General features: G+C 45.9%; 1 protein-coding gene across 1 annotated transcript; it reads left to right on the top strand.

Moving 5' to 3' along the window:
• The first annotated feature begins 33,763 nt into the window (after positions 1-33,763).
• MARCO (macrophage receptor with collagenous structure) lies at positions 33,764-59,955 on the top strand. The gene is made up of 13 exons (XM_015241315.3): positions 33,764-33,872; positions 42,245-42,343; positions 43,163-43,384; positions 44,736-44,804; positions 47,661-47,759; positions 47,863-47,898; positions 48,385-48,456; positions 48,550-48,612; positions 56,422-56,466; positions 57,334-57,432; positions 57,941-57,985; positions 58,464-58,640; positions 59,825-59,955. The coding sequence occupies exons 1-13, from the start codon at positions 33,764-33,766 to the stop codon at positions 59,953-59,955; spliced, it is 1,266 nt and encodes a 421-aa protein (XP_015096801.1).
• Positions 59,956-71,798: the final 11,843 nt, after the last annotated feature.

The following is a 71,798-nucleotide window of genomic DNA, read 5'->3' as shown; positions in this document are numbered from 1 at the left end:
GTCCAGGCTGTCAGCCCGGGTACAGAGCAGAATTCACCCAGATTTCAGTATATTAGCTACAACTCACGTCTTGCTGAGTTCCCTGAATTAGGATTCTGTTTAAAATGAACTTAATGCAGAGACTCTGGTTAGGATGATAAATAAACATTCGTAAGCATTTAAAGCTGCACAATTAATTATGAATATCTTATACAACTCTATCTGTAAGTAAACTCCACAGTGCTGGGTTTCATTTAGACCACCAATCCCTCTGCACACAGCAAGTTGGCAACATTCACTGGCTAGAAGTGGCTCAAGCAGGCTCTCCTTGCTTCTCATGTCTGTTGTCATCCAGACTTGGCCTTGATGCCCAGGTGGGTAGATGCCCTCACACCAAACCCTCTGCAGACAGCTCTACACCTGCATCCCTCCCATCCCAGGGATGTTTCAGCCCTTGCTTGGAAGGTTTTCAAGCTCCCTCTGTTCCTCTTCTTTTTCCTCCTCTTCCTCCTTCTGTCCTTTCTCCTCCTGACTCCATTATTTTCTCCTTTTCCTCTTGCTTGTAGTGGAAATTACTACGTATTTCTCCTGTGGTTTTTCCTTCTCTTTGGGGGAGAAAGAATGGCCTCTACTGTGGGCTGAATTGTGTCCCCTCAAAATTCATAGGAGAAGCCCTAAGCCCCCAGTATTTCAGAATGTGACTGTATTTGAAGAGAGGGCCTTTAAAGAGTAATTAAGTAATTAAAATGACATCATTGGGGTAAGCCCTAAATCCAATGTACCCCTATAGGAAGAGGAAATTAAGACAACAGAGATACATACAGAGGGAAGACCAAATGAAGACACAGGGGAAGACAGCCATCTGCAAGCCAAGCAGAGAGGACTCAGGAGAAACCAACCCCTACTGACACCTTGATCCAGAACTGTGAGCAAATACATTTCCATTATTTAAGCCAGCCAGTCTCTGGCATTTTGTTATGGCTGCCTGAGCTAAGACAGCATCCTATAAGTGCCATGAGGAAAATTATCCCCAATTGCATCTCCTTTCTCCCATCATCCCCCACCTCTGCCTCTAAAACATTCTTTCTCTATTTTACCCTGAAAACAGAAAACAGCCACTACCAGGTGGTCTGGCTGCAGACACGTGGTGGAGATGAGAAAGTTGTATGTGCCAAGTGGAGTCATGGGAACTCGCCAGTGATCTTTTGCTGAGAAGGCATGAATAACCCTCATCTATCCACATAAGTAGGCTTCATTATGCTTTTAAAAATACCTCCATCTTTATTACCCATTGTATCCTCACAACAGTAGGAAAAAGAGAAAACATTGAAAAAAATTAAATGTACAAATGAGGAAACCAAGGTTCAAAGAAGTGGCATTGTTGATCCAGGACCACACAACTTACCATTCCTAGAGTTGATATCAGTTTATGTGGTGGACATTAGTGTCATCATCACATAGTTCCACATTTCCACCTTTTGGGCAGAGGGCAGGACTGTACTTCCTGGTAGCTTTGGAAGAAAAGTGTATCCAAATAACCTGCCTTTAAAGTGAGGGCAAGTGATAGATGCCACCTCAGGGCAGAAGCTTTCAGGACCAGTGTGTCATTCACAAAATTCTCTTCCCAGCCTCCAATAGCTACGTCTTTGAAAGATTGAGATGAAGAGATTTTCCTGCCAACCCCAAGGAGCAGATGGCCTGAGTGAGAGATGAACTTGTATCAAGCCACTGTGATGTCAGTGCTGTTTGTTATCATGAATAATCTAACTTATCCTGATTCATTTTTAACATGCTTTCAGCTGGAGGAAAAAGAAAATCCATCAGAAAATATCTTATAATAAGGACACTTATTATCTCCTATAACACAAAGTATATAAATAGAGAAGTTCAAGTTTGGGCAATTCTGAAGCTTAATAATGTCCTCAAGGACCCAGGTGTTTATTCACCTGCCGTCCTCAGCAGTTTAACTCCTCCTCTCAGTGGGGCAAAATACACCAGCAGCTCCAGACATCACATCCTTATCCAAAATACCCAGAAGTCAGAGAAAGAATTTCCCTTTTGAAGAATGAACATATTTTTTCCAGAACTTCCTTTCCTTCCCCAGCAGAGCTTTTTTCAAGCTGCTGTGGCCAGAACTGTGTTACCCACTGAACTGTCAAGGAGAAAGAAATCAATGCTGATTTGCTAGACTAACCCAGCTCCCTCCCCAGGGGCAGATAACAGGCCCATTCTCCCCTGAAGCACAAGGCCATTTAATTCTGTTTACAAGAAAAGAGAGGGACATGGTTGTGAAGTCACCCAACTGTGTTTGCTATGAAGGGAATTCAAGAACCCAGTCTCATGTACCAATTTTTCCAAGAGTCAGACAGTAGCACTAACCATGCTCAACCCTGAGACTTTGAAATAAGCACAGGAAGATTCAGAACTTTCTCTGACACATCAGCGAATTCCCCGAGGGTAGGAGCTGTGCCTTTTTCATGTTCCTGGGATCGGACACAATGCACAGACAATTCATCCTTGGAGGAAGCCTTGGGTCCATCTTCAGGCAGGGAAGCCCAAACTTGAACTTCTCTATTTACATACTTTGTGTTATAGTAGATAATAAATGTCCTTCTTTCTTGCACATGCAGATGTGGACTGAGACCTTGAAAGGTGGTAACTTCCTGGGTTCTCAGCCAATTACTGATGCAAGAGGCCCCAGAGCCATGACTTTTGTTTCCTGCTGCCATACCCATCCCTCCACCAGCTCCTGTTTGCACACCAGCAGTTGCTGATGGATTCATTAAAGTCCTGTTTACTACTCTCACTTTGGGAAATAAACTGACAACTGAAATTATAACTAGATTTAAGACAAAGATGACAGACCCAGATTAGAAAGTATTAAGGGAGACTGGATGTTTGGGGACCTCAGGAACACTCAGAATTTGATATCTGAAAAAACCTGCCCATCATTCCATTAACCATTTCTCCAGGATCTCCTGCAAAGACAGAACTGTGACCTGTGTAAGCCAAGAGGTCGACCCTGTGTAACAACTCTGACCTCCTTAGTGGCCAGGGTATAGGCCAGGGAGTTTCTGATCTCAGAATAACTTTTGCTGAAACATTAGATACTTTTGAAGAGAGGGAAACAAACCATTCTGCAGAAGTGATTGTGTATTTGTGTATGTGAGGGAGTGTGTGTGTGTGTGTGTGAAAGCCCATTTCTTTGCTGGGGTGGGGTGTGAGGACCAAGGGTACACGTGACCTTCCTAGTTATCTTTCGAACACTGCATGTTCCACCTCTTATACAAGGTTAGGGTTTCCATTCCCTTGGAATTTCCAATCCTTGAAATTCCCCAAGCACACTTGATCTGTGGGATGCTCCTCTGACTATGTTCCCACAGATCAGATCAGCACAGGAAAGACCCAGGGAGGCTCCCACTGCTCCCTGCTGCCCTGACATCCCACTGGTTACTGCTCAGTTATCACTGGACTGCCCAGTTGGCTGCAGGCAGGCCAAGCCTTACTTCCTCCAAACAGTGACAAGGGCAACTTGGGAAGACAGCCTTTCTATGGTCAAAAGGTTGGGGGTTGCTCAGAGCAGAAGCCAGGGTGATGACTAGAAGCAGTTGCACACCCCAGGGGGCTGGCTGGCTTGGGCAGTCCCCTTCGGACTGAATTCAAGCATTACTATCTCATGGTGGTTGCAACACTTCTGGTTTGTCCAGGGCCTTCAAGGGTTTTTAGGCCAGTGTCCTACTGGGGCCTGGCCATTGGCAGTGTGGTGGAGGTGAGCAGAATCATTCATTCATCCTTTCATTTATTCACTCAACATAGTTATTAAGCACTGTCACGGGCTGAGCCTTGAGAGAGGCCCTGTAGATGCAGCTAAGAAGAGAGGACAGTCCTGCCCTCTGGACAGTCCAGCTGGGAAGACATTCAGTAAATACGTTAAATAAGTAACCAAGACAGTTACAGATGGTGATAAATGCAGTGAATGAAATAAACAGAGTGATGCTGCAGAGGAACTGGGATGCTGTCACTTCAGGTAGGGAGAGAGGTCAGAGACTTTTTCTCTAAAGAGGACAATACACAGATCTCAAGGTTGAGAGTAAGTCAGTCATGCAAAGAGCTGAGAGTGCACCCCTGGGAGAGAGAACAATGATTGCAAAGGCCCAGGGGCAGGAACAGGGAAAGGCTTGTGCCTGGAGCTTGGTGGGGGTTGGGGATGGGGGGATTGGGGGCCAGATCCAGCAAGCATTTGTAGGATCTGCTAAGGAGTTTGGATTTCAATTTCAGAGCAACAAAAGTCCACGGAAGGTTCTGGAGTAGGAGAGAGACATGACGGGACTGTCATTGTAAAAGAGCCCTCTGAATACTGGTGGCTGAGCCTTATCTTCACCACTTCATTGGTGGTTGTCCCAGAGTCCCAGCCAGTGACTGGTTTACCTGTCTAGGCAAGTTCAGATGGCCAGATAATGGTCAACACTCCACATCCCCCTGTCGTGAGAGGAAGGCAGTGTGAGAATTCTCAGCCTCCCAGGAATGATGGTGGATTCTGGAACTTGTGTAAACAGGGAGAAAGAAGATCAATAGAGAAGGCCAGAATCATTGGCCTTTGTCCCAGTCTTGCTTCGAGAGCTGTGTGGCTAATGGGGACCCACCCCAGTGCCACCAACCTCTGTTACACCATTTACAAAATGGACGTGCTGACAGGTTATTTCTTAAACACCAAATTCTGAAACTCCTTTGAAGTTTCTGGATCTGGGATCTATAGTGAAAGTAAGTATTAGGATGCTCATTGCATTGGTGGAAACACTGAGACTCTAAGGGCACCAGGGCAGGGTGGAGGTCGCGCTGCAGACATCCTCAACCAGTGGCCCTCCAGACACTCCTGAGCCTGATTCCCCATCCTTCTCCTGGAGAGCCTTTGCCTAAGTCTTCCTGGGACAGGATGATGAAGATTTCCTTGGTTCTCCTCCCAGTGACTTTGAAGGGTGTATCATTGAGGATGATTTCAGTCACAAGTAAAATATCCTGCAACTGACAGTGGCTTAAACTATTAGGACATTATTCCTCAATAACAGTAATTCATGGGCAGAGTTCTTAAGTGAGCAGCTTCATGATGATGGGGTTGTGGCTCTGTGATTTTTTTCACTTCCCCTCATGGTCACAAATGGCTGCTGAAGTCTGAAGTATAGCATCAGTTCATTCATTCAGCAAATAACTAATAGTGCTACTATATGTTAGGCACTTTTCTCAGTATTGTGGACACAACCAGTGAATAAAACTGACAGAAATCCCTGCGCTCAAGGAGATTCCATTCTAGTGGGGAAAAGGGAGACAATGAACAACATAAATTGTAAAATTACATAGTGTGTTAGTGGTATGTTCTGTGGAGAACATAAAAAGGAGAGAGTAAAGATAAGGAGGAAAAGAAGGATAGGGATTTTTTTTGATGGCAGCAAGGAGAGGTCTAACTGAAAGAATGACATTTGAGCAAAGACCTGAAGGAAGTGAAAGAAGGAGCCAGTGATGATCTAGAGGAAGAGCATTCTAAGCAGTTAGAAGAGCAAGTGGAAAGGCCCTGAGGTAGGAGTGTGGTTAGCAGGTTCTAGGAAAACAAGGAGGCCAGGTTGGTTGGAGGAGTGTGATGGAGGAGGAACCTCATACAAAATGAGGTCAGAGATAACAAGGAGGCCTCAGATCCTTGAGAGAGCTTGACAGCTTGTGTAAACACCAAGGAAAGAAGGGCTTCTTCTAATGCAACTTTATTGTTTATCAGAGTGGAAAATATTCCCCAGCAGTCTAGTCCCACCTCAGAGATTTTTCCCCTGCATTTCACTGGCCAGAACGGGGTCATGTGTCCACTCCTAAACCAATCACTGGCATGATTCATTCCCAGGGTCTGGACCCACTTCCTGCAAACATGTTGAACGCAATGGAGTCCTGCCAGCAAGGACAAAGGTGGAGTACCTCTTGGGTGTGCAGCCAAGAATGTCAACCATACAGAGACTTCCCTCCCATTCAAGCAGTTGGCCCTTGGTATCAGCAGCAGAGCCTGCTCCAGACATCTGGTTATTAACAAGTTATTAATCCACAGGGTGAGACTGGGGAGCAGTGGATTCTGTCTGGGCTTTGGGGGCTTTTCTAAGAATGAACTTTCAAGGTTCCTCTTCAACTGTTTCTCTCTATGGTCTCTGGTCCACAAAAAGTCTGTTTCATTAAAAACAAAAAAACTTTTAACTATGGAAATTTCAAGCATATTCAAAGTAGAGTGAATAGAATAATAACTCCTGGGGGACACATCTCCCAGTGCTTTAACATTATCAGTACTTCTGTCCAAACAGTCCTATTTCATCTATAGCACTAGCCACTCCCTCTCCCCTGTATTCTTTCCATTAAAAAGCATGATTCAGTTTTCACAGAGCTGGGACAAAAAAATGTTAAAATTTGTATGGAAACACAAAAGACCCCAAATAGCCAAAACAATGTTGAAAAAGAACAGAGTTGGGGCAATCATACTTTTCAGACTATAATACAAAGCTACAGTAATCAAAATAGTATGGTACTGGCACAAAACACACACACATAGATCAATGGAACAGGATAGAAATTCCAAAAATAAACCCATCCACTTATGGTCAATTAATCTACAACAAAGGAGGCAAGACTATACAATGAAGAAACGACAGTCTCTTCAATAAGTGGTGCTGGGAAAACTAGACAGCTACCTGTAAAAGACTGAAATTAGAACATTCTCTAACACCCTATACAAAAGTAAACTCAAAATGGATTAAAGACCAGATACTATAAATTCCTAGAGGAAAACATAGGCAGAACACTCTTTGACATAAATCACAGCAATCTATTTTTTGAACCAGCTTCTGGAGTAATGGAAATAAAAGCAAAAATAAACAAATCATACCTAATTAAATTTAAAAGCTTTTGCACAGCTAGGATGTGCAAAATGAAAAGACAACCTACAGAATGGGAGAAAATATTTGCAAATTATGAACCAACAAGAGACTAATTTCCAGAATATACAAACTGTTCATACACATTAATATCAAAAAACCAAAAACAAAAACATAAAACCAAGCAACCCAATCAAAAAATGCACAGAATACCTAAATAGACATTTCTCCAAAGAAGATATTCAGATGGCCAACAAGCACATGAAAAGATGTTCAACATCACTGTTAGAGAAATGCAAATTGAAACTACAGTGAGGTATCACCTTACACCAGTCACAATGGCCATTATTAAAAAGTCCACAAATGATAAATGCTGGAGAGGATATGGAGAAAAAGGAATCCTCCTACACTGTTGGTGGGAGTGTAAACTGGTGCAGCCACTATGGACAACAGTATGGAGGTTCCTTTAAAAACGAAAAATAGACTTACCTTATGATCTAGCAATCCCATTCCTGGGCATATATCTGGAGAAAAATATAATTCAGAAAGACACACGAACATCAATGTTTATAGTGGCACTATTTATAATAGCCAAGACATGGAAACAACCCAAATGTCCATCAACAGATGACTGGATAAAGAAGTTGTGGTATACTTATACAATGGAATACTACTCAGCCATAAAAATACTAAAATAATGCCATTTGCAGCAACATGAATGGACCTGGAGACTGTCATTCTAAGTGAAGTAAACCAGAAAGAGAAAGAAAAATGCCATATGATATTGCTCATATGGGGAATCTTACAAAAGGACACAAATGAACTACTTATTATTTGTAACTTAAATGATTGATTTCTTGAATATGTATAAATACATTTGACTGTCCTTTATTATTAGATTACTGCATTCTGTTGATTTATATTTTGTGGTTGGTTTGATTCCTTTGATAACCATGTAAGTTTAAAAAGCTAAAGCTCTAAACTGTTCTTAGAAACAATGAACAGTATATATATGTAAATTTTAATTAATTAATTAATTAATTAAATGGCTATGAAATTAAGAATCTGAAAAAAAAAAAAACATGATTCAGCACGCAAGTTCCTGAGGAGGCCTGCTGTGTTCTGAGACCTGGTTGTGGGAGAGGCATGGGGAACTGAGATGGTCCCTTCACCCAGCCAAAGCTCTTCTGGGCCCCTGTCACTTGCCCACAACCAGCTGAAGGACACCAAAGTTTCTCCTGAATCATCCTGGCATCAGCTCTCAGGAGCTACAGATGTTCACAGAATCATCTATAATTGGGGCATTTGGCCCATTAGGAATTTGGATAGACCAAAGCCTAAGTCCTCAGCACTGCTCAGAAAAAGCAAACACGAGCAATGCGAGATTTGACTTCTGCGCAGTTAATTTAAATTCCGTTCTGAATATAAATCAGCTGCTTTAGTTCCGATCCACTCAGTCCCATCCAAGCCTTGTGCTGAATGATAAACACTGTCGGTAAGGATAAATCATGACCAGCAAAATGAACTGTTTCCTTCAGCTTAAGTGAAGTCCCTGGACAAGGGAAGGACGATGCTCTTTTTGAAGAAACTTTGCTTGGCCATGTTCAGAAGTTCCTCTGGGTAGCAGGGTCAGCTCATTGGAGGGTGAAAGGCTCACTTGTCATGTTTTTGAGGACCTGGCAATGTCTGTAGGTGGAAGAGAAAATTAACAAGAAGTCCCTTTAGAAGTTTCTGGGGAATGACACCATTATTAGCCATGTCCCTCTGAAGGACGGGGTTCTTGGTGTGAAGGCTATGATGAGAGCAAGTTGGAGAGGGATAGGGTAAGTTTTCCTGGCTCCTGACTGCTCAGTGGGGTTTCACTGAATATCATAGATGACCAGCTAAGCTGATGGAATACAGAGGGGAAGGCTGAGAGAGTGAAGTTACAGACTGCCTCTCCCTCTTAACTTCAGGGGAATGTGTAGGTCACAATAAGGTGTGTCTGAGGGTATCTTAGAGGATTGTGCCTATCCCAGCTTCTCCCACTGAGCTAGAAAGTGTGTCCCAGAGGCACCAGGACAGAAGAACCTCATTTCTGTGTGATGATGGAGTTAGTGCCTATAAGGAAGTTCAGGCAAGGCTCATAAAAACCCAAACATTTCTCCTACCAGATTCTCCTGGTCCCTGAAGTTCCTTCCTACATCAGAGCTTCTCCTTTGAGTTAAGACCTTAAAGATCCTGATAATATGCAGATCTATGATCTTGATGGATAGACTTTAATTTAGTCATTCACTCAGTGGACATTTTTGACTTCCAGTTCTAGACCAGACATTATAGTAGGCGCTGCAAAACGTGATATTTCTCTCAAGTGTCAGAACATAATTTTAAAAAGTTTAAAACATGGCTTTCATTACAAATATAAAATGCACATGTGTCACAGATTTTATTCAATATATTAATTAATGAATGAGAGGACCAAAAAGATGGTAAAACTAGTTCTAAGAGCACTTAAGGAACCTAGATTAATATAATCCATCAAAAAAAAGGTACTAAGAAAGAAAGAAAGAAGCAGGGAGAGGGAGGGAGGGAAAAAGGAAGGAAGGAAGGAAGGAAGGAAGGAAGGAAGGAAGGAAGGAAGGAAGGAAGGAAGGAGGGAGAAAAGATTGTCAGGCTAGATAAAAACTTGTTAATGTCCTATAGGGCATTAAAAGCATAACCATCATTGGGTTATATTCTTTGCCAGACAGAAATCTACAGCTAAACATGTAATTTCTCAGTATCTAGGCTCTAATCAAATAGTATGAAGCAGAAGTCCATTCTCCCAGACAATTAATAACCCGTGAGGGGGGCTTGTGAAACAAGGCCCTGGTACACTGAAGGACATGCTGTCCTTTCTTTTAATTTCCAAGATTCTGATTAATTTTTCTTAGCACAGGAGGTGTAGAATAACATGCCTATCAACCCTCAGTTGAGACTAGGACCTAGTGCAATAGAAGGAGATGGAGGAGAAAGGAAGAAGTTTGGGTCTACCAGCCAGGAGACCTGGGTATCAGTCCTATCACCCAGGTGTTGTGTGACCTTGGGCAAACCAAATTACCACCTAAGCCATAAATTTTCTCTCTGTTCATGAGATGTTGAACTGGGCAGGCTCCCGGGCCCCCTTTGGCCCTGATATTTTCTGAATCACGACAGATTATAAGGTAAGGCTGTCAGGCAAGTCCACAGTGACAGACCAGTGGGGAAGCACCATGGTAGATCTTTGGATAACTGGAGGGAGGTGGTGGCTGGAGGGAGGTGGGGAGATGGTGCACTAGAGCACTGAATGCAAAGACAGAGCACTGAAAGACAGACTAGAGGATGTCCCATCTAGGCTCTCACCTTCTTCCAGCCTCTGTTCTCCCTCAGTGCTCTGGGGTGTGTCAGAGTCAGGAGAAGCCAGGACATGCCACAGTAACAAATTGGTAATGAAACCCCAGTGGCTTAACACAACCAAAATTGATTGCTTGCTCAAAGAATTCTGGTGGGCAGCTGTCCTCTATGTGATGACTGAGCAAGTCACACTTTTTTATCTGATAGCTCTGCTGTCTTTACGTGTGGCACCTTGCATCACCACAGGGGAGCAGGAGAAAGCATGGAACACTCACTACAGCTTTTAACTTCATATAACTTGTGCTTATGGGCCATTAGTCAGAACTAATCTCCTAGCTCCAATTAAATCAAGGAGACTGAGTTGCAAACCCTCCATGGGCCTAGAAAGAAGACTAAATAGTCGTTGAGTCCTGACCTGGGAAAGATCCAGTTCTTGTAAAGACTGAGGGCCTTTTGAGTAGTCCAGGGTACCCCTCTCCTCTGTCTCTGACCCTAGAACTTCAGCTGGAATGAGAAAGAGTTCAGCCAGATACCTAGATGCTCTGTCCAGGCAGTATTGAACATCTGAGGGTTTCTAAAAGCCTCCAAGCCTGGGGCCGTATCTACATAGCTCAAGGAGAGAAGGTTGGATTCCCTTGAGCCATTAGATTAACGTGGACAGGTGCTCTGGGTCTCCAGGAGGCCACTGCAGCATTCTTGATCTCCCAGTGATCCGTGGTCTGAGGTTTCTGCCTGGATCACCACCAAAGCCCACTTCCCTGTATTCTAGAGAAAATAAAGTTCTCAAAGGAGAAATGGCTTTTATTCACTCCCTTGTGTCATTCCTTATTGTTCCTTATACATCACCTGGATTGTTTCAGAACCTGAATTCTTGTCTTTCTGACAAGGTTACAAGTTCCTTAGGGAGGGGAACGATGTCAGTTTTTCTGTGCCTAACTCCCCAGACGGAGTGAATACTTGAGGATGGTGCTGTGTGCTGACTCGTGCATCCCTGACCAGAGCGCTGTAGGGATATTGACCAGGACAACTGCATCATGGGTGCCAGTCAAGGATTCTGGTCGAACACCTGAAAAGGGAGTTTGTGTAAACAGGTAGATCCATAAGAGTCTCAGACCCTTCCCCAACCACTGGCTTTACTGTAATTTCTCTTTCTGTCTTCAGTTGCTTTCTCTCTTAACTTGTTTCAAATTATATTTAAGGCTTCATAGAGGTACACAGGTGATTTAATAAGATTTAAAAATCAACAAGGTGAGGAAATCAGACCATCATTTTAAAAGGAACCCAGATCAGTTGATTGAAATTCTTAGCGTTTGCCGGTGGCAGGGCAGCTGAGATGAAGCTTAGTTCCTTGTGCTGCTGGCAGCCTCGTCTTTGCTCAGGGCACCCAATGGAAGGTGTGGGAGGTGGTACCTGGTGCCTCTGAGGAAAGAGTAGCCCACGTGTACAGGACATGTGATGGGTGTGCAGTTGCAACATACCTGGGCATGGAACTGCAGCAGATCTCAGAGCACGAAAGAAACTTTATCTTTCTGTATGGTAACAGATTTCAAAGGTCCAGTTGTCCCTCTGAGCTCTGTCACCTAATTCCATTGTCCATCGCATCATGATAGGATTTGGAGCATGAATGCCAGCTTATGCTACTAAATTCCTGTGTGACCTTGGTAAGTTATATCACCTCTCTGAACCTCAGCTTTATCATCTGTAAAATGGGGATAAGGACACTTACCTTGCAGGGTTTTTTAAGGAATTTCTAGCCATTTCTTGGTGACCTGCCTGGCTAGTTTCTTTCATCAGTGTGGGAACTACAAAAGATTGTTGCTATGTGTTTTCCATAAGACTGGGCTCTCCCAGGGACAGAGTGGTTAGTTTCCCACGTTGGTCTGGGGGCTGCCCAGGGAAGGGACATCCTCCGCTTCCTGCCTAACAGGTAGTTATTGTTATTCTTATCATTATTGCAATTACCATATTCCTACCTGAGGGGAGGGCCAGGAAGAGGCAGAACGGGAACTCTAGAGTTCTTGTGACCTCTGTTAAGCCTCAGCAAGCCCCAGTTGGTGGTGTTTGTTACTCCTCTGCCTGGCTCCAGGCCTCCCTCAGTGGACTAGAAACTCCCTAAGGCCAGGGACCATGGCTGGAGCATCCAGAAGTTTCTCACAGGAGATGATGAATTAGTGTGCATTGAAGGCAAGCTGAGACAAGGGGGGAACCAAAGGTAGAGGAGTCTTGACTCTCCTTTCTAGGAGCTTCAGGAGACACTCTGTTTGTTGACTATTTAGAAGTAGTAACTCCAGGGGAGGAGGGTGTAGCTCAGGGGCCGAGCTCATGCTTAGCAGGCACAAGGTCCTGGATTCAATCCCCAGTACCTCCATTAAAATAAAAATAAATAAATAAATAAATAGGTGAACCTAATTACCTCTCCCCTAAAAAAGTCTTAAAAAAAAGAAAGAGTAACTGGGGCACTTTTAAGAACAAAGGGGGACATTATTAAAAATCAGCTAATATATAATCATCATCTTCAGCACGGGTTTCCTAAAGTCTGGCAGGGAGTAGTTAGTGACCAGAGCGGCAGGACTCTGCAAGGTCATCACTGAGGTCTTGACAGAGACGATTAGGAAGCCCCAGACTCAGTGCCTGCTGGGGAAGTCACAGTCCTTGCCTTTGCAGAGCTGCCGTCTGATAGGGGAGACAATGACCTTCAGCCTGGTCTGGTTCTTGCCTTGGGGAGCTCACAGCTGCTCTGAGCCTGCCTGGACCCTGCCAGATCATCAATCCTGCAAGCCCCTCCCCCGGGTATAACCACTGGAATCAGGTGCCTTCTCCTGTAAACAGGCATTGCAAATACAAGCTTAGCCAATTTTATACTTTTTTGAGAGGGGGCCCATATCCTGCAGTGCGATCAGCTGCTGGTACCCCCCACTGGAATCCACTGAGACTGGCTGGCCCGCAGGGTGCTGGCACCCCAATCACTGTGTTTAGAGATGGCCAGTGCCTTCAGAATCACAAGTCTGTCCTCTGTGGCCTTTCGTCGTAAGCCCAAGTATTTCCAAGTGCCCAGGTCTGGTCTCCCTGTGCTTTCATGTCTTCGTGGGGTCTCCTAGGTGCTTCCTCCCCATCACACTGGGATCTGTGGGTTTTGAGGAGTGCCATCAGATGTGTGCCCCTGTCTCTCCCAAGGCTGTCGAACCCAAGTTTGTGTGCCTGACACACAGCAACACCGCACAAATGGAAACGGAACTCGGTACAGAGAAAGGTTTCTCTGTACCTTGGCAAAGGCCAAGCAAGGAGAATGCGCAGCTTGTACTCAAGAAACTCAAACTCCCCAGTGGCTTTCAGGCAAGGGTTTTTAGGAGACAGTATCAAGGGAGAAGATCATAGGATGCATGGTCATCTCGTGGACCTTCTGATTGGCAGGTGGTGAGGTTAATAGGATGACGGTTTCAACTTCTCAACCTCCTGGTTCCAACCAGTCTAGGGTCTCTGTGTTTGTGGTCAGCATGCAGCACCAACCTCCACCTGGGTGGGGGTCTGAGGTTCCGCAGAACAACTCGAAGACGTGCACCAGATTGTTATCTGCATCCCTTCAGGAAGGACTAGGTAGGAGTCCTGTGACTCTATGTTTCTAATCATTAACTGCTTGAGCCTGCTCTGCGGAACTGAGGGGAGTCCTTGGAGACTAAAGACTTTTCTACTGTGAAACAAAATTCATATTCTATGGTAAGGCAAGAAAAATTTAAACACAAAAAGTTTCCTCTGCCGTGTGGCCCCCTCTCTCCCTCCATGTGCATCGTGTGTCTGCATTATGCATCGACCAAGCCTCCCCCATCGGCAGAAATACCTGCTCAACCATAAAGAGAACATCAACAAGACAGCTCCTTAAAAGATAACATGCCATCTAGATCTTGTAGGGAGCCATAATGATGGTTAGATCTGGACTGTGTAAACTGTCAATAATCTGTCATTTAATGTACAGCCTTCTGTCTCAAAACACTTATATAATTTGCCTTGGGCAGAACAGTTCTCAGAGCTTTCTGAGATACTGTTCCTGAGTTATAATCCTCAATGTGGCTCGAATACAATTTTCCATTTCTTTCTCCGATCAACTGATCAAGGACAAGGAGGGGCTTTTGTACCCGAGAGGGCCCGACAGAATTCTGCCCAGCTTCACCAAACATGACGTTATGCTGAAGGCTTGTCGTCTCCATGGGAGTGTTCGGGAAAGGAGCTCAGAGTCCCAGAGGTGGTCTGGATGCACCTTGAAAGGGGAACCAGACGTGACTCTCCAAATCCCCACCTTCCTCAGCTGCTTTCTCCCCACCCACACCGAACCTCCTCACCAGCCAGCTGCTCCTCTGACAGAGAAGGGTGTCACCCCACTCGTTCCTTTTATGTCACTTTATTGTCTCTTCCTCTGTGGCCTACCTTTCAAACTTTGGTTCTTGAAGTACAAAAAAAATCCAGCTTTGGGAGTTCTGAGAAGTCCCTCTTCTATTTCAGGAAAAGGCGAACTTTGAAGATTACCACTTCACTCTGAGCCTTACAAGGTCCAGAAATCAAGGCTGACAAATGCCCTTTCTGCCTGGGGCTGTTTCAGCCTCCCCTGTCCAGAGGCAGCGCAAGCACCTCTTCCAAGCCTGGGCTTCTTAATGTCCCAGAGGGAGAGAAGGAAAAAGCAAAAGGACAAAACAATTAGCAAGAAGGGAACTACACTGGTGACATTTCAGACACTATTGTACGTGAATGGATCATAACTGATTAAACTGGCTCCCCATTGAGGGACCTTGGGGCTGTTTTCAGTCTTTCCTTACAAATACCGCTTCTACAAATATCCCTGTACAGATCAAGAATGCCCGTAAAATAAATGCTTAGTAGTGGAATTACTGCATCCCAAAAATGGTTGTTTTAATAGATGTTGCCAAATTGTTTCTCAAACAGGGTAGAGCAATTGTACTGCCATCAGTTTTGCACAGGACAGCCTCTTCTCCTTATATTTTTGACAATAATGTTTTGTCAAACTTCCTGATATTTTCCAATCCAACACTGAAAAAATGGAAATCTGACTTGCATTATCATTTGTTTATGACTCCTTTTCCACCCTGAAAACTGCTTGTTCATGTGTTTTCTTTGTCCTTCTATTAGTGTTTTTAATTTCCTTGTAGGTTATTTATATTTTCAGGAAATTAGCCCTTCGTAAAAATGTGTTCTAAATATTTTTTGCCTTATCCTTTTGCAAGGAGAAAGTGTTGACGGTGCCTTCTCCCCTGTTGCTAACTGTAACTTTTATGTGGTCCAACTTAGAGTCCTGTGTTTTGGTTTTGCTTGGAAAGATCTTCCCTACTCAAAGAATGTTAAAAATAGACTAAAATAGATGACTTTTCCTTCTAACACTGATAGTTTTTTAATTTTTTACACTTATATCTCTGACTTAACAGCATTTAATTTTTTGGTGAGGGATTGCTAACCAGTTGTCTCAATGTAATTTATCAAATATTTTCTTTTCGGATATGAAATATGCCCTTTTTGTGTCCTGAATTTCGGTGTATGTTTTCAATATTTGTGGACTGTTTCTTCTCTCCCATTGCTACTGCTTCATCATAGGTGGACAAGGACAAATTCAATCACTACATTTTCATGATATTTTGTGATATTTGGTAAGATTAGTCTTTCCTCATAACTCTTAATTTTCAACTTCTGGCTATTCTTGCATATTTATTTTCTGCATAAATAGTAGGGGAAAAAGTATCTAATTTCCTGCTTTTAAAAAAACCTTGTTAGTATTTTTATTGAGCCCTTGCATTAGATTTATACATTCATTTAGGGACAATTGGCATTGTGATAACATTGAATCTTCCTATCCAAGACATTTATTCAAGTCGTTTAAAAATGTACTTCAGTGGAATTTTAAAGTGCTCTTCACATAGAGCCTTAAAATTCTCATGAATGAGATATTTTCCTGCATTATTATATTTTCTAATTGATGGTTATTTATATAAAGAAACCTATGAGTGCATGTTAATTTTGCTACCATCTCACCTCACTGGATTTTCTTAATGTTTTCACTATTTCATTTGATCCTTTTCAGTTTTCCAGGTATATAATCAGTTTTCCTGGTATATGATCAAGGGAATGCAAAATGGTACAGCTATTTTGGAAAACAGTTTGGTAGTTTTTTTAAAAAGTTAAACATGCACCTAATGATCTAGACATCCCATCCATAGGTATTTACCCCAGAAAAAGGAGATGCACGTTCATGCAAAGGCTTGTATGCAAATGTTCATAAACACCTTATTTGTAATAGTCCAAAACTGAAAACAACCCAAATGTCCATCAACAGGTGAATAAACAAATTGTGGTATATCCCTACAATTGAAAACTACTAAGCAATAAATAGAATGAACAATTGATATATGCAATAACATGGATGAGTTTCAAAATACTTATGCTAAATTTAAAAAGTCGAACAGACTGCATGCTGTATGAGTCATCCCATTTATATAAACTCCAGAAAATACAAACTAATTTAATGTAATAGAAAGTAAATCCTCATTCAATTGAGGATGAGGGTTGTGGAGAGAGGCAAGATGGTGGCATTACCAGGGGCACAAGGAGACTTTTGGGGTGTGATGGATATCTTCAGTGTGGTGATTTTACAGGTGTTAATATGCCAAACATATCAAAGTGTACACTTTGTATATTTGCAGTTTATTGTATGTTGATTAGACCTCAATAAAATTGCCTTAAGCCTTTATTTAGTATTTTTATGTAATATAAGCACATGATTAAAAACATTCAAGCAGTATAGAAAATTACTTAATTAAGACATTCAGGAAAGAGTTTCCAGATAAATGGAATTCATAAAGTATCTAACATTTGATCATTTGAAAATTAATATTGATTGTTCTTTTTAACAGATTTGATAGAATATTTGGAAAAAATTCAAGGATGGATTCATAGGCAACTAAGCCAGTGGGGGGAAAATGCCTACTATAAACTCAAGAAAAACAAATGAAAGAAAGGCAGTCATTGTTGATGGTTTGGCTCACCCATGAACATATGGACATGGTCATGCATATTTAAGCGTTGACTACAGATTTAGTTAAACTTCAGGATTGGGAAAAGGAAAGGATGGCAGTGGAAGAGAGCTAAATCTTGATCTTCCATAACAAGAAGTCAAGAGATTATGTTCTATAGCTGGTAAATCAAATATAGCAACCTAAACATCTCATCATAAAAATATGAAACTAATAACCAGAAGGAACAACTAGACAAGTTTGGAAGATCTTGCCCCTAGGGAGGAAATGTAGGGCAGCAGACCGCTCCTTTTTAGACGTCAACCTTTTATCAGTTTTTCCTTTTTAATTTATGAGCATATACCATGCTGTTCTAGGAGGCGGTGTGGTGCGGTGATTATGAGCCTAAACTCTGGAGCCTAAGTGCCTGAGCTCAAAGCCCTAACCTGCCAGGTAATAGCTATGAGGCTTTGAGCAAGTTACAGAAATTCTCTAAAGCAGATCTCATCTGCACAATGGAACTAACAGTGGTACCTGTTTCCTTGGGTTATCATGTGGGTTAAATACTTTCAAATACACAAAAAGCTTGCAAGTAAGGAACGGTGACATAAACATGACATGGAGCTTAACAATTCTTATTACAAAATAGTGATTAAAAATGATTTTAAAATGATACACCTCCTACCCCCAGTCTCATGTCAAAGACTGCCACTGTTGAAGTATCTTTGCACATGATTCTAAGAAATTACATAAATAACATCATAGAGAGGACATATGCATAGGTTTTTTAATTTGCTTCACTGGCATCATCCTATTCATTTCTTCTACCCCTCTTTTTTCTCCTTGAGAATAATTCTTGCAATTCTCTTCTAATTAACATGATCAGATCTATCTTGCTTTTGTTAATGGCTGTGTAATATTCCACCATTTCTTGATGGAGCCCTCTACTGAAGGGCATTTGGACTACTTCCAGTTTTTGCTGTGAAAAACAAGTCTGCAGTGTCTGAATCACAATGTATCCTGTGAGTATCTCCTTAGGATAAATTCTGGCTGTGGAAATATAGAGCACAGCCTCTTTCAGAAGGAGAGCAAGGATGTCAGACAAAGCAAATGACATCAAAGACATAGGTTACACATTTCATGATTTTCCTATGGGCGCACCAGTTTCTAGTTTTTTGTGTTTTTTACAGTGGCTAGCATCAGCTCCATTGCTTGAGACAAAAATTCTCTATCAATGCACCATTTAATAAATAATTCTGGCCCCTTTCCAGGCCAGTGGCATTCAGTGGACATGTAGCAGAACTGTCTGGGCTCTGCAAATCAGATGGGCCTGGTCATGTGACCTTTGGCCCTTGTCTTTTAATGGCCCTAGGCCTCAGTTTCTTCATCTATAGAAAAGGAACAGTGACATTTACATAGAAAGAGGATTGCTGTGAAGAAAGAACCTATGGAAATACCTAACTATGCCAGGCTCCTAGTAGGTCCTAAAATGTAGACATTCCCCAGGAAAGGGAAGTGATTCTATAAAATAGAGCATTTTGAAAGTGAGACTAGGGAAATGCTGTTACTCTACCACGCCTTTAAAAAGTCTGCATCAGCACTCCCCTTCTTTTCTTATTTGTACCCAGTTTGCACAATCATTGTTAGTTAACTCCTTTCTGTCATCAGAAATGACACAAGTGAGACAATAATAGCCTAGAAATTTTGTAGACTAATCATACAACTAACTTCTTGCCTGTATGCTTTACATGGTTTCACCATACTCAAGACAGAACTTGGAATCGTGAGCCCCCAGATTTCAGCCTCATCTAGTGGAAAGCACAGCGTCAGACCAAACGATGGAGGCAAAGTTGTTATTGTTTATTGCACATTTTCCCACTCAAAAATGGTTGAAATGGAGGGAGGGGCAGAGCTCTGCTTCAGATGGCTAGAAACGCCCTCATATGTACACCCAGTGCCCCAGTGAGGGCAGGGAAGTGAGGAGGTACAGGCTCAGCAAAAGTCTTCAGCCCCCAATCTGTCCCCTCTGCAGAAATGAAGCCAGTTCACAGTCTAGGTTCCCTGTTAAGGTGTCTCATTCTTGGAACGATGACTATCTGGGGTCAGTAGTAGCTGATAACATCTAGGGGCTGAGGTTAGGGATACTGAAGAATGAATCTCAGATGGACTGGCTGTAAGATTCCTTGGAGTCTTCATGGGACAACTTCTTGTGCTAATAAAACAAACCACAAAAAAATAAAATTAAAATTAAAAAATTAAAAATAAAAATAAGTTAAAAAAACAAGCCACAGATTCCCACAAAACCTTTCTGGGTCACCGTGGATGGGATCCCACCTAACAAGTCAATAAAGAACACAAGGTCCTCTGGCCTGTCATTTCCTCCTGTCTCCTTCCACGTATTTTGGGACACACACAATTCTGGGTGTTGCTGCTATGCTGTGTGGGAAATGCTTCTCATTTCAGTGTTTCCCAATCGTTTCTTCATTTCTTCTCTCTGAGTTGAACTGGGGTCAGAGCTATGGGAATATGTGGTTCCTGCTCTTGCAGAGCTCACAGCTTAGGGAGGAGGCCAATAAACACAACCACTGCAGAGTTATTTATACCAGCGACACATCTATGGGCAGAATATACCTGAAAAGGTGGGTAGGAAGTGTGGAGGGTCAGTTCTACTTAGCAGTGGGCTTCTTAGCTGAGGTGCCCTTAGTTGAGTGACGGTCATTTGCCAGATGAGATTTAGGAGTGGGAGAGCCTCTTCAAGCTGAAGGAACTGCCTTGGTAAATAATAGCTGGTAATAACTCAGGACAACCAAAGAAACTTGGGCAGGTGGAGGAAGGGCAGCAAGAGCTTGGGAGGCAGACATTGGCACAACACAGAGGACCTTATTATTCTCCCAAAATCTAAACGCTTGGGCCTCCTGAGGATCTGGATTGCTGATGGCATTTCTTTCTGTCTGTAGCAGTCTGATATTCATCGCAAGCAACAGAAATAGAAATCTGACTGATTCAGACTGAGAAGGAAATTACTGGAAGACCATTGGGAGCTCCCAGAATTGCTGATAAGACTGCAGAACCAGGCCTGGGAGAAGGTCAAGGTCAGGGATACCAGACCACAAGCCAAAATCATGCTGCAGAACCCAACCAGTGAAACCCCTTTGCTGCTGCCTATACTGTGGAGGAGGGCCAAGGTGAAACACTTGGCGTTGCTGCAGCTACTGCCCCTTCCCTGGTGTGCAGTAATCCCATCTTCTCCTTTAAAGGAACGTGGAGGCTGTGTTTGGTCGGCCACACATTCATTCCTAGCTAGCTGCCAGTGAGGCTGGGAATTCAAGCAACTAGGCTCTTTAAGTAGAGCATGGTTTTCTGCCTCCCATTGAATCTTTGAAGGTGGAAAATATCCCAAATATTAAAATAGGTTCAAATGCAGGTCAGTCATAACTAAACAAACAGATCCAAGGTCTTTGGAGCATTGTTGACTTGATACCAATTCATGAACTACAGGAAGGAAGGCGCCCACCTCTGAGTTGTTTTGTAGGGGTAATTCACTCTACTCACTGCCAGCTAATTTTTTTCCTGGGTTATTGTTTTTGTTTAAAAAAGCTTTTTGTTGTTATTTTACTATTGAAAAAAATTGCTTTTTTTCAGAAATCGGTAAAATTGAGAAGTGCCAAGAAAGAATCAGTAATTATTGGATTTGAATTGAGGAGTGACTTGAGTTACTGGGGAGTGAATCAACCATATTAGTTCAGAAAACTATGAGCTTCCCTGTACCCCCACTCCCGGCTTGAGTTAGGGCTGGTTGAGTCTTATGAGGCTAAGGCTGATGAAGGGGATATCTGACCCCAAGCACTGGGAATCCAGAATCACAGGGCACACAGATCCACAAGGTGAGCAGGACGAGGCTCAGAATAAAGCTTTGTGAAAATTTGGGAAATCTGGGTTCTTCAGCTATATGCAACAGAAACCAAATCTAGCCAACTTAGCAAGAAGAAGTTTACTCCGGGACTTCCAGATTTGACAGAAAGAGCTGGGCTTACAAAGACAGACACTGAGGCAGTGTGAGAGGGTAGCAAGCAGGACAGGGCTAAGGTCAAGTAGCAGGAATGGCCAACTCAGGACAACACGGCTAGGAAGGAGAAAAACTCCAGCTGTTTTTAGGCTATTATCCCTCTGCCTACAACTTGAACACCAGAAAGGGATCATGCTATTGGCCTTGCTTTTTGCTTGACTACCCCTTGGCTGAGTTACTGCAGGTCCCCAATCATAACTGCAGTGGACTGAATGACAATAGAGAAAAGGTAATACTAATAATGGAAGGTGGGGTGCTCTAGGAAGGGAGGATGGATGCTGGACAGCTCCCACACCCATAAGTGTCCACTCTCACAACCCTGAGCAGGTACCTGGTACACCTGTGGCAGTTCTGAATGGCTGCAAGGACTTGACAAGCCTCCTTCTCTCCACTTGCATCTGAACTTAGCTCAGGTGGAGCAGCCAAATAGGCACTGATTTCACCCCTCCTGACTTCAGCGTGACTACATTATCTGGTCTCTCGGGGGCCACCGGGTGGCCCCTGCTTCAACCAGTGTGGAGAGAACATGACACAGAATCCACTGGATGTGTGAAGCTAGCCGTCCACTGTGAGGCAGCAATTACGTATCATCTATCTATCTACCAAACTACAAATCACTGCTCCCCTTCTTCTTAAAACTCTCTGGATGCTCTCTGGAACTCTGTGAGATTGTAAAGGAGCACTTCTTCACCCTGTGTTTACCATCCTCATGACCATTCAGCCCTCTCAGTGCCAGAGGCTCACTGCTAGTGGTGTCCAAAAATATGAGTCAGGAGACGAGAAACCCAAGCAACTATTCCAGCCCTAGGTCTTCTTTCACAAGCTCCTACTTCCGGTTTTTAGGTTCAGGTCACTCCATTCATTCTTTGGGTCTCCCAGGAAGTCATGTGACACTGAATAGCTAGTAAGTGAAACCTTATTCTCCCCCAAAGCAGTGTTCCTCTGAATCTTGACTTCCTGGTGACAGTGTGGCAGGGACAGGGCTTGAGGGGTGAGAAAAGGGGAAGACAGGTTCCCATCCTCCAGATTTAGGGCCTGTTTCCCAGCAAGAGGGGATATTAGGCCATTCTGGCCAATCTGAGTTACTTTTTTTATTGTGGTAAATGATACGTAACAAAATATTTATTTTAACCATTTATAAGTGTACGTAAGTTTTTGTATGTTATGCTTTTGTTTTCATTCACCTCTAAGTATTTTCTAATGTCCCTTGTGATTCCTTCTTTGATCCATTGGCTGGTTAAGAATATGTTGCTTAATTTCCACCTATTTGTGAATTTTCCAGTATTCCTTCTGTTACTGATTTCTAACTTGAACTCACTGCGGTTGGAGGAGATACTTTGGATGACAACTATCTTTTAAAATCTACTGAGATTTGTTCTGTGGCTGAGCATACCATGCACCCTAGAGCATGTCCATGTGTACTTGGGAAGAATATATATTCTACTGCTCTTGGGCAGAGTTTCTAAGTGTGTCTTTTGATTTAATTGATTTACTGTGTTGTCCAAGTCCTCCACTTCCTTATCTTCCTTCTAGCTGGTCCTTCTATCCCTTGTTGAAAGTAGGGTACTGAAGTCTTCAACTATTATTGTAGAATTGTCTACCTCTCCCTTCAATTCTGCCAATTTTTGCTTCATGTATTTTGAGGGTCTGTTATTAAGCCTGAAAATGTTTATAATTATTATATATCTTCTTGCTATATTGAAACTTTTATTAATATATTACTATCCTCCTTTGTCTCTTATAGTCTTTTTTGAATTTAAAATCTTTTTTAAACATTTTTATTGATTTATAATCATTTTACTATGTTGTGTCAAATTCCAGTGTTCAGCACAATTTTTCAGTTATACATGAACATATATATAGTCATTGTCACATTTTTTTTTCTCTGTGAGATACCATAAGATCTTGTATATATTTCCCTGTGCTATTAAAATCTATTTTTTCTGATGTTAGTATACCCACTTCACTTCTCTTTTGATTACTATTTGTAGGGAATAGCTTTTCTTCCATCCTTCCACTTTCAATCTTTTTCTTGTCTTTGGATCTAAAATGATAGAGGTGAGTTATGCTTTTTAATTCTATTCTGCCAAATTCTGCCTTTTGATTGGAGACCTTAAACTATTTACGTTCAAAGTAATTATTGAAAAGGAGGAACTTATTTCTGCCATTTTCTGTTTGTTTTCCACATGAACTATTGTTCTTTTGTCCCTCACTTCCTCCATTATTGTCTTCTTTGTGTTTAGTTGATTTTTTTATAGCAAAACATTTTTATTTCTGTTGTCATTTTGTTATGTTTAGAGTCTATACATATTTTCTTTCAGGTTGCCATTGCATTCAACATCCTAAACATATAACAGTCTAATTAGAATTTATACAAATTTAGCTTCAGTAGCTTCCAAAAACTCTGCTTCTGTAGTGCCTTGTGCTATCTCACAGAGATCCTTGCTGAGGGCTCCTTGATGTGACAAGTCACTTCTCTCGTGTTGTTCTCAGGATTCTCCCTTTGTCTGTTGACAGCGTGATTATCATGGAGAGCACTTTGGGTCTCTTTGAGTTTATCCTAGTTGTTTGTTGAGATTTTGAGATTTGTGGACTCATATATTTCATCACATGCGGAAAGCTTTTCAGCCATTATTTCTTCAGTTATTCTTTCTGCTATTCTCCTTTCCTTCTTCTTACAGAGTGTATGGTGGCCAGCTTGGTGGTGCCCCACAGGTGCCTTAAACTCTGTTCACTTTTATTCATTCTTTTTATTTTCTGTTTGGATTCAGTAATCCCAACGATTGTATCTTCATATTTTCTGATTATTTCTTTAGCTTGCTCAAATATGTTTTTGAACCCCTCTAGTGTATTTTTCATTTCATTTATTGTGACCATTGGCTCCAAAATTTCTTTTTAGACCATTTTTATATTTTCCATCTCTTGATTGGTGTTCTTTTATTTTGTCCACATATTGTTTTCTGTCTTTGTCCATGTCTTCCTTCAGCTCTTTGAGCATTTTTTAAAACTTATTTTATTTTTTTAATTTATTTTTTGAAGGGGGAAATAATTAGGTTTATTTAGTTGCTTACATTTTTAGTAGGGATTGAACTCAGGACCTCGTTCATGCTAAGCATGCACTCTACCACTGAGCTATACCCTCCCCCTTCTTTGAGCATTTTTTAAGACAATTGTTTTAAAGTCTTTGTATAGTAAATTCAACACTGAGTTTTGTCAGGTATGCTTTCCGTCCATTTATTTTGTTCTTTAAATTGGCCAGTCTTTTCCTATTTCTTTATATGCCTTGTGATTTTTTGTTGTTGTTGAAAGCTGGACATTTGAATCTTATAGTGTGGTAAATATGCAAATCAGAGTCTCCCTCTTCCACAAAGTTTGCTGGTTTCTTTTTTAAATTAAAAAATATATATAGGGTGTCTCCATGCTGGGGATCAGCCTAAAGTGAAAGCATGAGGTTTTCTCAGTTTTTTGTTTGTTTGTTTGTTTTTTGAATCTGCCTCTGGGCATGTTTTTTAAATTCCACCATATATAGGATTGTTTTTGAATACCCCAATTAGCAGGTACTGCTCCTTTAAATCTCTTGGAGGCTTATTCAGCTGTTGGGGGTTGAAACAATGGCATATAGCCTCCATGCATTTCCCTTAGTAATCTGAAGGAGCACATAGTCAGAACACAGAATCCCAATATTTGGAGGGCAAGGTCCTTATTGACCACTCTGGCTCTAGCAAGTCATGCCAGAAATATGGGTTCCTGTCCCTACAAATGCCTGCCATGGGGTGAGGGGCAGGTGGGAGATAGGTAGCTGCCACCATGCTGATGGCTGAAATCAATAGAAATTAAGTGCAATTTGTCAGCCAAGCTGGTTCCTAGAAACTGCAGATGTTCAAATAAACTCCAGAGTTACAATATAGTCACCTCAGACTGTTTCTGCCAGTATCATTTTTGTTCGGCCAGAGAGAGAGATTCCTGCTGCTTCCTATTCCATCATTTTTCCTGACATCAAGCCTGACTTACGTTTTAAAGGGGTAACTCTGGCTGCTATATTAAATGTGGACCGTATGGTAGGAAGGACAGAAGTATGGACACAAGTTAGAAAGTTATTGAAGTAGGGATGTAATGTAAACCATAATAAATATAATTAACATACTGCAGTATGTTATATATAAAAGTTGTTTAAAAAGTAATCCTAAGGGTTCCCATCACAAAGGAAAAATATCTTTTTCTATTTCTTTTATTTTGTATCTCTATGAAATGATGGATGTTCACTAAACTTATTGTGATAATCATTTCATGATGGATATAAGTCAAATCATTGTGTCGTACACTTTAAATTTATACTGTGCTATACGTCAATTATATCTCAATGAAACTGGAAGTAAAAAATAGTAAATGCTAGGTTTGAATATTATATTAAAAATCTTGTTTCTTTAAAAAAAAATAAAGCTTTTGAAGTAATTCAGATGAAAGATTGTGGTGACTTGCACCAGCGTGGTAGCGGGGAGATAATTAGAAATTTCAAGTTCTGGGTATATTTTGAAGGTAAAGCCAAAGGATTTCCTAATGGATTGAATGTAGGGAGAGAAAGAGCATGAGAGAGAGAAAGGAGTCAAGGTTGGTTTCAAGATTTTTTATCGCAACAACTGGAGTGATAGAGTTGCCATCAACCAAGATGGAGGAAATATTAGGGGCTGAGTTTTAGCTCACTGAACTTGAGATGTCTGTGTGACATGTATGTAATAAGTACCCAGATTCAAGAGTGAAGTCTGATCTAGAAACATAAATTTGTGAATAAAGACACATATGTAGAATTTACACCAAAGAAGTGAGTACAGATGGAAAAGACAACAAAGATCAAATTCTGGGGCACCTTAACATAAAGAGGTGAAGAAAGCAAGAACGAACCAGCAAAATAAGCCAAGAGTGACCAGTGAGGTAGGAGAACTGTCAAGAGAGTGCTATGTCCTAAAAGGCAACCAAAGAAATTATTTCAAGGAGGAGAGAGTGAGCAGCTCTATAGTGTGCTTCTGATAAGTAAAATGAGGTCTGAAACTTGATGGATCCATGTGGAATTCACTAATGATGTTAATGAGCGTAGTTTTGGTTGAGTGGTGGGGATGAAACTTCCATTGGAGTGGTTTTAAAGAGCATGGGAGGAGAGGAATTACCAACAGTGAGTATCAACAATAATTTTGAGGACTTTTTCACAAAGGAAAGCAAAACATTGGGTGGTAGGTCGTAAGAAGTGGGTCAAGGGTAAGTGTTTTAGGATGGAGAAATGACAGTGTGTATATTTGGCAGTTGAGAATAATCCAGAAGAGACTGTAACATTGATGCTGTAGAGGAGAGGGAAGGAAGGACTGCTGTCCCAAAGAGGGTGAGAGGTGATGAGATTTAGTGCACAGATTGAGAGTGTCATTATTGATAGGAGCTTGGACAGTTCATCTAAGTCATCCTCGATAGAGATGCCAGTTGTGGTGGGAGTATGGAGTTTCGCTTCTGGTTGCTTGAATTTTCTTAGTAAGGTGGAAGGCAAGATCATCAGCTGAAAATAAAGACAGGAGATGAAATGAAGATGGAAAGTAAGTTGAATAAAGAACTATAGTACAATTGCCAGATGGGATTATGGTTCATTTTCAGTTTATGTCACAGGATTAAACTAAGACCACCAGCATGATTATGTCATTTTCTCCATTTACATTAAGTTGCGTGGAGGATTGGATCTAATCTGTGCTGCGGTTTTTGTCAAGTGAGTACAATGAAGCAAAACAGGAGCAAGGGAGTTGAGGATGTGTGCCAGGGGGTGACTATAATGACTGACCATTAATGTAAGTAGGAGAGAGAGGGTATGAAGTAGGTAATGGACAGTGGAAGAGTGGCAGAACAACAGATCAAAAGTCCTAGAGGCAAAGGACTGCTCAACGTAGCATACTAAAGGAAGAGCTGGAAAGATTCAGAGGTGTAGGCAGGGAGTGGAATGGATGAGCAACTATGAAGGATTTACAGTGGGTAAGAATGGCAACGTAGGGTATGACCTTGGGATCACGTGACTGATGGAGGGTGCTTTCCAGCTCATTGGAAAGGATAAGAGCCTGTCTTCTTATCAGAGCAGAGCCTGGGACAGAGTAAGCTCTCAATGAACATCTGTTGAATGAATGGGGGGTGACTGACAACCACCTCCAGGCAATTCTGATTGATTTCCTATCTTCTCTGTTCTATCCCACTTGCTCTCAGTCCAGAATTGCTCAGGCAAAATTGTTTTAGATCAATGAGAATTAGCACAGGTGACCCTTGGCACAACTGCAAACCTGCAAAATTTCTAATAGTGGATCTTTTCCTTTCAGTGCGTATTTAACACTTTCTTGTGCAGAGACTTCCAGACTGGAAGTCCTGGAAGTCAGGAGCAGGGAAGCTCCTGCTCCCTCTATCCTGCTCCTGCATCTCCTCTGACCCCCAACATCTGCTCCAGGAAAGGAATAATATTGCTCGTTTACACTTCAGTATGAGTAAGTCACTTTTTCCTCTTCTAGGAGGGGATACATTTAAATTGGGGGAATAAAAGGATTGGCCCTTGGGAAAACAGTGTAGATGTTAGCAAGGCAGAGGGTGGTATCTGTGGTCAGGAGAACTTATGTTTTTGAAATCAGACCAGAGAGGCACAGCTGCCTCGCTGGCCTTTGCCCTGGGTGTGCCCTGGTGGGAGTGCTGGGTCAGTGGGAAAGTCCCACCACAGACCCCTCTGCTTCCCCTTTCTTCTGTCTGTTTTGAGAACACACACTGCAGTCCTGACACAGCAATCCCAACATGTGTATGAGCATCCTTGCACCGGGGAGAGAAGGTGTGGGTGGCTCCGTGAGGCCTCACATACCCTTCACATCATCTACACCTGTTGCTTGGAGGCAAGCACCATCCCCCTCAGATGACTCTCAGAGGATCAACTTCTGTGAGTTGGGCCAAGGTCCAACAATAATAATTTTGTCATCTTTTTCCTTTAATTTCTGTTTTAATTAACTTCACCGAGGTACAATTTATATATTATGTCCAATTAACTTTTTTGAGGTATAATTTGCACACTACACACACACACACACACATATATATATATATATATATATATATATATATATGAAGTATAAAATCCAATGAGTTTTGTAACTAACACCCCAATCAAGACACAGAACATTGCCATCAACCCAGAAATTTCCCTCCTGCTTTTCTGCAGTCAATTCTCCCCTGCCTCCACCTCAGGAAACCCTGGCTCTGTTTTCTGACACCGTGGATGAATGTGGCTTGTACCAGAACCTATACAAATGAAATCATACAATACCTCCTGTTGGGGTCTAGCTTCGTTCACTCAACATAATGCTTTTGTGATTCACCCATGTTGCTGTTTCTTTCTCTTTATTGCTGATTAGCAGCCCATTAAATGGATATACCACAATTTATTTACCTGCTTACCTATTGGTGGTCATTTGCGTTGCTGTTCTTTTTTTCTTGTACATATATACCTTTTATTGAAGTATAGCCAGTGTACAATGTTGTGTCAATTTCTGGTTGTACAGCACAATACTTCAGTCATACATGAATATATATATATATATGTATTCATTTTCATATTCATTTACACCGTAAGATACAAGATACTGAGTATAGTTCCTTGTGCTATACAGTAGGACCTTGTTGTTTATATATTTTGTATATATTAGTTAGTATCTGCAAATCTCGAACTCCCAATTGATCCTTTCTCACCCCCTCCCCCCTCTGGTAATCATAAGTTTGTTTTCTATGTCTGTGAGTCTGTTCCTGTTTTTTAAATAAGTTCGTTTGACTTTTATTTTTAGATTCCACATATAAGTGATATCGTATGGTGTTTTTCTTTCTCTTTCTGGCTTACTTCACTTAGAATGACAATCTCCAGGTCCATCCATTGCTGCTGCAAATGGCATTATTTTATTCTTTTTTATGGCCGAGTAGTATTCCATTGTATAAATATACCACATCTTGTTTATCTAGTCATCTACCAAAGGGCATTTAGGTTGTTTCCATGTCTTGGCTATTGTAAATAGTGTTGCTATGAACATTGGGGTGCATGTATTTTTTTAAATTAAGTTTCCCTCTGTATATATGCCCAGGAATGGGATTGCTGGATCATATGGTAAGTCTGTTTTTTGTCTTTTGAGAAATCTCCATATTGTTTTCCATAATAGCTGCACCAAACTACATTCTCACCAGCAGTACAGAAGGGTTCCCTTTTCTCCACAACCTCTCCAGCATTTACCATTCATGGACTTTTAAATGATGGCCATTCTGACTGGTGTGAGGGGATATTTCATAGTTTTGATTTACATTTCTCTGATAATTAGCGATACTGAGCATTTTTTCATGTGCCTATTGGCCATTTGTATGTCTTCATTGGAGAACTGCTTATTTAGGTCTTCTGTCCATTTTAGGATTGGGTTCTTTGTTTTTTTCTTAGTAAGTTGTATGCTGTTTTTTTTTTTTAATTATTGAAGTATAGTCAGTTTACAATGTTGTGTCAATTTCTGGTGTACAACATAATGTTTCAGTCATACATATACATACATACATTCCTTTTCATGTTCTTTTTCATTATAGGTTACAACAAGATATTGAATATAGTTCCCTGTGCTATACAGAAGAAATTTGTTGTATGTGTTGCTGTTCTTTTCATTTTTAAAATTAATCCACAAGCTTCATTAAGTACCATTAATGAAATTACTTTATTAAGGAAGCACTGAGCTAGGCTTAGGGGACACTGACCACTATCCTGCACGATTGGCAAGAAGAATAAAGCCAATGGATAGAAATGTTTAACATTTGTCTCCTTTACATTTTCCTTAGCCAAGGTCCCGCTTCCCATTATCCCTGCTGGTGAGCTTAAACAGACGGCAGAACAAATGACCAAACACCCAGTGAGGTGCGGTGGGGACTCAAGGACCACTCCCCTGGCCCCCACCAAGACTTGGCTTGCCTCCTTGCTGTCAGGTTTTGTTTTGAGTCCTTGGGTTTGTGTGGGTGATCTTTACATCATGCACTGACATGGTTGACCCAGTTTTAAGCTGGAATGGGGTTACTCAGGAGTTCTTGGTGATCTGCCAGGGAGCCCATCAGCAAAACTGGTCTGGGACTTACTAGTCCATAGAGAGTCCAGCTCTGCAGAGGCCACCATGAGTCAGGTGGTGTTTGCCTGGGACTCCAGCCCCATTAGCCCTGTCTGATAAAGCACCGTGAGCCAGGTGACTATCACTTTGGAGAACATCAGAACTTGATAGAACTATGTTGGGACCAACACATTTAAATTCTCCAATCCAATTATGTGCACTCTGCTAGAAAGATAAAGCCAAACCTTTCATTTCTTGAACAACTTGGTCCCCAAATGCAAGTCAACCACTTTGTCTGGTGCTCAAGGGAAGTAACAGCCAATCTGAGTTCCAGAGATAAAAGTGTCTGAGTGGGACTTAAGAAGAGACTGTACAATATTTCCCAAATGGTGTGTTTTGCATTTTATGGGCGATTTAAGGGATTTTTAAGGGTAGCACTGGCAATGCAGGCATTTCACATTACGTGCTAGCTTGATAGAAGATGCTCTTCTACTAAAAGCCCTTTCATTTACAAATACGCTGATACTTCTATTATTTTGTTTGAGCCTCACACCCATCCTATAGGCAAACAGGGAAACTCTGGGTATCACATTTTGCAAATGAAGATGCTGAAACACAGAGTAATGAGCAGGGCTGGGACCAGGGTAAGCAGGTGACCAGAGTCATTGCAAAATGCAGAGTGGGATCCTGTGGTTTATTTAAAATGTCACTTCTGTTTTCAGAATGGGCTTTCTGGGTTAACTTTGATTTTTTTTAAAACATTGTGTTAAAATATTACTTACCTTGATTACTGAGTCTTTTGTACCCCAGGCTAGTGTATCATTGGCCTCACTCTAGTCCTGGCCCTACAGGCTGTATGGATTAGGTTGAATCCTATAAAATATCCATTTATCAAGTGTCAAGTGGGATGAATATTGGTGATTCCCTATGATTCATGGATCCTCTCAGGATGGAGTCCTGAGGGCTCGTCCATGTCTCCATGCTGCATGTGACCACTTCGTTATTCTGCACAGTGGTCCTCAGCCTGGCTGTGTGTCATGAGACTTCTTATTAAAGTCATGAACCTGTCATGAGGCTTCTTATTAAAACCAGAATCTCAGGCTGGGGTGGGGGAAGGTCACATATGTTTTCAAGAAGCTCATCTGGTATGAACTTCTGGATTATAGCTAGAGGCTGGATTAAAGTAGATTTAAATCAAGCTGTAGAGACAGGGGGTCCTGGAGTTGAATTCTGGTGTCCTCACTTTCTAACCACAAGACCTAAGGCAAATTACAAGTTGTTGTGAGTGTTGAGTAATTTATAGAAGTCTCTAGCATGGTGCCTGACACCTATTACATTCTGGATAACAGTTAAAGCTTCTCTGAGTTTTTACATTGTGCAGAGAAGTTGTCAGTCACCTAAGATCACACAGCAAATTAATGAAAGAGTTGGGTTTGGTTCCCCAGAGCCAGAGATAAATGACTTGACATCCACTAAATGCTCCATCTAACGAAGGAGGCACTTGGTAATTAGCCCACAGCACTTTCCAGTGCACCTTCTGCAACCCCCAGAGTTGAGATGACCAGGCAGAGGAGAACCTGCAGCCTAAGAAGTGGGTTCCTTCACTGGGGGTCCCCTGCCTGCGGGGAAGGCCCCTTGAAGTCCCAGCTCTCTTGGGTGGTTCACCCCCAAACTTGTGACTGGAGCTGCCAGCTGCCTTCATTTCCTTACTTCCAATTCTCTTCCTTTAACTTTTTCTGCCCTGGCTTCTGCACCTAGCCCTTCGTCAAAACCAGAGACTTCCTAAATGTTGAAACTGTAGGCACACTGGGGACCCCTGCCTTGTGGAGTGCTGCCTGTCACTTCCTCTCCTGAGTGTCTTCCCCTTTTTGCTTTCTGCAACCCCACAGGTCAAAGACAGTGACTAGCCCCAGCCCAGTCTCATCTCCTGCCACTTTGCCTCTCATGTCCCAAATAGCCTGGTCATCCCTGGTTTCCCTGCCTCTAAGCATCCTGCTGCTGTGAGGCTATACCTGCATCTTTCCCACCTGCAAGGCCCTCACCTTATCCTACCCTACAGGTAAACCCACGGTCATTCCTTTAAACCCAGATTCGACCATAAAGCTCCTTGGGTGTTCCCGCCGCTGCCTCCAGGCCACTTCTGTCTCGTGGGATACTCTAACCACCGGCCGCAATTGTCTGCAATTCACTTGTACCCACGTCCATCCTACGTACTAGACAGCTCAGTCTATGAGCTCCTTTAAGACAAGGACTGTTTCCTGCATCTCTCTGGCAGCCGGTGGGTTCACAATGTCTCTAGTGATAATAGCAACACGGCCTTAGTGCTCATCACCCACCAGGTGCCATCCTAGCCACCTTACACTATTTAAGTCATTGAACATCCACAAAAATTATTACCACCTTCCTTATTTTACAAACAAGGAAATTGAGATACTCAAAGCCAAAGTGACTTGCCCATGGTCACCTGGCTGCTATGTAGAGGAGATGGAATTTGAACCCAGACATTGAAGGTTTTAGGGTCTGTGTCTTAACAACCACACTATTCAACCTCCCTATCATAAGGAGTGTCTGATGTCGGAGAGATAGGAAAGGGGTTTCCCTTCTTTAAAAGCTCAGGTTTTACTGGGACCAGAGCCAGCACAAAGGCACGCATGCACACACACACAGAGAACACGGGAAAGCTATGAGAGGAAACATCATTAAATGCTGTATATGTTGGGTACAGCAGTGCTCCTCCAACTTGAATGTGTACACACATCACTTGAGGATCTTGTTAAACTGCAGATTTGGATGCAGTCTATATGGGGTGGGGCCTGAGACTTTGCCTTTATCAAAAGTTTCCGAGTGATACTGATGCTGCTGGTCCATGGCCCACACTTTACACAGCAAGGATGAACTGTAAGGGTTGATGTAGGTCAAAGAAGGCAGGTTTCAGTGTGGGCTGGAGAGGTCCTAGGACAACTGGGTCTGGGATCATGGTGGGGCATGGACAGGCACAGGAAAGGGGGAGAAACATCCTTCCTGGAGTCATCAGCTCTCTGTTCTTAGGGGCCTGGGAGCAACGGGTGGTTTCAAAGTCCTGTGACTTGTGCCCCAAAGCCCACCTCTTAACAAGCAGCTGAAGGAAGCAGGAGCTCCAAGTGTGAATAGCCCAGTTTTGAGAACTGCTTAATCCTGATCACATCAGGAAACATTTTGCAATTTCAGGCATCAGAGCCAAGGGAAATATATGTGCTCTACAAGCAGCAGCAGCATTGGTTAAAAGGGAACAGTCTTTCCCCAAGTAGTTCCTCTGGCGGGGAGCATTTCTGCTGGCTCCAGAACTTTGGCCATCTATAAAGCGTAGCAATGGAAAATGAGGAAGTTCTCCAGCAGGAAGAGCTCCTGGCTAGCAACGGAGCAAGAGCGGCTCTCAACCAAACCATGTTCTCTACAAGGGAGACCCTTGAAATTAATGGTAAAGTACTACTCCCCAGTAATGACATTGCCTGGCGTTGTGGTCTTTCTCTTGGCGACATCAGAATAACCAGCCAATAGAAAGTCAAGGTTTGCAGCGTAGACTGTCAACAATACATCCCTAGAATGTTTCCATCAGAAATTTGTGGAATACTGGTAATAGATGCTGTGTCTTTAGCATTCAGTTGGGGTTTTTTTTAGCTTTACAATTCCCTTAAACTGCATGTAAATATTTTTCCTTTGATTAATGTTAATGCTTATTAGACTCCCCTCCTTTTGCTTAGTGTCTCTTTCCGACACACAGGTTGTGTGTGTGATGAATTGTGTGATGAGAGGACAATGCAAAACAAAGGAGATGAAAAAGTTCCATGAAACTGAAGGCAGGTATCACATGTATTTAATGCAATTCTGTTAAAATTGCCATTCCATTCTTTCAGGTGACTTCTGTTAGAACCCATATGTTGCTCTGAGAGTGCGTTCTCCATCTGGTGTGGGCTAGGATATGTTACAGCTTCATGATTAGTTTTTCTTAGGTTCAACTCAGATTTTAAAAATTCAGTCAACTCTGTTGTTTTATTTATTTAGTCAGGTGATGTATTGTTTTAAATCTTCTAGAATTTGTGGCATTTAAAGTCATAGGCGAGTGCTTTGCAGAGGGGCTTTCTGATTTCTCATCTCAGAATATCCTCTTGGAATTGTCTTGAAGTCAATCAGTCATTCCCCCTCCCAGTCTTTTCTGGAAGTTGTATGTGCAGGGTTAATTGCAGCTCTGTCCCTTGGCCTGACTGTCTCATCCAGTGTCTGTACAGATCACTGGCTGGAATTTATGGGGTTACAAAGATGAGGAGTCTGGTGCTCTGCCTTTAGGAATTTAAAGTGGGGTAACGAAGAAGGCAAGAGTGTAAATGTCTTTAATAACTGTTGGTGATTCAAAACTTTGGGGAAGGCAGCATTCTGGAGATATGACTTTTTGATACTGTAAAGGTTCAAGCAAAGTCAGGTAAGTCAAGTGATCAAACATATTTGGCACCTACTACCTCCTGGCCACTGCACTCAGCATCGAGGAAACAGACAAGAACAAGCATGACTTCTGGCCTCAGGGAGCCCACAGTCCTGTTGCCATGGTAGCAGGAGATGACAGAGTGAGCTTCTCCATCACTTGACTGTTTCTATCCAATTTATCACTGGCTGTGAGTGAGATTTGCACAGGACCTTATGGACAGATCTAACCTGGTGTGGGGCCCTGGAGGGCAGAGCTGAGACCTCTTCTAAAGCTTAAAGGATAAGGAGGATGAGTTAGAGAAAGTAGATGGTGACTGGGGCTAAGGTAGGGGACCACATGGTTATGATACATTCACAAGGAATAGTCAGGAAAAATACAAATAGCCCCATATTGTTGGGGCAAAATTAGGTGAAGAAACTCAGTGGGGATTGAGACTAGGACCAATTAATTGGACTTTATCCTGAGGGCAATGGGGAGCTTTGAAAAGATTGACGTCGGGCTGAGAGGTAGTGATTTGCCTTTGCAATTATTCACTCTCAAGAGTAACCCAGAGGACAGAGAGGAGGTTGGCAGAGAGGATGAGAGGCAGTGGGTATGTGGAAGGAAAAGAGAGAACACTCTGGAGAAATATTAGATGGAAAATCAGTAGGACTATAATGGGGGGGAGGTGGACAAGGCAAGTGAGGATGATGCAAGAGTCAAGGGTGAATCCCAGATTTCTGATTTGGGTTATAGAGGCCACTAACTAAAAATCTAATCCCAAACCAAATCGCTCCAGTTTGAATGGAACATTTTCCTAAATGCATTCACAACTTCCTGTCTCCTCTTACAAAGATCATGGAACATATGGATCTTTCTAGATGAGTGCCATTATGGACAGTAATCACTGGGAGGCTCTGGAACACAAGCCTCCCCTGGGGCTTACTGAGATGAAAAAAAACTACTTGCTTCAGCACTAAATGGTTCCAGGCTTGTTTATCTGTCTGTCTATCTACCTATCTACCTACCTACCTAGATATCTGTTGGCTAAAGATTGCTTTAGTTTTCTAAAGAGCCTCCACATACTGCTGGTCTTGATGCTTGAAGGTTCAACGAAATCCCAGGTCTTTCCTCTTGAACCAGTGTCAGCCCCTCTCCCCTTCAACAATGGAAAATTTGAGCTTGAATGAGGGACTTCACGTTTGTCCCTGTTGGCAATAACTTTCTGGGATGTGTTCCTTTCCACCTTCTTGAAAATATGAGCATTTGTCTGGCTCAGGTTTTCCTGTCGCTCTCCTGATGTGTCTGGTTTCTCAAATTCTGTTACCACGTTGGCAAGCTCTTGCCAGTCTGTAGAATGTAATCTGTCTAGCCTTCTCGTCCAAACCCCTCAACTATTTGAGGTTTCACATCTTTCTTCATATTTCTTCCCACCAATTTCAGTCTGAAGAGCATCCTACTTGACAGAGAAGACCCCAAGAAATATAAATAGAAAAGTTATAGGGTCTTGAGGTCAGAACTTAGCTTACTGATTTGAAACTTTTTCTCATCTGTAATGTAAGGATTTAGTGCTATAAATTTCCCTTCTGGTGCTGCTTTAGTTGTATCCCATAATTTGATATGTTGTATTTTCATTTTCATTCAGTTCTGTTTCAAAAACTTTTCTTTGAGAATTTATGACCCATGCATTATTTAGAAGTTTAAAAAATTTTTCCAAGTGTTTGGAGATTTTTCTATTGTCTATCTGCTGTTGACTTCTATTTTTCATTTGATTTCTATGTTGATTTCATTATTGTCAGAGACTATACTCTGTAAATTTTAATTTCTTCTACATTTTGTTGAGGTTTGTTTTATGACCCAGGGTATGATGTTAGTGACTATTCCTTGCGTGCATGGAAAGAATGTGTATTCTGCTGTTGTTACATGGAGTTAGATCTTATTGGTTGATGATGTTTTTCAGTTCTTCTATAGCTCTTCTATGCCTTCGCTGACCTTTTTATCAATTGCTGAGAATGGGGTGTTAATGTCCCCAATTATAATTGGGATTTGTCCATTTTTCCTTTTAGTTTCATCAATTTTGCTTCATGTGAATAGAAGTTCTACTGTTTGGTTTCTTACAGGTAGCTGATACTTGTGTCATGCTTTTTAATCCACTTGCTCAACGTCTGCCCTCTATTTGGTATATTTAGACTATTTAGATTAAAGTAATTATAGGCATGTTAGGCTTAAAACTGCCATCTTATTTTGTATTTTCTCTTTGTTTCCTCTGTTTCTTATTCATCTGTTTCTCTTTTATTTCCTTAATATGGTTTACTTAGGCACTTTTTTAGAATTCCATTTTTATTTATTTATAGGTTTTAGAGGTGTATCTCTTTGAATAGTTTATTTAGTGGTTGCTCTGGGCATAGCATACATAAAAACTTACAGTCCACTGGTATCAACACTTTACTGCTTTGAATCAAGTGTAGAAATCTTATTTCAATTTACATCTTTTTATCCTCTTCACTTTTAAAATGAATTGTCTGAGGTACTTCCTCTGTGTACACTGAGTACCACATCAGATAGTATTATAATTTTTGTTTCAACTGGCAAATGTGAGTTTTAAAAATTGTAAGAAGGATGGTCTAATCACTACATGTTACCCATTCTTCTTTCCTTTTTTCTGTTCTTCCTTCCCTTTTCAAGTGCCAAGCCTTCTATCATTTTCATTCTGTTGGAAGAACTTCCTCTAGGCACTTTTTAAAGGTAAGTTTACTAGCAATAACTTCTGTTGGTTTTCCTTCATCTGAGAATCTCCATTTCCCATTCATTATTGAAAGATGTTTTCATCAGATATATATTTCTGATGAAATATATTTCGTTCAGCACACGAAAAACATTGTGCTACTTCTGCTTGATCTTCATTGGTTTCAAATGAGAAATTGTCTGTCATTTGAACTCAAATTAGTTTATAGGTAGTGTGTCATTTCTGTCTGGATGCTTTCAAGAGTTTTTCTTTTTCTGAAGATTTTTAATTTTCTTTTTCTCTAAACTTTTCAGGTTTTTATTCATGTGTGATGTATCTAGGTATGAATTTCTTTGAATTTACCATGCTTTACACATATCTCCTTCTTGAATCTGTAGGTTTATGTCTTCCAGCAAATCTGAGAAATTTTCAGCTATCATTACTTCTTTGAATATTTTTTTCAGCTTCACACTTTTTCTAGGACTTCAGTAATATGAGTATTACGTGTTTTTTAATTGATCCACAGGTCTCTGAGGTTCAATTTGTTGTTGATGGTGTTGTTCATTTTCTGTTTTTCAGATTGGGTAATTTCTATTATTATTTAATTCACTGATTCTTCCCTTTGTCATATTTATTACACTACTGAGCCAATGTAGTGGGGTTTTAAAATTTTAGGGGTGTTTTGGAGTAATACAATTTCCATTGGTTCTTTTACATATCTTATAGTTTTGTGAGATTAAGAAATGTTTTATTTGTAATTACTCACTAAAGCATTTTGGTTATGGCTGCTTTAAAATCCTTATTGAATAATTACAACATTTGTATTAGTTCAATGATAGGTTTAGGTTCAGGTTTCTTACATAAGCTGTTTAGGTTTATTACATAGATTCTGGACCATTTTGTGGGCTGTGGTTCCAGTAAAAATTTAATTTTCAGAGTCCTGACTATGTTATTCTGGCCTGCTTCATTCATCTGGTGCTATTGGTGTTCTTTCTTGCTCCCTGCTGCTGCTGCCTACAGGGGCAGGAGGTACCCCTCTATGTTGCCCAGTGCTGCTAGGTAAGGCGAGAGAGACATCAAACTCACTGGGCAGAGACCACTGCCCTGCTCACCAACAGCCCAGTGCTAGGGGTGGAGGAGAGGGGCTCTCGTTTGATCTCCACTAACATTATAGCAGGAAAGAAGTGTACCTACCAAACTACCTTCTGCCACTGGGTGATGGGTTGGAAGATGCCAAGCCTGGAAACTCTGGAGTTAGTGTGCATCCTTTTTCCTTCATTGAGCTCTTTCTTGGAATTGCCTTTTAAATTCCATCTGCAGCCATATTTCCACTGTGAGTCAGATAATAGAGCTGTCAAATTTCTAAAACCTACTTCCCTAAGATCTTCACCCAGATGCACCAGAGTTTACTCCAAGGAAGCTCATTCTTGCTCACATGAGGCTTTTTCTTTTTTATTCTCTCCTCCCTTCCTCATTGGTCAAATCCAATCCCGAGTAGATTTTACTTCCTCTGTAACTTTTTCTACCCACTAAGAGATGAAATGATCAGCATTGAGGGTGAAGAATTTATCAGAACTTCTTTGTATGGAGTGAGTTAGACAAAGCCCGCAGATTTGAAGTTCCCAGTTTCTAAAACACCTTGCCTCTATGCCAGGTGATAGCTCTGAATTAAAATGCCTTCTGGGCCTGAGTGGACATAACAAACCTCTCCCATCACACTACCGTGTGTGTTTTCCCTCTCGTTATCCTTAGTCCGATGCTTACCCCATGGTCCTACCATCTAGTTTGAAAATATCTGTATCTTCCCTGCTGGTCCTCACCTCCACCTCCGACCTCTATAATACCTGTGTCTCTGAAGCAGTGTTTATCTTTCTACTCCCATCACATGTTATGTTTCATCATGTTTAGTGCTGTCTAGAAGACTGCATGCACAATATCCACCATCTTCTGTTAAATGGGAGGCTTCCCTCGTGAGTTGCCCATCCTCACCATGATGATTGTGTGGATACCTGAGATCCAAAGTTGCATTCTCAGTGCTCTCTCAGCACTCTAAATGGGCACTGTTCACCTCTGTGCATGTTCAGCACACAAACCTTGGCAGCCACTAGCTCATCTGGTCATCTATCCAGTTATCATCTTTCTAGAACACTTCCATCATCTTTCTAAGAAACTTCCGGGCCATTTGGAGGAGGTTCTGAGACATAGACATAGTTCAGGTTGCTCAGTGGTCACAGGGGATAAAGACGCAGAGTAATGTCAGGAAGCAGAGTGAAGTCCCACTCAGCCCAGGGGAGCCAGAGTATCTCTCTTGGAGTAAGGAAGCTCCACTGTTCTCCCAAAGGATAAGTAAGAATTATTCACACCACTCAGAATGGCCATCATTAAAATGTTCATAAATGATAAATGCTGGAGAGGGTGTAGAGGAAAGGGAACCTTCCTACACTGTTGGTAGGAATGCAATTTGGTGCATCGTTATGGAAAACAGTATGGAGATTCCTCAAAAAACTAAAAAAGACTTACCATATTATCCAGCAATCCCACTCCTGGCATATATACAGAGGGAATCCTAATTCGAAAAGAAATATGCACCCTAATGTTCATAGCAGCACTATTTACAATAGCTAAGATGTGGAAACAATCTAAATGTTCATTAACAGATGACTAGATAAAGAAGCTGTGCTATATTTATACAATGGAATACTACTTAGCCATAAAAAAGAATAAAATAATGCCATTTGCAGCAACATGGATGGATCTGGAGCTTGTCACTCTAAGTGAAGCAAGCCAGAAAGAGAAAAATACCATATGATGTCACTCATGTGGAATCTAAAAAAAAAGAGGACACTAATGAACTCATCTACCAAAAAGAAACAGACTCACAGACATAGTAAACAATCTTATGGTTACTGGGGGAGAGGGGGTGGGAAGAGCTAAATTTGGGAATTTGAGATTTGCAGATGTTAGCCACTAAATATAAAAATAGATTAAAAAAAGTTTCTTCTGTATAGCACAGGAAACTGTATTTAATATCTTGTAATAACCTTTAATGAAAAAGAATATGAAAACAAATGCATATGTATAAGCATGGCTGGGACATTGTGCTGTACAACAGAAATTGGCACATTGTAACTGACTGTACTTCAATTTAAAAAAAGTTGTAGTATGTATTTACAATGGAATACTACTCAGCCATAAAAAGGATAAATTAATGCCACTTGCAGCAACATGGATGGACCTGGAGATCGTCATTCTAAGTGAAATAAGCCAGAAAGAGAAAGAAAAATATCATGCTCTCACTTACACGTGGAATCTAAAAAAAAAAAAAAGACACAAATGAACATATTTACAAAACAGAAACAGACTCACAGACATAGAAAACAAACTTATGGTTACCAAGGGGTAAAGAGGTGGCAAGGGATAATTTGAGAGTTCGAGATTTGCAGATACTAACTATTACATATAAAATAGGTAAATAGCAACAACAACAACAAAGAATTCGTTGCACAGAAAGAAGGATGTGAGATTGGATATGCAGAGGACACACACTGCCGGAAGTCAGAAGAGTGCATCCACAGTGGCCTGGCCTGACCATCAGTCAGTGTCCACGTGGAGGTGTGGTGTGGAGGCATGGCTGGCAGCAGGGCTCAAGGTGACAGCCGGGGAGCTGTCTTGAGGGCAGTGAGCTGAAGGGCTGAAGGCAAGGGAGCAACTCGACCAGGCTGCATATAGGAGAGCTCACTCACACTGCTATGTGGGCCTGGATTCCAGGGGTACATGGGGAGATAACTTGCACTAGACTGAGCATAGCTAAGTGTCTTTAATGAATATCAAGCATCTATTAAAGGAAACAGTCAAATCCCTCTGTATCAAGAAAACTAGAGGGATGTCCATGAAAAAAATAATTCATTGCAGAAAGCAAGGTGCTATAATTGATGTGCAGTTGCAAAATGATATCATTAGTATAAAATTAAAGGGAGAAAAAACAAGTCTGTCTAGGAGTGTATGGGTCTGTAAGTTTCTGAGAGGAAGGCCACGCCCCAGAACGCTAACAGAGTTTATCTCAGCAGGTTAGAAGCTCAGGGGGTTAATTACAAGAGTATAAATCCTTGCAATGCTCTCCACATTGTTTGATAAACTATATGAAGCATGTTTTACTTTTATAATTTAAAAATCTGGAGAAAAAACAAAGAAAACAAAGGCCTGGACAAGATTTCCAGATCTTGTCTTATAACCTAACAGGTTTTGTTTTGTTTTGTTTTGTTTTTTACTTTTCCAAACCTCACTCATTGGTTATAAAATAGGAACCATCCTCTTTCTCCCAGAGTTTTGAAATTGAAATAAGTGAATTCGTTGATTCATCTGATGAACATCGACTGAGTGCCCACCACGGCCAGGCGTGGTGCTGGGGCTTGGACCGTGGGCCAGGCTGCCGTGATACTTGGGTTGAAGATGAAACTTTTCCAGCTAAGGATATGAGCATGGGTGTTTTTTGCCCAGCCACACACATGAGGGACTGACAATGGCATTTCTTGCCTTGTGGCCAGAAGGTGGATCTTGCAGAAGATTTGGAGGTGGTGGCCTTTCTGTCTTTTCCCTCATGAGACCTCAGGCTGGGCCCCTGTTCTCCATCCTCTGCAGCAGCCACCTGTTGTCTGGATTGTTACAGATCCACGTGCCAAGAAGAGAGGTGGGATGAACTTCATGGTCCCAGTGGTTATCTATCTGATTCTGCTCACCGCAGGCATTGGGCTGGTGATGATGAAAGGTAAGACATCTGGGTCCTCTCTGGTCCCCCTTGGGATGACAGTGTGGCCCCACCTCACATGGCTTAGGTTCAGAGGAGAGCCCTGGGGTCACCATTGCCCACCTGCTGAAAGAGAGTTCTCAGCCCCTGGACAGCCACAGTGGAGCGGGGCGGGGGCGGGAAGCAGAGAGCAGAGTATGTGTTGTGTGTGTGTGTGTGTGTGTTTGAGAGAGAGAGAGAGACTGCACGTGTGAGGCTGCAGTGCACTTCTGAGGCAGTGAAAGATGCAGTGATTTCACACGGGTCTGCCATGTGCTTCTCACATCAAAGATTCCCAGCCTCTGAGTGGGAAGGACCGTTGCTGATCAGAGTGTTTCATTCGAACATGATTTTACTTTCAAAGTTCTCCCAGTCCAAATGGCTTGGCCATGAAACAATTCCATCAACAGACCCTAAGCTCACTCAAGAATGCTGCGTACTCTGTTGTCATCAACACATCACATACATATTAAGGTCACACATCATGAGGCCAGACCAGCAGATTAGTGGACATGCATTCACCCCAGATCAGGCTTTGTGCTCTTAACTGCATGAAGGTTGATCATGGACGCAGTGGGTACATCTGCAGGCTGAGCAGATATGTTCTACGGCATGCAATGTCATGTCTGAGGGTGGAGTGCCCACACACAAGATACAAAGTTCTGTGCTCATGTCAGTTCCTCACAATGCATGAAACGTGTGTTTCCCTATTCAGGACCTACAGAGTTATGCACATGTGACACAGAATGTCAGGGCTTTAATGACATCCCTAAAAGGATGCTGTGGGGGTTGGGTGTCCAGTTCTGAATCTGCAGGAGCGGCTCCGGCACCTGGAGAGTTACTATGACAACGAAACGCTGCTCGTGGAGGAGAGCCCATCTTCCTCTTTCCTCCAGTCGATACTTGGCCCATCCCCGGCCAGGGGTGCAACGAAGCTGCAAGTCCTGCAGGCCCAGTTCATCCAGGTCTACAGCAGGCAGGAGCACCTACAGCGATGGGTGGACAACTTTACTCAGAACCCAGGTTGGCCCCTCCGCCTTAGCCTGGGACTCCTCAGAGAGGAGGGGAAAGTGGGGCACTGCTTGTGCATGGGCAAGGGGGTCTTGGGGCCTTAATCCCTTTCTCTGGCAAGGTGGGGGACTTCCCAGACCCTGGGCTGGTATGAGACCCTGGGGGCGAAGACAGAGAGGGGAGTAAAGGTCATATGGGGTGGGCATGAAGTTACAGGCCCCTGGGGGGCTGCAGACAGGTCTCTGGGAGGCGGTGCAGGCTGGAACCTAGGAACCAAGGACCCTGTCCAAGTGAGGGTGACCTCCAAAAGCCAGCGTCTAGAGCAACTGGCCGAAGGCCAGGTCTGAGTCACAGAGCCCTCAGAGCGATCCAGAAGGTGCAGGAGGGCAGGTAAGGTGGAGAGCCCAGGGCGGTTCCCAGGACCACCCCCGCGCAGCCAACCAATGCTGGCCCACGGGAGGTGAGGGTAACAGTGGGCACCAAGCCAGTCCAGACAACATGTGGACCTTGGAGGGGGGAGGCCAGTGGACGTGCCCTTAGAGATGAGACCCCAGGGAGCTCCCTGGCTCCTTCCACCGCGTGAGGACACAGTGAGAAAGCGACAGTCTGCAACGCAGCAGAGGGCCTTCCCCAGAACCTCACCATGCAGGCCACTGCTCTTGGGCTTCCAGCCTCCAGAACCATGAGACGTGAACGTCTGCTGTTTCAGGCTCCCAGTCTATGGTGTGTTGTGACCACAGCCAGAGTGGACAAAGACAGGATGAGCAAGGAGCCTTGTCCTGCCCCCCAAGTCCTTGGGAAAGGGAGTGATCTGACACATAGGCAGCAGCCATTGGTGTCACTGATCAGAGCCTGGGTGTGTTTTCCACGGTGGTCTCCACGTGGCCACCTCAGGACAGCCCCGCATAACTGGTACATGACCCCCACTTCACTGACGAGGAAGATGACGTTCCAAACAATGAAATGACACACCCGGGGCACCCAGCTAAAAGGGAAGTGCTGTTCCTTGACCCAGGCCCACCTGACTCAGCCACCCTTGAAAGGCATCATCTGTATGGTTGCGTTTTGCCTCCTGGGCCGTGAGCTTCTTGTAGGAAGGAGCTCTGCTTTTATTTTCTTCTTTCCACACAGTTTCGGGGGGTCCTTGGTGCCCAGGGACACTTTGTTGTGTGAATGATGGCACTGTCACCCCACCTGGTCAGTTGGCACACTGACGTCTCTACACCTATTCCTCAGGTCTTCCAGGTCCAGAGGGGCCCAGGGTGTACCCTCCCCTGCCTGCCAGGGTCACTGGCAGACAGCGAGCCAGAGAAACTGGCCTCTGTCGACAGACCCCGTAATTCTTTTTCTCCTCCTTGTCCAGGCTACGTTCTGAGCTCCTTTCCAGGACTCTCAGGACCCCGAGGCCCACCAGGCATCAAGGGAGAGGCAGGTGAGCAGGGGCTGGGCATGCGCACTGGTTTACACAGCAGGCTGTCTCGGAGCAGGTGCAGAGGGCTGCAGACACACACCCGCAGGAGCCTGAACAGTCAGTGGGGTCTGTGTTTGAGGGGGGCCACCTGGAGTGAGACCCTAGATGGGCTGGGGATGCTAGGAAGTACCTGTATCCCGGGCAGGACACCTAGGTGCGGCTGGAGGGGTGTGAACACTTCAGTCTCCTGCTTGGTGCTCAGAGGACAAGCCTGTGAAGCATCACTGGGGAGAGTCAAGTTCATTGGTCCAGACTCCAGAGTCCGACATATCTGCCTCCAACACGGACTGACTCTGTGACCTTTCTGAGCCTTAGTTTCTCGGTCTGCAAAATGGGAGTGAGAGTACTCTAGAGGGTTACTGGGGAGTTAAAGATAATGATTCAAAGCCCATGATGGTCTCTCTCTTTTAGGCTGCAGCCTTATGCTGCCCAGCTACCTTACAAATGGCCATGACATGGCTGGCTCAGAAAATGTGGGTGCTCAGCTGTACCCCCCAGAGGGGGAGGGGGAGACGCATCACTATTACAGTCTGCTCTCCACTTAAGACTCTCCAGCCTCCATTCCCCAGAGGGGTTGAGGCTGCTGAGTTGTAAAGATGCAAAGACAAACATTGCTAGAGAAAGAGCAGGATGAAAAGATTTGCACAGAAGGGGTAAATAAACAAACCAACAGCCTCTCTCCAGGCCACTGAGACAGAACGAGAACACTGCCAACTACAGGAGGGGAACTTGTTAGGAGGGGGGACTCTTTTTGGAGGAACTAGTTTTTGGAAGCAATTTAATAGAAGTGACCCCCTAGAGTCTAGGGTTCTAAGTCTCCAGGAGGGTTTTTCCGAGGAGGTTTTTGGCTGGAGGATGGGCAAAAAATAGGAGGAGAGTTTATGGTGCAAAGAGGGACACACAAAGTCACTCACGCTCCCACGTGCTCACACACGCATGTGCGCAGGTACATTTGTGCAGTACAGTCACACACGCACGATCACATCCGTGCACGTGCTCACACACGCGCAGACACTCCCATGCACACACGCACTCACACGCACTCACCGCCCAGGCACAAACTCAGTCACACCTGCACTTGGCTTTTGGAGCCGGAGCAGAGCAGAGTCACCCTCTGGGTGAAATTCTGGGGCCAGTGGGGGGAAATGCTTCAGTTTCACTTCTTCAGAAATCAGGACTCCAACCTACCCCTCCTCTTCCCAAATTTCCTTTCCCAAGATCACAAGATCTCTCTTACCCACTGCTTGTCCAATCCACTGCCAGGGGACAGGGCTAGCGGACCAAGTGAGACCCACCTCCCCTAGTGGTACTGAGGTTTTCTGCCCTTTGTCCCGGCAGATGGGTAATGTCACAGTGGTGAATTTCCAAGGGACACATCCATTTCCCTCACTCCGCCTTTAGCTGTGATGGGAAAGGTCTGAAGTCAGACGCAGCTGTGATTCCTTGAGAGCAGGTGCTGCCTCTAGAGCCGTGCTTTCGCGGGGACTGCTCTGCTGCCCAAGGCCGTCCCCTGTGATGGAGACATGGAAGTCATAGCAATACAGACGCAGGCCCAGGCCAGTCTCAAGAAACTTCATTCAGACACACAATAGCGTGATGGCTGTGGCTGGCCCAGAGCAACAGGACACTTACAAATTCTGCCGGGGAAAAAATTCCTAGTCTTGTCTAAGAAGTGCCATTTGGAGCAAGTGGACGTTCTGAATGACCAAGAACTTCTTTGCTGTTTGCACCTGAGGCTGTTGTAAGAGACATCAGCAGTAAGCAAGTTCTTTATGGCTGTTTAGTCTTTGATCAAGGAATAACAATTCTTCAAGTCTCCAAACCACCTCCAAGAATCTTATTCCCAAACCTTGAGCCTAATGTCACTCAAATCTCAGATCCAGAGAGTTCTGCACGACACTTGCTTCTTTCCCTCCACTCCAGACCATATTGTCTACTTTCCTAATTGACTAGAGAGGCTTCTGGCATCCTTCTGTGTCCTCTCCAGCTCTGAAATCATGAAAATAATGGAACGGAGCCTTTTAATCAGAGTCCATCCCAACAAGCCAGCACCTGAGGGAGTTGCTTGGGGTGGGACTCTGCTGATGGTGGGAACACATCGGCTTCTTAAGTCAGTGGGTACCAATGAGTGGGCTCTGCGTGGGGCGGCTGGGAAGTTTGGGAAGGGGTGGCCGAGCCTGCCCTGCAAGGAGCCTCCTTCAATTGATATTCACGGAGCAGTGGCAGAAAGGAGGAGGGAGTGATGGAGGACCAAGGAGGGGACAGGCTGGGACAAGCCTGGAATGCTGATGACAAGTGGAAAATTTGAAACCTTGGGCACCAGGGAAGCCCGTGGCTGAACCCTGGGGGTAACAGTGCTGCTATGCTTTCTCTCCATCAGCGCCTCAAAGCTTCTGTTCACAGCATTTGGGATGTGCTTTCTGGAATATTCAGATTTCAGTTCAGGAGGCTTGAAAAGTTAATTGCAAATGCAGACACTTAAATAGTTGTCCAGTACTGCTGGAGTCTGGGCTGTGGGCTGTGATCCCTCCCGAGGGGACCAGGGCACTGACCACGGCCCTGAGAACCCGGCTTCTGGGACTTTCCACTGCCCATCGGCAGACCAGGTCATCCACTTTTCAGGAGTCTAACTTTTGTCTCTGGGGCAAAGGGGTGTGCTCCTTGAGGACAGCCATCATATCTTCCACTTCTGGGCCCCATGCTGGGTCTCGGGGAGTCTGAGTTTGGAATTCAGGCGGGACAGGAAGTGACAGAATTGGACTTAGAAGCCGGGTTCGCCTTCCTCCCAGGTCTGACCAAAACTCATTGGTTTTTCAGGAAGAAAGGGAGATCCAGGCATGAAAGGAGACATGGGGGTCATGGGACCCCCCGGAGCCCGGGGGGAGAAAGGTGACTCCGGGAGGCCAGGCTTCCCAGGTAAAAGTCTGCACAATTAGTTCTGTTGGTTTGCGGATGTTCCCCTTTTGTCCAGTGGGCTGAGCTGGAGGGAAAAAGCCCTTAAAAGTCCTTCTGTATTTAGGTGTGGCTGGAGTTCCTGGAATCAAAGGAAATCAAGGTAAGAATTTTGAGACTCTGACATCATTGCAGGTGCCATTGTCCCTGGGCAAAGTCAAGTTCAGGACCCGACTCTGTCTTCCATTTCATTGTAGTATTAACCCAGAGCCTCTGGGGTTTCTTAAAATAAACCCGGCCCCTCTGAAGAGGAACAGAGCAGCATGTGGAGGGCAGGCCTAATTGAAATTTCCATTTAGAGTGTCCCATGAAACAGGACACTCACACCTAGAGTTCCTAGTAAGTCCATAAGCCCCAGACTCTGCAGCAGTGAATGGAAACAACTAACAAATTGCTGAGACTAATTTTCTTCCCACTAAGAGGGCCGGTATTAAGGCTTCTAAAGAGAGATGTTTTAAGCTGTTCAGGGAACCTGTAAGTCGTTAGGGGATGCATGTGTCACTGCTGAAGACAGAGGTGTATTGAGGGAATAGGCAGCCAGGCCCCCTGCCAACCACCCCCAGCCTTTCATCCATCACTTAACTTTTAGGACCACCTGGAGCGGCGGGATCCCCGGGAGCCAAGGGTGAGCCTGGCAGCGCTGGCCCCACTGGACCAACAGGTGAGGTGCTCGGTCGTATGGTGGGTGTGGAGAGTGAGGTCTGAAGATCCATCCCACCCAGCCCTTACACTCTCCACGGCATCTGTTGTCCAGGACCACCAGGAAGGCCCGGGAGCCCAGGAGCCGAAGGCATGAAAGGAAGCAAGGGGGAGACAGGTAACAGAGGCTGTGGGTGGGTGGGCGAGTGGAGCTGCTGGGTGTCGGGGGTGGGCAGGGAGGAGGACAATGTCCCAGCGGGCCCACCAGAAGGAGGCAGAAAGTCCCCTGTGCTCTGACCTCTGAGGTATGTTGATCAAGAGGGGCACTTTTGACTGCCAAGACCCTTAGAGTCCAAGGCCCTGGGGTTGTTCTTTCTTCACCAAGAGTCCCTGAGAGACCTTGAATGCCATGACCAAGCCTCCATTGTCAAGGAGAAGAGCGGGGCACCAGGCCCACACTGTCTCCTGGTCTGCCCAGCAGCTGTGTGTATAGTTTCCACTCTCTCCCACTGACCTACAGTGGGGCCCCACGGGTCAGGGCTCTGGATTTGGGCAGCCAGTGTCAAGAAATTTCTTCTTGCACATTCTCCCATGGGGGCTCAGGCTGAGAGGAGTGACCCACAGACCCACAGTCATGAACTCACAGACACTGGTCTATAAACCATCATGCAAACTTGGTCAAGGTAATGAATGGTCACATCAATTTAGTCTAGGTTATAAACCACTGTGCAAACTTAGTCTAGGTTAGAAACCATCATACCAATGTGATCTACTTTATAAACCACTGTGCTGATTTTGTCACTAAGGAAGTCTGGGCACCTGCAAAGGGATAGAAAGTCTGGGCCACTGTTTTGGGGGCTGGGCCCCATGACACACAAGACCTGGTTCCTTCCCTCAGACGTGTAGGTCGGTGCTGGAGACAGGCAGACAGACCACTACCAGACAGTGTCAGGCCCTCCTTGCTGTGGGTTTTGCATGGAAAACCACCGCATGTCATTTAGCAAGCCAAGTGCAGGCTAGGAGGTGGTGTGGCCGGCGCAGGGCTGTGAGAACAGGCTGTGCGTCTTCCGAGGATGTCTGTGGACGCTCTGCTGCAGCCCCTGTGGTTGCCAGAGCAGGAGATCATGCTTGAGTTAGACAACCCAGATGTCTTCACCCCAGAGCCATGCCAGAGACCCACCCCAGGGGCAAACCTCTCAGTTTTCATTGATCAAGCGGTCAGCCGATGAACTGATCGGTTGATCAATTCCTTAAACAAATGTGAATTAATTCTGTTAAATGCTTCAAGTTCGCAGTGGCCCATGGTGGGGGTAGGAAAAAGGTAGACCAGTGAAGGAGTGATGGAAGAGCTGGAGCTGGGTCTTGGAGGATGAGTACAGCTTGGCCGTGTGGAGAGGGAAAGGCAAATCTGGGAGAGAGGGAACAGAGCAGGCGAAGTCACAAAGGAGTGAGGGAGGGCTCTGTGGGTTAATGTCCCTGGAGTTCAGGTTTGGGACGTGGTGGAGGCTCAGGATCAGGACCTCTGGGAAGAGAGGTGGGCAGGGCCACTTCCTGAGCCTTGGACTCTGGGACTTTGACCTTTAGGGGTTTCCCTGAAGGTTATCGGGAGACACGGCACAGCTCCTACGCCCACTGTCCTTCCAATCCATCCAGTCTCGAAGCTGATTTCCTTTTCACTGGTGGTGGGTCAGTGCAGGCAGGGGCTCTGATGCCTGATGCCATATAGATGCCACCTGAAGGCCACCAGCAAGGCCTTGCTTTCCGGAAAGGCTCCATCTTGATGTGGTGTTCATGTGGCCCTGACTGGCTAGCTGCCTCTTTCCCACCTTACACGTCCATTTTCCCTGAGCCCAGATGTTAGGGTCTCTGGCTCCAAGGCCTAAGGCTGTCTTGCCCCTGAGTTTTCTTCTTGGCTTCATGCAGGTGATGCTTTTCTCCCTCAGTTACAAACTGGGAGTCCTTCTGCCTCACCCCCCACCATTGCCAGATTAATGACTCTTGACTAAGCAAGGGTATTGGGGATAAAACATGATTTTACCCACAACGAGCACTGTGCCCCCTCCTCAAGCCCCTTGCCCGTGTCTCCCACTGTCTGAGGGTGGGGAATCTTGTCTGCACTCTGCATCCTGGGAGGGTTTGCATAAGAGCAGCTCCCGCCAAAGAGCATTTTCATGACAACCCAATGGGATAAGCACTCTGGTTAGTGCTACTTTGCAGTCAGAGATGCAGCCAAGGTTGGAATCCAGGCCTGGCTGGTCTAGAGCTTGGGGCGGCATCCATGATACTCTATCATGCTTCCTTCCTCCCCAGGCAGCCTGAGTGTCCCCACCCCTGTAAGAGCACTCTGATGAGTGACACCTCCCTCCGTCCTAGTCCAGGAAGGGTCAGAGCAGAAGCTGCAGCAGCTTCTCCCACTCTTAGAAGGAAGCACGAAGCTCTCAGGCCCTGTTATGGCTCTTCGTGGTCTGCCCAGGACCCCACCCCCATTTAAGCACAGAGCCCTTTGGTCCACAGTCTGGGAATCATTCTAAGTCCATTCTCGAGTCTCTGCATATCTGTTGAGCACTTGGATGGGAATCTCCATCAATCAGGCAAACTCTAAGGGTTATTCCTTAAATTCTGGCTGCCCAAGTAAACGTGGTGAATTATATTTGCAATCTGGGGCATGTGATGATCACAACTTATTTCAAGGTGCATAGATTTCCCACTCAAGTCCAAAGGCTTGTCTTGATCAAGTAGCGGATGGTCCATGCAGACATCTCAGGAGGGCATTTCCATAGGACCCTAATCTGGCTGGTCATAGCCAGGGCTGTTTATCATCCCGAAGCCATAGGCTAATGAACTTTCAGAGAGGTCGGATTTCCAAAGCGGGAGAAGGAAGGGTGGGTGGTAAGTGAAAGGCAGGTCTTGTCACCATGGAAGTTAATTTTCCATGTCAGGATTTCGGTATTCCCCAGACTAGAGCTATTATGGTGTTCGTTTCAGTTTTGATCATATCAAGACAGTTTTTCAAGCTGATGTATTTCCCATTTGGTGAATAAAATCGTGAGTCTCAAAAGAGACTGTCTGTGTGCACAGGATGAAAACAGAGAAATTACTGTGCATTAGCTTAACCCAGGTAAACAGCTAGATCTTGTTATTGTGCATAAATTACCAAAAAAGTAAGACATCTGTTTATTATTAATAAGGCCTCTTAGCCAGGCACTGGGCTTGGGACCTGACTCCCATGGTTTTAGTTCATTGCCCCACATGCCTGAATTTCATCACCCCTACCTTACAGCTGAGGAAGCGAAGGCTCCCAGGGGGTCAAACCTTCTCCTGGAGTCTCATAATTAATATACACTGAATCCAGGAGTTAATTTCAAAGCCTGATTCCAAAATTGGGTTTTTCTAAGTTTCGTTGTATAGAATAACATAGAGTGTAGGACTCGAGAAATCAGAATTGCCAGCACCTCCCTCCCCTGCCATAGACTAAACCCCGACTTAGTCACCAAATCTTCCTGCAGTCATGAAGGCTCAGGAGCCACACTCCACCCCATTCTGGTGGAATGCTTCCCCCTGTTCACACCCCTTGAGAAAGAAGAACCATCTCTGATTAAAGACGGTGAAGAGGAGACTCCTTCCATTCTTTTGGGAAGATAGACTGTATAGTTTATTTGAGTAAAGCGTTATCACCCAGCGGAACTTTCTCTAATGGTGAAAGTTTTCTTCACTATTCACAAAACAGGGTTTATCAAACCCTCAACACTTAGTTTTTTTTCCTAACCTTTGATCTTTCAAATGACTGCAAAATCATTTGATTTTGAAAAAAGAATATTTGCAAAAAAAAAAAACTAATTTTACATCTAAATCCCTTAGCCTTTTTGAACAGTAAAGCTTGTTTGAAAATGAGGAAGGGCTCGCTTCAACTTGGCATTTCTCTTGCCACCATTCCTACCTCACGAAATGATGTTAGAGGCAGCCAAAACATTTAAGCCCCAAGACACCAGTCTGATCAGAAATTCTGCATCTTAACAGCCTTTATGTCTAAAATAGAACAAGAATCAGAATTTTCTGTCCTTTTCTTTTTCTCTTGAGGCAAAGCCAAAGTGCAAATAACTTGAAATCTAGTTTCGCATCTATATGTTAAGGCGTTTTACTTTAAAGATAAGCAACAATGAACAATCTGTAATAGCAATCAAGCCTATATCTTGAACATAATTTCTCAGCTAATTCCATTCCCATGTCTAAGTATTGAGTTAGCCCAAGAGTTTATTCAATTCTACCAACTCATATTATTCAATTGCCACTTACAGTTTTCCTCATCTCCTCTAAGTTTTGTAGCGACATCTGCAGAAGTCCACATGCATCCCAGTTTTGGGTCCCAGCTTTTCATCTTACTTCTTGCCACACAGCTCAGTTTGTCAGTTATTAAATTAATCCTAAATTTGCTGCATTTAGTCTGTAAGTCAGGATGGTCTTTAAGGAAGTCTCCTAATATCTTGGAAATTTCCACGATAAATTAGAGTCAGGGGACCCGAGCATCAACTTGGACTTGCTGCCAACTAGCTAGGCGATGGTGGATTGTCAGTACTTGGCCTCCCGGGGCCTCGGTTTCCTCCTCTGTGGAGTGTGAGGAGAGGTCTAGAGTCCTATCCAGGTCCCTGCCAACTTGCAGTACTCTGGGTTTGAAACAGGCAATTTTCCCTCCAAACAAGGGCATTCTAAGATTTTAGGCAGAACACCAGCTGAAAAGGAAGGCATGTGCTTTCTAACTAAACTATTTTCTTGGAAGAAAAATTATTTCTCCAAATAAGCACCTTGCAAATAAGTATTTTGGGCCCTTTCAGCTTGATAAATCTGTGATACCCAGGGAATCCTGGTTTGCTTGTGGTTAAGAGGACAAACCCAGCACTCGTTTCCTCCCGGTGCAGACTTACAACATGCACGTCTAGATCGTAGTTTTCAGGTATTTCTCATTCCCCCTGATCTGATCAAGGATGCTGCCTTGATTTATAGTGAATTAATTACTAGTCCCTGGATTAATGCACAGCCATCTCAGAGTCCAGTGAGGCTGGAGACAAGTTGCACAAAACCTAATTCCAATTTCCTCCCCTTGAAGAGGGGAGTTTTGAAGACAAAACCAACATCTGTCAAAGACATCTCAGAAGGCATCTTATCAAGGGCCAATGTGTTCTGGAAGAGCTCAGACGGGGCAGGAGCTGGGAGTTCCTCAGAGACAGGAAGGCTTTTTGGAAAAGGTGGGCTCTGAGCTGGTCCCTGACAACTGGGTGAGATGTGTTTAGGGCACTCAAACCATGGCCCCCAGTCCAGCAGCAGCAGCAGCACCTGGGAACTTGTTAAAAATGCAGATCCCCTCCCTGATGCACCGAATCCGCATCTCTTAGGAAGTTGTTTTTTAACAAACCCTGTGCAGGGGATTCTGACGTTCACTCTAGTTTGATTACTGATTTTTAAGAGTAGGGGATGGGTGAAGGCTGGCTGAGAGAGTCTTTGGAACCAGATGAACAGCCCAACTGACACTTCAGGAAGGAGCGAGCCGGCATGCTGGTGGAACACAGGCAACCACAGTGCCCAGTGGGAGGCCAACCCTGGGTCCCACCCCAACTTCGCAACTTTCTGTGTGACCTGGGATAAATCACCTAGTGTCTCTGAGTGTGGACTTCCTTCTTTGTAACGAAGGAAATGGCATGACCTTGCAGGGAAGCTGGAGATGTATGTAGAGCCCCTAGCATGGTGCCAGCCACGTGCAGGTAGCAGCAGGAGGGGAGCGGCTGGAGGAAGGGTGTGAGAAAAGAAGTGGAGAAGGTCCGGCCACTGGGACCAAGGACCTAGTGAATAGGGGCTTCCTTAGGATTCCTGTCTGGATAAGTTCCTGTTTGTCATTTGGTGCCTTGAGGACAGCTGAAGAGGGACACTTCTTTGGGAGGGGGGCAATAAGGGGACGTCGCCATGCCTAAGGTCCCTGAGCCTTGCTTCTGGAGACAGATTCTTAAGATAGCGATTTGTGCAATATGGCGCCCTCTACGATGTGACAGAGAGGATCAAGAATCTAGGTATGGACTGTTATTTTCAATTTAACAACCAAAGACATGTTTCCGAATGTGGATCCTCCCCCCTAATCTTGACACCTGCAATTCAGATGCAGGTAAGCAGAGAGGACACACTTGCCACCTCTGCTGGGCGACCTCAGGTCAACAGCAAATATTTGGGGTGGGGTGGGGCTTGCACAGAGCTCATGCAGGGGCTCCAGCCCCAGTGTCCCAAGCACTCCTCCTCACCCCACCCCACAGAGCGAAGACAGATACATGCAAGCAAGGTCCCCGGGTACCAATTAGCAAGCACCTGCCAGACACAAGGCTCAGTACGTGACACAGATGACTTCATTTCAGTCTCACAGCCACCTCCAGAGGCAGCCAGGAGACTTGGAGGAGAAAGGAGAGGCTCAGGGAGAGGCTCAAGGTCACAGAGGCAGACGCAAGCGCAGGCTGTGTGACCCCAGCCACCGTGCTGCCTGGGGAGGGAGTCCGTGGTCCGCGGTGAGGCCAGAGAAGGCTGCATGGTGGGCGACATCTGACATCCTAGCAGGGTTCACAGGCTTGATCGAGTTTCTCTGGGGGATCAAAGGGGTGAGGGTCTCCAAGAGAGAGAACAAAGTGTGCACTGATGGCCCGGGGATGAGCTGGGGCCTGCCTGCCAAGGTCTGACATTGACAGTCCCTCCAGCTTTTAGAAAAAGCTTTCCGAGCCTCAATCCTCTCCTCATCCCCAAAATGAGAGGCAGAGCTAGTTGCCCTCTCAGATCTTTCCAGGACTTCCTGTCTCCCTCGGTGCCCAGGCCCGCAGCAGCAGCTCCTCGGCCCTCTGCCCCTCCTCCCCAGGCAGCGCCCGGTGGGCCATGTGAACAGCTGCCAGGAGCAGGACTTCCTTGCTTGTTACCACAAGAAAGGATCCTGAAGAGGCCAGCTGGGCCCCCTCGCCCGCCCTGCACTGATCAGCAAGCAGTAGGTGCTCAGAAAAGTCAGGAATTGAAGGGGGAAGGCAGGAACTTCCCCCAGGCAATTGGCAATGAGAGTAACTGAGTTCCTTGAAATGGGTGGGTCTCCGGTTCAGGCTGGGCTGGTGCCAGGGGAGGACAGCAGACAACAGCATGGTGGTGAGTGTATTCCTGCCCTTACCCTCCGGCCACTGTTGCTTGACAGTCAATAATGTGCTTTCACTTCCCCAATTTCTTGTCTTGGAGAGTCTTCTTTCTCTAAAATAAAAGCAACACTGGCACCTAAATTTGAGAGACCATGATGTTGCTAAACCAGTCAAATGCTATCCCACAGTGACCCAGCATGGTGCTGGGAGCAGTGGGCCTTCCATGTAAACTAGTGAATAAAGGGAGAAAGGAAGGAAGGAAGGAAGGAAGGGAAGGAACTTTCACACACCAGTGATTCCAGTGGTTATGTTTCCATTTTCTGGACTGAAGACCCTTTAGCCACAAGAATCTTTTGCTCTACTGGGGGCCACAAGGAAATAAGCCAATAAACGCCGTGGAATATCTGCTGTGGGTGAGGGCCCCCGAAGCTCCTGGTGGCCCCTGAGTCCCCTCTGCAGTCCATTAGAAATAAAAATTGCTTTATTTTCAAAACCTCTCTCAATTCTTTTGAAATAAAATGCAACAGGGAGGAATGGGATTGGACTTAGACACCAAGTCAGGTTATTCCTGGACAAGGAAGGCGAGCCAGTGAGTCCGGGGTTTGTCTGTCTGTCTAACGCAGACTTCCATCCAATACATTTCCATTTCACCCCAACAAGCGTCCCCATTTATCTGCAGTCTGTCTCCTTTTATGCTCTGCTAAAGAGGCTTTAAACAATCCTGGAGAACCAATGTACCTTTCCGTCTGCATTAATCAGACAAAAGGTAGAGGTTGTCCAAGATTAAAAGTGTCTAATATCTAAGTTTTATTATCTTCTCCCCTTTTTTTGTATTTTGATCTTAGGACTTCAAGGACAGAAGGGAACAAAAGGAGACTCGGGAGTTCCAGGTAAAGGGCCGGCTTTATTTTAATTTCTCACCACGATGACTGGAAGGTCTGGATCCAAGAGTGGTCTTGTTAACCGCAGTGACCTTCCCCTAGAGTGGCCCAGCCCAACGCCAGGCTGTGGCTGAGCATCCAGGTTCCTCCGGTGAAACGTGGGGAGTGGAGTAGGCAGGGGAGCGGGCTGAGCGGGTAAAGACGTTCGGGAAAGCTGCCCCCTGGTGGTGGCTTTAGGCAGCGCAGCCGCGGTGGAGCAGGGTGACCCTCTCTGGGTCCTAGGTTGGTGGCTCTGGTCCATGTCCCTCTTCCCTTTGACCCTCCAAGGCCACCAACCCTCCCACCCTGCTCCTCCCGCTACTCTTCCCCGGGACTCATTACCATCCTCCTTGGCCCCGCCCTTGCTTGTGGTTGGTTCCTGCGCGCTTGACACAGAATTTCAAGTCTTCTTTGCCCGCCCTACCCCGATGAGCACCAAGCAAGCAAGACTCCTGGGAAATATTTCCTGAGCAGTCTTTCTTCCTCCAGAGCCAGGCAGTCTATTCCTATTCTAACTTACTGAAGGAGAAATCGAGGCCTAGAACTTCCTAGCAACTTCTCCCAGAATGGGAGACGTGACGTCGTCCGAGGAGGACCGGCCACCTCTGGAATTCTGTTGGCCCTGTTCACCTGCATGTTCTCACCCTGAGAGGCAGGGCATCAGGGCAGCACCCCGCCCCCAACCCAGGCTGAGCATCCAGACAGCCCGCAGACATGGGGGAGGTCAGCGGGTGGGGGGAACCTGGTAGTCAGGGACAACTCGTTCATCAAACACGAAGGCCCTTGGCTGCCTTGGAAAGCAGAGCATCTGACCAAGGTGGTCTCGCTCCTCTCCAGGCCTCATGGGCGCGAAGGGAGAGAAGGGAAGCCCGGGCCTGGTAGGCCTCAGGGGTGAACCTGGACCAGCTGGCCAGAAGGGACAGCCCGGAGCGAAAGGTAAGGGCTTGGTTTCTGATGTAAGGGCTTGAAGAGAAGCCTGTGGTAAGGGGTTGGGAACTTCCAGAACCAGAAGGGTAGAGGTTTAGCGGCTCTGTGGACCAGCCCTGGGCTGGGTCCGCCCTTGGCACCGAGCCTACTGAGGTGAATGAGGCACAGCTGGGCACTCAGAGAAGCAGGCAGGTGACCCTGCACTGGCACCACGCCCAGCCAGGTCCCCGATACCCCGCAGTCTCTGTGACTGACCGCAGCAGAGGCTTCCCCACTCTGCCTCTTAAAATGTCCCTCTTGAATCTCACTCCAATCCTTCCTGCTGTGACTCAGGCCCATGGCTTCTTGCTCAACCATCGGGACTCCTGGCACAACCAGTCCCCATGATGCCAGGTGACTGGCAAAGCTGGAGGGGAGAATCAGACCCCCCGCCCCTCCTCCCCACTGCTGGCCAAGGAGGGTGAGGGGGTCCTGGCTGGGTTTCCATCAAACTGTGTGGTTTTTCTCCTCGTAACAGGGTCTTCCGGGCTGCAAGGAGAAAAGGGACAAAAAGGTCAAAAAGGTAACTGCCCTTTCTGCCCTCTTTCCTGTGTGTTTCAGAGGCTGCTCTGTACTGGAGAACTGCCTGCGGCCAGGGAGGGGGGCCTTGGTTCTCAGATGCCTCATTTGGGGGAAAAGCTGATGGGCTTGTCCGGGAATAAGCTTGCCTCAGGAATAAGCCTGCCCCTGGCAGAGAGCCACTGGGCAGGTTTTCCTTCCTTCCATCCTTCCTCTCTTCCTTCTTCCCTTCTTTCCTCACCCCCTTTTCTTCTCAACTTTTCTTTCTCTTCTCTCTACAATGCAAAGCTGGATTTGCCAGCTGTAGAGGCGGCTGCTCCCACGGCTTCGTGCTGCAGGCCCAGGTGCACAGGTCATGCAGGTGCCATCCCCGTTTCTTTCCCCTAACCCCGGAACTTTCCAAAATGAAAAAGCAGAGTCTGCATCCACGTGAAGCCCTAGGTTGCTTCCCTCACCATTCCCACGGGTGTTCTGTCTCCCAGGCGAGTCCCTGATGTCTGTCAGGATTATCGGCTCCAGCAACCGAGGCCGGGCTGAAGTTTACTATAACGGTGTCTGGGGGACAATCTGTGATGACAGCTGGGACAACTCAGATGCCACGGTCTTCTGCCGCATGATGGGTTACTCCTCTGGAAGAGCCATTTCTGGTGTGGCAGCTGGTAAGTGAATCAGTCCCCCTCAATCAAGAGCCTCCTTCCTGGAGGTGCCGACGTGGGCTCCCTCGCCCTGGTAGGGTGCTGGCACCCTTGGGTTGCAAGTGACTCAGCGAGTTTGGGTTAAAAGATAAGGATTGGTTCAAGCCACTGAAAAGTTTATCAGTTTAAGGCCCCCAGTTTACATCCAGGAGAAAGGTGGCTCTCTTCCCTGAAGGGACAGCAAAGGCTTAGTTGGGTCACTGTCCATCCAGCCTTGAAGCCAGAATGCCACGCGTCCTAAGGTGTTTATGAAGGATGCTCTCTGAAGGCTGGCTGAGGAGCTGGAGCTGGGCGAACAGAGAAAAGCTGCAGGGCAGGGAAACACAGTGTTCATTCCAGCTCTCTGGGGACCTGGGCAGCTCACCCTGTGATCATCTTGAAGAAGAAAGTGGGAATGGGAGAGAAAAGGAGTCAGAGCAGGGACTTCCTAAAATCAGTTCTGAAAAGATGCCCTGGGCTTCTGGAGACTCAGCTCTGCCTGGCAGCAAAAGGTTCAGACTTTCCACAGAGGAGTTAAGTCCCCAGGCTGAGTGAGACCAGTTGCTTGGGCATAGAGCTGACCTGGCCAGTTTCTCTTGCTCCCACCCCAGAATGCTCTCTGCCCTTACCTCCTGTCCCCTGAGCCCAGCCAAAGTGCATACCTGCTTTTTAATCTGAGTCCAGTTGGCTTATCAGACTCCTTTAAAATACACATTTTCCTTACAAAAATTAAGCCTATATCAGTTGTCACAGAGTCGTGTAAATCACTGGAAGCAAATAATGCAGTGATCCCTCTGAGCTCTTGATTTAAATCAATATATCAGAAGGAAGGGGGGTTGAGGAAAGTGTGAATGCTTAAGAGCAGGGGACTGGCCCAGTTTCAGAGGGGTTTGAGGAAGAGATGAACAGAGGGAGATCCCTCAGAGGAGATTTCAAATCCACCTTGGATTATGTCTGAAATGTTTGGATGAGGCTTTTGTCAAAGGATGGGAAGCAGAAGGGAGGCAGAGTCATTGTGGAAGCAGACCAGCCATCAGCACCGTGGCCCTGAGTGGGTGCGGGAGAGATCGGTGGTCCCCCTCCCTGTGGAAGCCCCTGAGGACAGGCGGGCCACGCTGCGTGGCCCCTAACCCCATGCTCCTCTCTCCCCTTGCTTTCCCTGTATCTAGGCTCTGGGACCATCTGGCTGGACGATGTTGCATGTCGAGGGTCAGAATCAACCCTGTGGAACTGCAACAAGAACAACTGGGGCTCCCACAACTGCAACCACAATGAAGACGCGGGTGTGGACTGCAGCTGAGCCCTCAGCCCGTTCGCAGCTCTGCCCGCAAGGTGTCCACAGCCAAGACACTGTGCTCTCTGAGGGGGTCCCAAGAGCTGGCTGAGCAGCCACTGGGTGGGCTTGCTAATAAAGCTCAAAGCGCTATCTGGCACCATCCTGTACTCTGGCTGCGATCACTCCCTCATTCCTCCCACCCCCTCTACCCAGGATGTGCCCGCTCACCGCACACAGCATTTCATTGAGTCCATGCCCTCCCCCCGCCCCCCAACCCCCACACAACAGGACAGTGGAGTCTCAGCTCAGAACCAGGGGAGAGTGCAGGGGACAGGGGGACTGAAATGCGACCCAGAAGATGAGGCTCACCTGTGGTCAGAATTAGTCGTGACCAGCCCTTCCATCATTCAGATCAGGCACTGGAGCTACTCGCCAGCAAATGAAGAGGCCACGTGTCGTTGGCACTAGGTTGTATGGAAAATAGGAATTGAACCTTTAAGCCTGAACATTCATTCTCATTTGGATATGAGCTCCATAAATGCAGGAACTTTTGTCTGTTTTGTTCACCCCTACAGGGACTCAGTAAATATGGAATGAATGACTGAATTAAACCAAAGGTAAAGCGGCTCACCTCCCTGAGCAACTTAGCCTCCCTCTTCCTTTGCAGCCTTCCCCTGGGATGTATAGTCTTGGAAGACGATCACAAGTGCTGGATCTCTCCCTCTCTCTCCCTCTTTCTCTCTCTCCTCTCTCCCTGTCTGTCCAGGCGGTGTAAACGGTTCAGGTGAATGTGAACTCTGGGAGAGTGAGATGCGTGTGGGATGTGACTCTGAGGTACCACCATTCACACTTGACCTGTAAGGGAGCTCAGCCTCAGGGCTTTAGGGAAATTGCCAAGGGTCACTTGTAAATGGTAGAGCCAAGGTTCAGACCCCAGGAGGAGTCGTGGAAGGGCTGGGAGATGGAGTGGACACCTCAGGGCTTAACCAGCCACGCAGGACCCAATCTGCAATTCCAGAAGCTGCAGCTGCTTGAGTCAGAGCTGCGCAACCAACACAGGTGTCCAAGCTGCAGGGGGCGGAAGGGCTCTGGCTCTTGGTAGAGAGAGGGGCATGGGGCAGGGGCTTGGAAGCTGGCTGTTCTCATTTGTCAGGAACCTTTATAATGATGCGGGTGTTTCTGGCATGTTGGGATGGGGCAGTGGAAGGTCAGGGAGGAAGGAAGACATTTGAAGCCTTGTCAGGGGTTCTGGGATATAATATTTTGCAAATGTGGAACTAATATGTCTTATCAGCCTCCTTATCTCTCAAATCTTGTTACCTGTCCCTTACCTCTCATCGGGTTTTTGTTTCGTTTTGTTTTAGGCTGTGGTTCCCCACCTCCCCAAGGGAAGGAAAGGTCAGGTACATCCTGAAACAGAGATGTCATCTCTGCCATCTGAATCTCAAAGCTGACTTCCTGAGCCTCTGTAGAAACAGGAGAGCCATGAAAATAGAATTGAAAGCAGAAACAGTGTTCTAGTTTTTCCCATTTAGTTTATCAAAAGCCAAGCCTGGCTCACTCGACCAGAGTGTGTTAAGTATGGGAGGTCTGAGCTGGAAGCAGGAAGGGCAGGGCGGGTACTGTGAAGGCCCCACGCCTTTGTGGGGAAGATGGGAGAGGAGATGAGGAGACGGAAACGGAGGAGGTTCCTGCCCCGAGTCTCAGACCCAGCGGTTCCACCTTCATCTCCTGTCTCAGCATCTGCCTCCTCCGAGAATGATGGACTGGGGAACTAATTCCTTCCTGGGGGACCCCTTCCACATCCTTAGGGATGTGTCAGTATGCATGCACGTGCTTGCTCTCTCTCATACACATACCTTTTCACAAGATCAGACAAGTTTACAGGCACAGAATAGACAAAAGTCCTTGCAGAGAATGGAGTACCTCCCTCCCCAACCACAGCAAGGAAACTCAGGGACACGGCTCAGTCACACCCAGCACTAACCCTCCATGGCTTTGGTTTTTGTTTCCGGGCTGTTGACTCCCCAACCTCTACTCAGAGTGCAGACCTCTCTCCTGAGCTCTGGTCATCTATATCTGTCTGCCAACTGCCTCCACATGGGTACCTCGAAGGTCAGACAGCTAAAGCCTGGCTCATCATTGCCCCCATCTCAGCCAATGGTTCCCTCCATCCAGTGTCTAAGACAGAAACTGCCTCTACCAGGCACCAACTCTCACTAATTCTGCCTCCCAAACATCTCTCTAGTCCATGTGAACCTTTCCACCTCTGCTACCACGATGGTCCAGGCCACAGCACCTGGATGCTTGGAACATCTCCTAATTAGGCTCATCCCTCCACCATGCTCCACCAACCACCTGTTAATTCTCCACACAGCAGCCTGAGAGATCATTAGGAATGACACAGCTCACCATGCCACCCCCTGCCTATAGCCTTCAATGGCTCCCCGTTCCCTTAGGGAACTCACCATCATGGCTTACAAGAACGTGCCCCTGACAATCCATCTCACACAGTCCTCCCACAATCTTTGTGTTTTGTTTCTCCTGCATGACATCCAGTCCTCTGTTCACAGAGTTTCTCTTACACAATGTCTCTTACACAGTAGACTTGCGAAAGCTATTTTCTGACTGGCTCCCTGAATAGATGAATGGTTGCAAGAACCAATGTAGGCGCCAAGGAATGCTAAACAGAGCGCTTGGCTGCTTCGTTTTGGGATTGCTTCATAGTCTTTCCTCAAACAGGAGGCACATCCCTGTTGTATATCACTCTCCAATTATTGTGACAAAAGACCCCCCGCCATCATCACCCACTAAACAGTTTTCCAGAATGGTTTTCTCCAAAGGCAAATCCAGTTCTAGGCCTCTTATGTTTTATAAGACTAGCTTTCAAAAAAAAAAATCATGGGGCTCAAGTTTTACAAGGGGTATTGTAAATTTTAAAAGTTCTTGGGGGGAAGTACAGCTGAGTTGTAGAGCACATGCTTAGCATGCTCGAGGTCCTGGGTTCAATCCCCAGTACCTCCATTAAAAAGATAAATGAATAAACCTCATTACCTACCCCACCCCTGGAAAAAATATTTAAAACAATAAATTTTTTTTTTAAGTTTTCATCTTCCCACCACCTCAGCATTCCCACAAACAGGCTCTGAGTACTGGCCCAGGTGACCAGGGGCATCAGTGTGACAAGCTGGGTCCCTGCCACAAATTCTCCTTCCTCCCCACTCGTGACTGTGACCTCGGGACATTCAAACACACCCGTGAAACCCCCTCGCACTTTTTGCCGGTGTTCTCCACCCTGCCCCCCGATGAAGGCCCTCGCCCCTGGTCCTCAGCCTCTCTGGGCTCCCTGCCTGCGTGGCCGACCCACTCCCTGGGCGCTCTCTGCGTGCGGCCCCCGCTTGGCCTGCAGTGACTGTTTCTCTAGGACCTGTGAGGAGGACAGTCTGTCTTCCCGTGCCTCTCCCCTGCCCATCTTGAGGCCACACCTGACCGACCAGTCCCTGAAAGGACACAGCACACCAGAGCATCACCTGATACAAGCCACGTCATTCCCATCTGACGAATAAGCAAACTGAGCTGCTCGAGGTTCACTACCGTGGGATGTGGGCTCCAATTCACATCCTTCCGTTCACGGCATTCGCCACGGGACTGCAGCTCTGCTCAACGGGAGCCGGGTCTGTGACTCCCTCTCACCCGGAATTCCTACCACATTATGAAACCAAGCCCAGGCTGACCAGCTGGAGGATGAGTGTGAGCCGGGCCCAGCTGCCCCAGTGGAGGCCATCCTCCGTGAGCCAGCCGACAGCCGGCCACAGTCACGTTAGCCCAGCCGAGACCAGCCACGCCTGGCCCGCATCAGAAGGACTAATGGCCCAACCCACCCTCACACTCATGAGAAATCCCAGATGGCTGTGGCTCAAAGCCACTAGGGTTGGGGCGGTTGGTTAGAGAGTGGTAACAGCCTGCTAACAGCACCCAGCCAGTGAGCAATCGAGGGGGAGTCACAGCCAGAAGGGTTGCTGCCCCCCCCCCCGCAGGGTGGTTCCTCTGACAAGCTCCCAGGCCCAGCTACACTCAGGAAACCCACTTCAGAACCGCAGGGACCACAGAACGTGGCTGCGGTGTGCGGCCTGCTGGTTCTGCGGCTGAGCAGCGGCTGACGGTGCTGAACAGGAACTGGGTAAAACGGGCAGGGTGGCCTCCTCAACTGTCAGCGAGCGGGCTGGGGCCGCGGGAGCTTGGGCATGACCTCTGCGTGACTCTGCCATCCACTTGAAATAACTATTTCCCCTTCTGCTTCCCCTTTCTGGAGACTGAGCCCTGGTTGAGGCCCGCGGGACAGACACCAGCACCAAGCAGACTGCCTGGGCCCTCAAGGGACCCTCCATGCACTAGCCCCCCCATCATTCCCTGCCTGGCAGAGTGAGAGCCTCCAGCATCCGGCTGTAGGGATGCAGGTAGGAACCCCAGAGTGCCTGGGTTAGGGTCCAGTGCTGCCACGTAACCTGGACAGTCAAGTTATGGAAACCCTCGGGGCCCCAGTTTCCTTGTCTGTAAAACAAAGATAGCAATTGCCCCTCCCTCTCCGAGTTCTTGTGAGGGTGAACTGAAGGAAGTTAAAAGAAACATTTTAAATGGCATCTGGTGCATGGTAAATGCTCAGTGTTGATGACTATGACCATTCAAGACCCTTCAGAGCCACTCTCACTCCCAGCGGTGCCTCCCTGAGCCCCCCACACCAGGCAGCGGTCTGCTCAGGGCCCGCCCATCCGGGCCAGGCTTGCGGGGAGGACGGACCAGGATGGTGTGTCTGCGGGTCCTCTGGAAACTGACAAAGATGGAGTCGCAGGTGGAAGAGGTTACTGCGAAAGATGAAAGCTTCAGACCAACATGCAGACATGACGGAGTCTCAGCCAATGCGCAGGGAGACATGAGCCAAGCTGGCCCCTCAGAGGCGCCCCCTGTTGGCAGGAGTAGTCAGGCCCTAGTCCCTCCTCCCAGCTCAGTCCCTGGCGGGGGCTGACCCGGGAGTGCAGGGCCTCAGCCCAGACGTGGAGGTGGATTCTGCAGACGCTGCACTGCGGCTGGAGGCTCCTTAGTCCCCACCGCTGAACAGCAGGTTCTCTCCTGAAGCCAGAGACCCAGAAACACCTCTGTGGCTGCTAGAGGTGGTTTGCTGAAAAGAGGTCGGGACTTAGGCTCAGATGCAAATCCAACATCGATCACCAACTGTGTGGCTTTAGGGAAATCACATAACTTCTCTGAGTTTCTACTTCCTTGTCTCTAAAGTGGGACTATGATGATGACGAGAAAAATAAAACACTACCTTATGTGGATTACTTTATGTGCTCTTGGCATATCCTGGGGACTGAATAGCAGCAACATTTATTAGAACAGCTCCTGACTCCAAGCTTGTTCTCACCGTGTCTCCACACCCAGAACACCTTCTCTTCTTCCTACTACTGCTCCAGAATCCTCCCTACCCTTTAACTCCCAGTTCAAATTGTACTTCCTTTAGGAGATCTTCCCTGATTGCTCTCACTCCAGAGAAATCTTTCCTTCCTCTTAATCCCTATAGCCCATCCATGTAAGGAAGGAAAAAAATCAGTGCCGAATCTAAGATTTTTTGAGGGCCTGCTATGTGGTATGCATGACGCTAGGTGCACGAGATTTTTGTGCTGGGTACCCAGGACATTATTTATTCTTCACAGCAACACTGAGTGGGATGGTCCACTCTGATCTCCATTTTACAGATGGGAAAACTGAGGCTGGGAAAAATAAAATGACTTTCCTTTCATCATTAGGACTCAGCTCCAGTTCTTTTAGTTCTGAATACTTTTTCATTTGCACTAGGCTGGACTCAGGAAGCATTCAGAAAATATGTATTTTTGTAACATAAGAACATTCATTAGTTAAATTATACACAAACAGAATTCACCTATAGGGTGGTTCTAAGTCTGTGAGCCTGAGGAGGAGCTCAGAACTCAAGGGATTCATTCATTTAAGCACTCTGAAGTTTCCTTTGGGGACAGGGTAATCAGAGATGAATAAGATCAAGTCCCAGGAATATAAACCATTGATTCACAGAAGAGAGTCCAAAAGCTAGTAAACATATATTTTTTAAATGTTCTTCCTCACTTATAGCAAATGAAATGCAAAAAGAGGGAGATCATTTATTTGTACATCAAATTGGCAATTTCAAAAAAATCCTTGCTGTTGGTCAGAAAGGAGAGAAATGCTGAATAGAAATAAAAATGGATGTCCTGGGGCAGGGTGAAAGGATATTGAAATTTAGCATGATTCAACCTGAGCTTTTTGAAATGGAAAAAGGAGCTAATCAGATATGCTTACTGTATTGGTTAGTTGTTGCTGCATAACAAATCACCCCGAGGTTTGGCAGGTTACATTATTTATGCTCACTCCTGCATCTGCAGGTCAGCTGGACACTGGCTGACCTGGGCTGTGCTCAAATCGGCAGCTCTGCTTCAAGCCACCATCCAGCTGGGCTTGGCTCCTCTCTGTGGGTCAGGCTTAGGGTTGCTCCTTCTGTATCCTTCTAGAATTTGCCTTCTAATGAAGGCAGCAGCATGAAAGAGCAAGCAGGAATACATGATGCATCGTAAGGCTTGGGCTCAGAGGAGGCACACTGCCATCCACATTTCATTGGCCAAAGCAAGTCACACAGCTGAGCCCAAAGTCACAGGACAGAGAAGTTCCCTCCTCCTCCAGTGGGAGAACAGCAAAGGGGCAAAGGGCATGTATGGGGGGGTTGCAGAACCGGGGCAAATGGGGCATCTCCCAACCCACTGGGAGTGATTCACTGTTCTTTGGGATGTTGTGCATACGGCCTTGGAGCCACACAGATGCCATTATCTTATGTAAATTCAACCACCTGAGTTCAGAAAAATTTTTAAAAAAAAGAGGCAATTTAAATAGTGGCCTAGTTATATTTTGCACATATCTTCATTCATAGATGCTGTACGTTCTTTCTATATTTACACATACATGTTACTGTACATGGCTGTGCACACAAAACAAGGAATACTGCACTTCATGGCGACTTAAGGGATTTTTCAAAGGTATTTTGATGATACAGCACACCTTGAAGTTATTGCAGGCTTGGTTCCAGACCAGCAATAAAACAAACGTCAAGATAAATGAGTCTTGTGAATTTTTTGCTTTCCCAGTTTACATAAAATTTATGTCTACCCTCTACTGTCATCTATTAAGTATGCAGTAGCATTGTGACTGAAAACACCATGTACATACCTTAATTAAAAAATACCTTATTGCTAATAATGTTAACCATCATCTGACAACGTGGGGTTGCCACAAACTTTCAATTTGCACACACACACACAAAATGCAATGTCTACCAAGACCAATAAATCAAAGTGCAGTGTGCGTTCCTCCTATAAGCTGAGATTTCTTCTCTTGTAAAGAAAAGCTGGAAATAGCTAATGGCAGCAGGAGAGTATTAGTTAACTAAATGATAAACACAACATGCAATTACGGATTATTCAGCCATTATAAACCACATTACAGAGGACATTAGGAAAATGAGGAGGTAGTCATGATATATTTATTTTAAGAGAAAAAAAAGCTATAGAATAGGATGCACAGAAGGACCACAACGTAATAAAAAGTTTCTCCCTTCTCCCTCGCCACCCTTACTCCAGATTCAGTCAAGCACCAAAGCCCTGAATTCTCCTTCAGATGCTTCTTGGGCGTGCCTGCTGATCCCCCGACTCCCCCACCTGGCCTGAGCCACAGGGACAGCAGCCCAGGTGATGGTTATTGCCTCCTGGCTGGTCTCTCTCCCTTCAGTCTTGTCACTTTCTTGCCAGGCACCCTAGGCAGCCAGTGTGGCCTTAGCTCTTGTCCCTTTCCTTATTTCAAGCCCTTCAAAGACCACGCACTGCTGTTATAGGGAAGTCCCCACTCCCAGCCACAGTAGAAGGGGACTTGGTCATCCAGTCCCTTTCGACTTCTCAGCCTTTGCATCACCACTTGCCACCAAGACCAAATTTACTCTCCAGCCCGAGGAACTTCCCTTGGTCCCCAGAAAAGCTGTGATCTTTCATCCTCATTTCCTCTGAGCCCCACACACCTGGATTCAGCCAGCACGATGGCACTGGCAGGGCTCAGGAAAACTGTTCATCGCCTCTCTCTGGCCCGAGGGCAGGCGCTGTGTCTTGCCCTAGCCCCACTGTGGATCACAAGGCACAGAGAATATATATTTACATACATTTAAAGATGTACTTGCTTAGGGGAAAATTTTGGAAGGCAATACACCAAACTGATTCTCTTTGGCAGTCGAATTATGTTGGATTTTTCTTTTCTTTTTTATATTTTTCCATGATTTGGGAGTTGTCTGCCATGAAAATATATTCATAGGCAGAGAAGGAATTGTTACCTAAACAATAAAAGTACAATGTGCATCAGCAGAGTCCGGACTCTTCCCCTTCCTGAGCTCAGACTGTCCCTCCCAGTCTCCCTGAGTGTCACTGGTGCACAGGCGCCTCAGAGGACGTGGGGATACAGGCTCCGAAGAACACCTCTGGGTGAGGACTGTGAAGAGAAGTGGGGCACCAGCTGCAGGGAGACAGGTGGGGTGCAGAGGAAGACTTTATTATTTTTATAACAAGATAGAGTAAGTCCTGTTTGTATGCTGATGGGAATGACCCAGTAGAGGGGGGAATTAATAATTCAGGAGAGAGGGCGTGATTTCAGGAGCCCAGTCTTTATGAGGACCAGAGGACGAAGGGTTCTGAGCAATTGGTTCGGGCAGGACTTGTTCTTCTAGGAGAACAGGAAGGAAGGTGAAAATCCGAATAAAGATGCAGAAGCCAGTAAGTTTGGAGGGGGCAAAATGAAGGACCAAGGAGTTCTCATCTGATTGCTTCCATTTTCTCAGAAGGCAGGAGCCAAGTTCAGCTGAGTGGCAGAAGGAGGAACGGACACCTCGGCTCTCGGCTCTCGAGGAGGAAGGATCCGACGCTGGGGTTGAGGGGGATGCACTGCCGCCTCATTGAGAATGTTAGGAGTAGCCAGGCACCCATCACTGAGGGCTCCCTCACTGTGCCAGGCACCTGTTCTCTTTAGGACAAGCTGCAAGGTCGAGATTCCCGGGACCGCGGGACAGACAAGGAGCTGTGGGTTCAAGGTCACACAGCCAGCAAGACGCAGAGGCCGGATTTGAACCAGGGGTGTCTGATGATTGAAACGAGTGGCACTCCATCCTTCCTCTGTCACTGCAGTTGTGGCATTTACCTGTGCTTTCCACCTGTGAGGCCCTAAGCTGGGAGCCTCTGACACAGAGATGAAAGACCCAGCTCCTGACCCCCGAGCTCAGGGTCCACAGGGAAAGCCACGAGCAAATGTAGTCTCAGCACAGAGCGATGGGCTGGGCTGGGTCAGGAATGTGGGGGCCAGGGGGGTCTCTGCGCTGGACCATCACCCCCCACCCCGGGTCCAGGGCCAGGTTGGGATTTCTTCCTCCCCAAATCTGTACAGTAAAATCTTAATGAACACCTACCAAACCGCTGCACGGTATCTCCCCACTAAGTGCACTCAAAATCGGACAAAAGAGAAAATGAAATGTGCATGTTTGTTAAAATAAGTCTTAAAAGGGCTTTATTTCCCCTGGATTTTCTGATTGGAGTTCTCCAATAAGCTGATGGGAGCTCTTCTCTGGCCCTCTGCTCCTTTTGGAGAGGGCAGGGGGGAACACAGCGGTGCACCCGGAACACAGCGGGTGCTTGGTACCACAGACTCTTGGCGCCGCTCCAAACTTGATAAACTCTGGCAGATGACTGATCATTGCAGGCGGTGGCAGGGCTGTGACGACGGAAAAATCGAGGTTCCAGGTCTCCCGCCCCTGTAGACAACGGGCTGCCTCCCTCTCCGCAGGATCCGGCTTTCTCTTCGGGCACAAGGGCTAGAGGGCATTTACCTGCAGACCCGCCGCGGTTGAGGAGGCTGCCTTCTCGTTGCGGGCACGAGGGGGCGCTGCAGGCCGTGCTCAGCCCGCCAGGCGCTGGCCTTGGTCTCTGCGTGACTCCGCCAGGGCCCGACCTAGAGAGGCTGCGGTCCCCGCAAAGGATCCAGGGCCCGCGCCGCCAGGACCCAGCCCACCCATCAGAAGAAAGATACCCCATTCACCTGGGTCCAGTCCTGGCCCCCACTAAACTCTCTCTCTTCCTTCTCTCCTCCTGATGCCCAGTAAAAACCGATTTACGGCTGGCCCTGGACAGAACCCATTCACAGGGGTTCGTTCCGGGAGTCAGCACCCTTAGGATGCTGGGAAACTCCCATTTATTAAGCACTCATCATGAACTGGTACTGTGTGAGGTTCATTATATACGTTAATTTCTCAGAACAATCCCATGAAATTCGATAGCTCCCACTTTACTGAGACGCTCAGAGAGGTTAGGTTATTTGCCCAGGGCCACACAGAGAGCTGGTATTCAGCAGAGTAATGGTGCAAACTCAAGGCTGACCCGAAGCCCATGTCCTTCCCTATCCCTGCCGCCCCCTTCCCATGCCCACACGCCGGGGTTAAGAATCTGGGCAGGAGGAGGTGGCTACTCCAGCAGGTTTGATAGAAGGACTTCTGAAGAACTTGGGGGAGACTGAGGGTTCTACAGTGCAAAAGGCATCAAAGCAGTCAGGGGACCTGAGTCCTAGTATCCACTCCGTCAAATATTGCCTGGTGACAGCCAGCCAGGTCCTTCCCCTCCAGTGCTCATTTCCTTGTTTGGACAAGGATATGTGGGACTAGGTCATCCCAAGCTCCCCAGCCTCTCCAACAGTGTGTGCGTGGGGGACTCCTTGACTAGGGGTTTCCTCTAGGTGCTGGCCATTGAGGACAGAAAAGAGCCAAGAGGGGCCCTTCATGAAAGGAGCTTTGGGTTGGTGCCGTCTGTGAAGTCTGGGCACTAGCAGACCCGAGCTCATCCCAGTGGCCTCATCCCAGGCCTACTTGAGGGTGGCCAGTGGTCTCGGAAGGCAGGTGAGCAGGGCAGCAAATGCCCACACCAGCAGGTGCTCACCGGGGTCTCGGGAGCCCCGAGGCCACTGGTTACGTTTCACGCCCTCTGGCATCAGGCAGTGCCCCCAGCACTTGACAGCCCGGCTTCTCTTTGCCGGAAGCTGTCCCTCTCCTCCAGCTCTTTCCATTATGAACATGTTGGGTTTAATTCTATTTCAACAAAGCCCTGCCCAGGCATGTTCTAAGTGTCGAGCACTGTGGCAGGTATGGGGCAGGAAGATGGAGAGGACCTGCAGTTGGACCCTCAAGGAGCTCTCGGTCCAGCTGGGGACACAGAACCATCAACGGACAATTAGGCGACCGAAAGGGGGCCCAGGGACACAGTGGAGGACGCTGAAGCACTGAAGGTAATGGAGGTCGTGGGCGGCTTCCTGCAGGAGTCCCACCAGGGCTGGGAGGATGAGTCAGGTCAGCTAAGGGAGTGAGGGCAGAGGGAAGATGCTCTAGGAAGAGGGAGCTGGGTACGAGGAGTGGGGGCCAGACATTTAGGGGACAGGACCAGCGAGGAAACACACAGCAGCCCAGCTGAGAGCGGACGAGGGCTGGAACAGGGGCACAGGCTACCGGATGAGCCCTTGATGCCCGGAGTGGAGGGCAGATTTCTTGGGTTCCTGGCTGGGGTACCCAGAAGCAAAACAGAGAATTCAGGAGGAGGGCAGTTTAGGGGAGAGGAGGCTTGGGTTTGACCTATGGGAATCCCCGAGGGACCTGTGGAATTGGCAGAAAGAAGAGGGCCCATGGGGGCTGCCTGACTCTTTGAGGAGGCCCTCCCAGGGCACCCGAAGTGAGGAGAGTTCTCAGAGGCAGTTTAAGT

Source organism: Vicugna pacos, chromosome 5 (assembly GCF_048564905.1).
Source record: "Vicugna pacos chromosome 5, VicPac4, whole genome shotgun sequence".
NCBI classification, from domain to species: domain Eukaryota; kingdom Metazoa; phylum Chordata; class Mammalia; order Artiodactyla; family Camelidae; genus Vicugna; species Vicugna pacos.
Note: the sequence above shows the minus strand (reverse complement) of the source record. Positions and strands in the feature narration are given on the sequence as shown.

Excerpts from the sequence above, each read along its gene's own strand:
- MARCO (XM_015241315.3), top strand. The coding sequence starts at position 33,764 with ATGGAAAATGAGGAAGTTCTCCAGCAGGAAGAGCTCCTGGCTAGCAAC. Across the intron at positions 44,805-47,660 it reads AGGCATCAAGGGAGAGGCAG|GAAGAAAGGGAGATCCAGGC; the intron begins GTGAGCAGGGGC and ends TTGGTTTTTCAG. Across the intron at positions 57,986-58,463 it reads GGGACAAAAAGGTCAAAAAG|GCGAGTCCCTGATGTCTGTC; the intron begins GTAACTGCCCTT and ends TCTGTCTCCCAG.